At 34.2% G+C, this 72,089-nt stretch overlaps 5 protein-coding genes and 2 long non-coding RNA genes across 15 annotated transcripts in view; 4 read left to right on the top strand and 3 right to left on the bottom strand.

Annotated features, from left to right (window-relative positions):
* Positions 1-6,849: 6,849 nt before the first annotated feature.
* Positions 6,850-7,958, top strand: LOC113723723 (uncharacterized). Of its 2 annotated transcripts, none has more exons than XR_011839630.1 (2): positions 6,850-7,452; positions 7,587-7,958. It is a non-coding gene; the product is annotated as an uncharacterized lncRNA (long non-coding RNA). The 2 variants fall into 2 exon arrangements; XR_003457125.2 differs by having other exon boundaries at positions 7,584-7,958.
* A 586-nt stretch (positions 7,959-8,544) lies between these two features.
* Positions 8,545-12,325, bottom strand: LOC113727793 (uncharacterized). Its single transcript, XM_027252143.2, has 2 exons — positions 11,997-12,325; positions 8,545-9,651 (listed from the first exon to the last, which is right to left on the bottom strand). The coding sequence occupies exons 1-2, from the start codon at positions 12,067-12,069 to the stop codon at positions 8,849-8,851; spliced, it is 876 nt and encodes a 291-aa protein (XP_027107944.1). The 5' UTR covers positions 12,070-12,325; the 3' UTR covers positions 8,545-8,848.
* Positions 12,326-19,916: 7,591 nt separating this feature from the next.
* LOC140036049 (uncharacterized) lies at positions 19,917-22,453 on the top strand. Its single transcript, XR_011839944.1, has 3 exons — positions 19,917-20,102; positions 21,461-21,521; positions 22,246-22,453. It is a non-coding gene; the product is annotated as an uncharacterized lncRNA (long non-coding RNA).
* A 20,340-nt stretch (positions 22,454-42,793) lies between these two features.
* LOC113727792 (bZIP transcription factor 53-like) lies at positions 42,794-43,192 on the bottom strand. Its single transcript, XM_072077169.1, has one exon. The coding sequence runs from the start codon at positions 43,190-43,192 to the stop codon at positions 42,794-42,796; it is 399 nt and encodes a 132-aa protein (XP_071933270.1).
* Positions 43,193-47,112: 3,920 nt separating this feature from the next.
* Positions 47,113-50,353, bottom strand: LOC113727789 (uncharacterized). Of its 8 annotated transcripts, none has more exons than XM_027252137.2 (4): positions 48,175-50,353; positions 47,961-48,070; positions 47,748-47,825; positions 47,113-47,590 (listed from the first exon to the last, which is right to left on the bottom strand). In XM_027252137.2, exon 1 carries the CDS (start codon positions 50,251-50,253, stop codon positions 48,424-48,426), a length of 1,830 nt encoding a protein of 609 aa, XP_027107938.1. In that variant the 5' UTR covers positions 50,254-50,353; the 3' UTR covers positions 47,113-47,590; positions 47,748-47,825; positions 47,961-48,070; positions 48,175-48,423. The 8 variants fall into 8 exon arrangements, with proteins under 8 accessions (XP_027107938.1, XP_027107941.1, XP_027107939.1 ...); XM_027252140.2 differs by having other exon boundaries at positions 47,113-47,564; XM_027252138.2 differs by having other exon boundaries at positions 47,965-48,070.
* A 58-nt stretch (positions 50,354-50,411) lies between these two features.
* On the top strand, positions 50,412-64,012 carry LOC113727788 (lon protease homolog 1, mitochondrial). The gene is made up of 19 exons (XM_027252134.2): positions 50,412-51,045; positions 52,361-52,426; positions 53,253-53,444; positions 53,664-53,729; positions 53,965-54,006; positions 54,095-54,217; positions 55,092-55,190; positions 55,814-55,879; positions 55,957-56,043; positions 56,162-56,201; positions 58,196-58,367; positions 58,511-58,635; positions 59,751-59,881; positions 59,965-60,069; positions 60,263-60,376; positions 61,086-61,253; positions 61,862-61,963; positions 62,234-62,497; positions 62,967-64,012. Exons 1-19 carry the CDS (start codon positions 50,731-50,733, stop codon positions 63,666-63,668), a joined length of 2,979 nt encoding a protein of 992 aa, XP_027107935.1. The 5' UTR covers positions 50,412-50,730; the 3' UTR covers positions 63,669-64,012.
* Positions 64,013-72,062: 8,050 nt separating this feature from the next.
* Positions 72,063-72,089, top strand: part of LOC113723722 (uncharacterized) — a 3,273-nt gene continuing 3,246 nt past the window's right edge. Inside the window, exon 1 of the mRNA XM_027246698.2 lies at positions 72,063-72,089. This exon is cut by the window's right edge and continues 320 nt beyond it. The gene's annotated coding sequence lies outside the window, so the exon portion shown is untranslated.

Genomic DNA, 72,089 nt, shown 5'->3' with positions numbered 1-72,089 from the left:
ATATGTGTAAGGAAATTTATTGTTTCTGCTGTAAGATTGGTTCACGCGGACGGCTCAACGTAAGAGCCGTTCAGCGTGATAATTATAAAGAGTTATGTGTTCGAATATCGCTATCAATATAAATATTATATTATTAATATGAGAACTGTGTTAGTGGACGATCTGTAAAAACAATTATTTCGAAACGAAAGTATATTATACCTTGTGACGGTGACTAGAGGCGAATCAAACGATATTTTTGTACTTTATGCGTGTTTTCTTATGATTACCATTATATAAATTTCTTGTTAATGTATAAAGTGAGTGTGTATATATGTGGGACTTAGTGTTGGATATTCTTTTTCCTTTTTTTAACTTATCATACTCTTCCTTGTGTAATTTTGTAGTCGCACTCTTCTACTTGCAAACTTTTGTTAGTAGTATATTTACATATTCCTCTTCCTTGGTTGTCCCCTTTTTTTTTTTCACATTTCATTTTATATTTTTTACCATTTATCTGTTTCTATTTTATTTTTTATCTTTTACAATTTATTTGTTTCTACTTGTTGAATGACAGTTTTTTCTTTTTATAACCAGTTGGAAGCATTTTTTTTTTTTTGCACTTTTTCCTCCATAGTTGTTCTCTCATACAATCATTTTGTGGCTAGTTATTAATAATTGGATGTCTGTGAAAATTTTCAAGTGTAGTTTAAAGTTGTTTTATAATTTTGGAGGACAAGAATTTTGATTTTATATAGAAAATTAGTTTTGGTTTCATAGAGGAAAAAAAAAAAAGCAGCGATATAAAATGAAGCTATTGAGTGCTACAAATTGTGAGATCAATTTTATCCTCTTGAAAAAGTGTTCTAATTGAACCATTAGTTATACTAAAAATGCTAGCGTTCATATCAGACAATTAATCCGTGAAGCCCTAATAATGTTTAATTAGCATATACCTGCAACAGACAAGTTTTTCTTTGTCATCCAATTTAAACTTTCTGCTCGAAGTTTTGCTCGCCGTTCTTGTTTTCGCAGAAAAATTTTTGCATTTTTCGTGAACGCGTTTCTTAATCATCTTTTTACCTGATACAATTATATCAAATTGTTACAGTATAATTTTTTTTATAAAAACTTGTAAAAATAGCAATCCAAACGGAATCCTTCTGAGAGTCTGTGATGTCTCGCAATTTCATGGCCAATCATTGGCAAAAGTGTGCAAGCAAGTCTTTTGTTTTCGTGAACCTGAAAAATTGAATCGAGTGTTTAAGATTGGTAAAGGAAAAGTAATCTCGTTCTCAACTGTTTCCAATTGTGTTAAAGTTGAATTTAAAAAATCAAAATAAAAAAATCACCAAAATAGATGCCTATGATTTTTATTTTTATTTTTTAACTTGAAAAAACTAAAATCAGGATATGAAAACTAATTAAGAACTCAAAAAAAAAAAAAAAGAATGACTTTTTCAAAATTAGAATCTAAAATCAGATTTTGAATCAATCAATGAATCAAAGATTCAAAATGTTCTTATAGTAGCAAGTTAAGGGTACTTCTCTTAAGGTGTCAAATGCCCACAAATTAAAGAATCATAAATGGCCTTTAGCCTGATAATGCAAAGGTTAATTATGCAAGGGATTTCTCTAATGAATGTTTGATGAACACCGGTCAATACCCATAATTTACTAGTAGTTCATTGTTTAGAATACTTATATCCACATTTATCGCCCCTCTTTTATCTAGACACTTTCATGATCAAATTTCAATTAAAGTAAAGGATTTTTCTAACGAATGTTGGAAAAACACTACTACTGTAAATATTTATTGTTCAGGATACTTGCATTCACATTTGTTGTCCCTCTTACATCTAGACTCTCATAATCTACCACTAGTTTATGGTTTTCATAAAACTATCTAGTGCTTAGCTATTCCCAACCATTGGCCTTGTTTGGAACCCAAATTTTAAATGACAAAGTTTGTCTGCTACAAGTTTTTTAAAAATTTTAGCTACAGCAACCTCAAAAAATTTCTTAAAGTTTTTAAACTATACATTTCAAAATATTCAAAAATCTACACATTTTAAACATTTTTTAAAAAACTTCTACAGTAAACTACAGTAAAATCTTTGATAAACTCCCAAAAAACTTATCTTCCGGACAACAGGGCTAATAGTTTAGACGAATTTGTTTACAAAGCCTTCAAAGAGTACCTACTATATCGAAAGACTACTTCCCCACCTAGATCATGTCAATGATTTGTTCGATACGACTCCATCGTGTCCATGTACAGTGATTTGTTTGATATTACTCCATGATGTCCATATATAGTGCATTATTTTATTTCCATCTAGGGCAGCCATTGCTGTTTGCTGTCTGCTGCATCGATCAACTCAACAAAACCAAAGCAGAACCGTTGCAGTACTGGCGTTATTGTGACGACATCTCTGGGTACAACGGAATAATTGAATGGCAGCTGCTTGTCACCACATGGAATAATAAGAACTAATGATTATGATTACAAGAACTAATTTCACTTTCCCTTGTGCTTATGATTACAAGAACTAATAATAAGTTTCCTTGAGAATGTCTTGAAAAACTTCTGATAAATTAAGAATGAATCCCTACAAAACTGGTGATTCTCAGAGGAGCTTGAGAGGATACGTTACTTAGGTAGGACCTTATGTTTTGCAAATATTCCTACATATTTTACTCAGCAATAAGGTCCATAATCATCCCTTTCGACAGAACACTATTTAGAATTTTTTTTTTTTTTTTTTTTTTTTTTGTGTCTGATTGACATTTCCTGTGATATATATGTAACGTGCAAAGGCGACTGACTACAAGCATATCTGGTCTAGTTGGAATAAAAATTTTCTTCTGCGCAATGAGTAATTCACACAGAGCCTCATTTTGCCCCTTCTAAATTTGTTTCACTAAAAGTGGTTGGATTCTAGCTAAAACCACGAATAATCTCATGATGTGCATTACCACGAATAATCTCATCCATTAGAGTTATGGTTTTCTCCTTCTTATAATTTTTTTTTTCCAGCTTTTTCCACCCATTGGTGCATGCCAATTATGATTAACTCCTCAATTTGCAGAGTTACGACAAAGAAGCACGATCCATCATGTCAAGTTTTTATGGGTGAAGGCCCCATATTTGCACACACGAAGGTTAGAATTCTTTAGAGATAGACTCTCTCTTAGTTGCCTTTTTAAAATATTTCTATTATGCCAGCAAACAAATCCTGTCCTTTATAAGAGTTGAACGGCCACCCCACCCTCAAATGAGCTTTTACTATTATTGTGTTGACAACTTATAGCGTGAGTTGAACCTTGAGACTGAGAACTACTTCTTTCGGTCCAAGAAAATTCGGCTTGGTTAGATGCCATTGACGCTTTTTCTGAGTTCTTCTTTGCCTTTTCACCTTCTACGGTGCAAATAAGAGATGAGGTCTTCGCCTTTGGCTTTTTGATAGTGCTAGTTATCAATTGGACCGCAATGCATCTAGAAAGATTTTCTTTATGGTATTCAAAGTTTCCAAATTCAAGTACTTATGGTGGGCATTTACTTTTTCTTTGTCATTTCAACGGTAATGAGGGCATATGAATATTTTGAAAACCAGATTGAACCGAACCGTTTCTTCGCCGCATCCCTCCCCACTCTCAATTGTCAGGTACAGAATTCGAACTTTGAATTTGATTTTAAAAAAAAAAACATTACCTTTTGTCCGGACTGATTTGATCGAATTTATGATTGATATATAGCCTAAGATAATATTTAGGGTTTGAGTGTTTCTTTTTAATATTTAGCTATGATTATGCTGGAACAGCACTTGCAGGGGAAAGCAAACCCAAGAAGACAGAAAAAAAAAATAATAATAAATTCTTTGTGTCATAGTAGCTTCGTAAGAAAAAACAAGACAAGAGGACAAAAACAAAAAAAAAGAATAAGTTGCTGTCATAAGAAATTTGTAAGCACAAGAATTTAGACGACAACATCTCTCAATCATATCAATTTTCTAGTTGAAATGAAAACCATTCTTGGACTCATTTTAGTGCATGAAAAGATGTCAATAACAGTCCAATTTCCTCACAACTTCTTTTTTTTTTTTAAAGAAAAAAAATTTATCCCTCTCCTTTCACTAAATCAATGGTCTAAAACGTCCAACAAATTATACAACTGCCAAAAATTAACCAAGCAGAAAATTATGGGCAGTTGTCTTTAAGACTTCCAATCCACATTAGCATAAAGATTTAGACTTCAAAATTCAGAAATGCGTTTGCTGTTTGTGGTCAAATGCTAAGCAATATAGCTTTGCATCCCAGAAAAAGGTTCCCCTTTTTCGTGACACTTGTGGCTACTCGACGAAGAGTTTTGAACACCTTTGTCTACTTTGGCTTCATTTCAATGGTTGGAGAGTTGGACAAGTTGGATGGCCATTGATGCTTTGGAACTTTCTTTCACATACTGGCCAACACCATCAACGAAAACAACGGTCAAAACTTGGAATTGTCTCTTCATCGATCGTTCTGAAATTATTACAACAAAGAAATCTCTCCAAGAAATTGTTTGGAAACTTTTGCATAATCAAAAATACAAAATCTGGAAGTCTTCAGGTAAAGCCTCAAAGTCACCAAAATGACTATATGTTCTTTATAAGCCACCAAAAAAAAAAAAGGAGTTGACAGTTAGAAACCTTTATGTGAATTGTTCGGCTTAGAACAGAGCAAAATCAATGGTCCCTATGTATTAACTTTTGAAAGCAAATCAGAACATGCATCTGTCTACTGTCCCTATATGAGCTCTTGCAGGCTAGTCCCTTGATGTTCTCAAAGTTTTATTCAATCAATGGCGCCAATAGCCACATAGTTTGCAGCAAGTTTATGAGAAAGGGTTGCAATACAATCAACCCGTTGTATCAACTTTAGATCACCTTTTTTTTTTTAAGCAGGAATTGGAGAGATTTAAGAAGTGGAGAGAAAAAAATGAAAAATTTGAATCTAAAATCTCTGATTCTAGATTTGTTAATTTTAACAACTAAATCAAGACCTACTCGAGAGCTTTAAAATCACTTGGTTTGGTACCATTAAGTGCCTTTTTTTCTTTTGTTTTGTTTTCATCTTTTCTACTTTTTCTCCCAAATCTCTTAATCATCTTGATTTTTCATGTACATCCATCACTAGACATGTCAATGGGTAGGATCTAGGTTAGATACTTTGATTCAGATCCAAACCCATTAAATTTAGGTAGATCTATGCTCAAAACTAGTCTGTTATATATCTGAAAAAGTAAGTCTAGACCTATATTCTCATTGATCTGGATATCCAATGGATATCCGTTATATTTTTTAAAATACTAAAGTAAAAATATATTTAAAATATATAATTCAACAATAATATAAAATACCATTCAATTTTTATTTTCAAATAATAAAATTAATATTCAAGAAACTATTATGAACTCAAAAAAAAAAACTATTATCGAATAGTTCTATTTATTTTTAAAATTTCAATTGTAACCACATCCAATCTTTTATTTGTTTGCTTTACTTTTCTCCTTTTTCTAAAAAAATTTGTATTAATTACAATAACAACTAGGATTAACTTGAAAACAGAAAACAATCAAGAAACTTTACTATATTCGATCCAATGACTATAAAATATTAGATTATTTTGTAAATTTACTAATATATATGTGTGTGTATCTATACACATATGTGAATCTGGGTAGGGTTTGATACGAGTATTGGTTTGGGCATGAATATCTTATAGAGTCTTGATTTGTGTTGGATCTAAGTTTGAGAAACTAATTCTAAACTCTATCTAAAGTTTAGCCTACCAAAGTTTTTAAAATATACAAGAGTACTTTTGCACATCTTCTCCTGAACCTTACTTCCGCCAATGCACCATTCGAAACAATTAGAATGACATGATGGTTTAGCAAGCAAGCCACTTAATTACCTTCAAATTCAAACAATTCATTCTTGAGTAAATGCCAATTGAACAATAAGTTGACCAAAAACGTTCCTAATAAAAAAAAAAAAAAATCAAGCAACATCTACTAATATCCTCTGATTCTCCAAAGATTTTTGTGCATCACAAGCATAAACACGCAATCTTCAGTCAACTCTCCAAAATCTCAACTGGTAAGCAAAAGCCACGTATGATGCATAACAATGATTACGTTAAAAACTTAATCAGAATACAGAACAATGAAATATCTAAGACAAAAGGTGGCCCTTGCCGGGGTTTCAATCCCACATCGGTCTTGGGAGAAAGGGTTTGGGTAGATAAGTCTTCCTGTAAGCCTTCAAAAGTTGCCGACTTTTGAAGGTAATCCCGGGGGTTTAGGTTCATTTGCCGAACTTCTTACTTTCGTAAGAAAAATGTAAGGAAGGAAATATCTAAGACAAAATATAAGCAGTCGCCAGGACACTAGTGCCATTACTTCTTTGCATCCTCCTCCTTGCATTTTTCCATGAAATGAAACTGTTAGCATAATTAATCCAAGCTTCCTAATAGTTGTTGTTTCTTCTTTTAAAATTAGACGTTCAAGTATAATCCAATTTTAACAGCTTACTTGTTTAAGAAATAGAAGAGTTATTTGATAATTTCATTTCTTAGTAGTTTTCTAATTACCAAGTCATAGGAGTGTGTTAGTATTATATTCAGTTGAGAACAATGGGCGAAAATTTTTTACAGAGTTCTGATTGCTGTAAAAATAATCTCAGTGTACTTATATTTATGATTATCAAACTCCTCTTTTTTCACACACACACGCACATATACATATACATATACATATACATATACATATATATATATATATATATATATATATATCAAATAGGCCCAATTATGAGTCCCCCTTGTCACCATGCAACTTGAACTTGCCGAGCTATACAGCGACTGACTGAAAGGCACCACTCGCCTATTAGGCTTTAGCCCAAGTCTGATTCAAGAAAGTTTGAAGGCGAAATTGTGTCGAACTTTATGGACAATTATCAGGCACATCAATCAGAGCGTTTGACTGTGGCCATCCGCCTTTTATTGCTTGTTGTTTTCAGTGGAAAAGAAGCAAAACTTTGCTTTCTTGCGTCTGCGATTATCAAACTTCTCTTCTTCTTCTGCATATTTTTATATGTGTCAAATAAATATATTTTCGCTATGTATACGTTTTAGCCCCTACAAAAGCTTGATAAGAGGCAGAAATAGGCCAAATTATTAGGTTCCTGGTTCCCCTCGTCAGCAAGCAACTTGTCTTAGCTAGCTAGCGGCTGAAAGGCACAACTCGACTATTAGGCATTAGCCCAAGTCTAATTCAAGAAAATTATGGTGCAGTTATCAGGGCACACCATTCAAAAGCATTAGATTGGGGGGCCATCCGCCATTTATTGCATGTTGCTTTCAGTGAAGTCAAATTCATCACGGCCATCTAAAAAGATGTACAGAAGAGTGGCCACCACAGCACGACAACAGGTATCCCTGTTAAATCCGATGAGCAAAATTTTTCAGATCATACCTGTTCTTTTCAGCAGTTCAAACGTGTCTGCCTACCAATATGTTTCCATTCATCATTCTTGTTCTAAGAAATTCACTGCACTGCACAGTAGCAATGGTGGTGTTTCGGGATCACTGACATGGGAAGTGTTCTTCTGTTGGCATTTCTTGTTTGCTTCGCTAGTGTTGAGGGGATCATGTTGAGTGCTGCTCATTTCGTTCAAGCAATTTCCAGCAGTGATTGGCACTGATGCAGTCAAGAATAAAGACATTTCACAATTAGAGCAGTGATTTTGGGAGGTTCAATCTATACACTAGCAAGTTTTCAATCTTTGGCATTCTGCTTGAAAGAAAAGAGGGGATGAGGGAAAATGAAAAAGATAGATTATGCCAATTGAACTTAGCTTGAATCATGTTGTTCCATCTGAAAGTGTTTAGCAACCTTCTAATTTAGTCCATGACAGTTTTCCTTTGTTTACAAGTCATTCTTTGCTTGGCAATCTTTTCGAAGTTGAAACAACAGCAAACACCTTCAAGTTAAAAAGAAATCAACCAAGACTTATGTTACTAACAGGCAACTTTTCTATATTAATTTAGCTGCACAAATTCTGAGTGAGCACTTAACATGGCACCGTCAGTAGCAACAAGGAGCAATCGAGAAAATCTGCAGAGCAGCCAAGCTATGCTTTTATGGTTTCTTGATCTAGTGAGAATACCTCCTCAATCACAACGAATTTGTAACTGCAGTTCTGTCAAGGAAGAGTTCATCATGGTTAATGTAAGGCCAGAATCCAAACCCAACGCAATCTCAGGCACCAATCCAACAGGGTACTGGAAGTCCACATCATAAAGAAAATTTTTTTAACCAATAGCTAAAGAAGTGCATGTATTTGTAAATGTTCCTAGACCAGGAACCAGACATTCCATGCTCACCAAACAGGTCCAATTAGTTGCCCATTTGTTTGTAGACGTCAAAGAACTAACAAGAATTCCAAAAACATACATACACCTTCATGTTCCGACACATAGGGTCAAGGTTCATTGCACAACCTAATTAAAATCCATAAGCACTTAACATAATAATTAGATCTCAAATATTATTGATGTTTTTCTGTTATCAGATACAACTAAAACATGCAATCCATACTATTTAAACCCAGTCTACAGGGTAAATACAAATCATTCCTCTGTTTTTCTTGCTATGCAGGATGGCATCCTCCATATGAAATTACCCAAAATTAAAACCTGGAACATATTACACTAATTTGATTTCTGTACAAACAAGAATGGAAAACAATGTGCTTGCATCTACAACTGACGAACATTGCCACTTCAAGACGGCCAAATATGTTGTATGGTTTTGCATTAACCTACATCATAAATCTTCATGAAATTCCAAGTTCTCATGATCAGAAGCCTCGTATACATTGGAGTCTTCTGTAGCTTCAGAGCTCATATATGTTGGTGTTTCTGAAATTGATGATTCTTCTGCTGCTTCAAAACTGATTCGAGAGTCCTCATCTGTTGGTGTTTCAGAAACAAGTGATTCTTCGGGAGCTTCAGAACTGCCAAAAGCAGCACTCTGGTAAACTTCGTCGGCAATATGATCAATAATTTTATTTTCCACGAACTGAGACACCTGAAGCAAGTAGTGCACTCCATTGACAACATCGTACACCATCAACCCAATCCTTCCCCCAACCCAACTACCCAAATGGCTTCCTACAAGATAGCCAAACCTCCCGAACCTCTCCTCTCCAACAAAGCCAACTGAATAGGTGCCAAACAAGGTTCCAGTGCCCCTGAGGAATCCTTCCGTCATGGTACCGCCGAAGTAAAGCGCTTCAAAAAAATCCCATCCTGAAGAAATTATAGGACCTATTATGCGCTTTGCTTGTCGAGTTGCCAGTTTTGCAGCTTTAGCTCCCTCTTTCTGGGCTTGCTTGGCTGCGTCTTTGGCAACCAGACCTTGTGCGAGTGCGTCACCTAGAGCACTCTCAATTGCTTGATTCCTTGCTCTTTCAACATGAAGAGATCTGACGTTGTAAGAGTAGAGCTTCACACCCTCCTTTACTAAACATGCAAGGGTTCCAGTGCTCCCATCAAAACAATTCAAGAAGGTAAACTCCCCACTCTTGGAAGCAGCTTCTTGACCAACCAGCTCACGGCATTTTTCAGCTGCAAAACAGCACATCATTAAGAACATTTTTGGAAATAATAGAATTGGAAAGGAAAACAAGAGTTTAAGAAACAAATGACTCAATAATCTAGCTAATAACGCCGAAGTATGTATTTATGTTAATGTACAGTTTCAAGCATTTATTAAAGTTTCAATTCAATCTTCTTTGAACACAAGTGCTCTGTCAAAAAATAAGAAACTCAAGTTACCTTTAAGTCTCTGTTTGTCTAGCATGTATGTCTGTAAAGTTTGAAACTAAGACTAATGGACATCACTGATGGTGGATTTTTCTTACGATGGTATTAGTGACAGACAGTAGGAAGACCTGCACCTATGTCTGTCATCACAAATATAGATGGCATATAATTCAAATGTGCATGTCTAACTAACATTCACATGAAGAATGTGTTTCCAAAACTCACATCAAGTTTCTTGGAGTAAATAACTAAGCCTAAATAGTTCTTCATATGCTGATATACAAAATCTTCAAATGCCAACAAAAAGACAGCTGGAGGAGTACCCACAAGAAAGAACCATGCAAGAAAAGCGAAAAATTTGATAAATGGATGCAAAAAAGCAGAAAATGTGAATTGAGAAGTAAAACCACCGAGCAAAAGCAAAAAATATGATAAATGGATGCAAAAAGACAGTTTCAAGCATTTATTAAAGTTTCAATTCAATCTTGTTCGAAGACAAGTGCTCCGACAAAAAATAAGAATCTCAAGTCAGCTTTATGTGTCTCTCTGCTTGTGTGACACGTATGTCTGTAACATTTGAAGCTAAGACTAATGGACATCATTGATGGTGGCTTTTTCTTACGATGGTATTAGTGACAGACAGTGGGAAGACCTGCATCTATGTCTGTCATCACAAATAAAGATGGCACATAATTGAAATTTGTATGTCTAACTAGCATTCACATGAAGAATATGTTTCCAAAACTTGTGTCAAGTTTAAGTTTAAATAGTTCTTCATATGCTGATGTCCAGAATCTTCAAATTGCCACGGTTTTCCTATTCCTTTTTATTGAAGAATGTTACGGCAAATGCCAACAAAAAGACAGCTGCAGGAGTACCCACAAGAAAGAACCATGAAAGAAAAGCAAAAAATACGATAAATGGATGCAAAAAAGAAGAAAATGTGACTTGAGAAGAAAAACCTCCGAGCAAAAGTGCAATCACTTTATACACATGATTGTGGGATATACCACATTAAAGGATAGAAAGATGGGTAAATATCTCTAGACTGCTGTTAGTTTTTTAGACATTTAATCAGCAGCTCCAGTTTAGATACAAAGCTTCTCAGATAATTTCTGAGAAGTTCCATGTAAGATAACAGGAATTCCTGTGCCGTAAAGTTCCATGATACAAGATGGACATCAATTTCTATTACTTTCATGAACACTACTTATGTACTAATCATAAATCATTATCTATATAAGGATCTTTAGTAATCAATAGAGAAACTCTCAAAAGTGATATGAAATATGAACTCTTCTATTTATCAAGTGTAAGCACTTACACTTGCTACCAGATTTTGAGCTTTCAATGTAAGCTCCAAGTAAACTTATTTCGTCAAACCACACACTAAGGCTGTCTAAATTCCACAACACCACCCCCCCCCCCCCAAAAAAAAAAAAAAAAAAAAACACACACACACTCAAATACCCCCAAAAGAAGGGGGTGGGCGAAGGCATGGCACAACAGACCTAAACATGGTACCACCCATCAACTATTTTTATCACCATGAAGACCACATCAACCAATTTCTAGAAACCTAAAAATGTGAGAAATATTCACAAGCACAAATACCATAAAAATGGAGTAACTCATTCTAATCAAACAGTCTAGTCTTCACTTAACTAAATACCGAGGCCCCGTACTTAGGAGGCAAAAAAAAACAAAATCAGGTGGTAGATTACTACTAGAAGCACAAATTAAATACTACATCAGTTTCAACATAACTAAATAGATCAGTCATATAATATCATTCATTTTACAAAACTAAATGCACGCTATATGATTTCTCCAAAGACAATATAATTCCAAAGCAAGAATTTAATGACTATAAAGATTAAAAAAGAACATAAATATGCCAATAGGCCAACAATTACTAGTCACAAAGGCCACTCCATTCAAGATCAGTATATGTGCAAATTAATGGCCAATAAACATTTGATTAGCAAGGTAAACAGCAAATTCGCAACTGCACCTTTTAATCCCAAGACAATTTTTTTACCTTTCTTTCAGCATGGTAACTATTAAATTTAAAAAAAAAAACTGAAATGAAAACTGAAAAACTGGTATCTTGTTGGAGATGTGGATAATGGTAGTAAAAATATTACCACCGATACTGAGAGCAATGACGCCAACCAAGAAGAGCAGAAAATGAACTCTTTTTTTCTCCAGAATCGTCATGCTACTTGGGTTTTGCTTCTATTGATCTGGGCTTTTCTTAAAATCAGAAACTTTGACGTGATCAGAAAATTCTTCTGCTAGCACTACCTACAAAATCTGCTAAATTTTCGCAGGGGTTGATTCCACAGGGGGAATCCAAGAGGTAGAGAGGGACTTGAAGACTTCCGCAACGTGTCTGAATGATCCGTGGAAAGTCAAGAATCTTTTGGATTTCCTGTTCAAGTAACGAATAATCAATTAAATTTAAAAAAAAAAAAAAGTCAAGGCATAAGGATAAAGGAGCAGAGAAAATAGGCAGTAATTAACTGGATTTGGGCCCCTAACAATTGCAGACAAAGAGGCTGTTAACTGAGTCAAGTCCAGTCCAGTTCAAGATTAATGTAGTCAGTTGCAACCATAGACCCAATGAGAAAGCAAACTATCAATTAGTTTCTCATTTTTATTCCGATATTTACTATGCAAAAAAATTTTTGAGTGCCATTTAATATGGAGTTCATTATTCATACCAGTGGTTGAACCATACCCGATATGTGTGCAATTCAAAAGATATCAAAAAAAGGTTAGTGTTATTTTTTTGTTGTTGGAAAGTAGTAGTTAAAATAGTTTGATTGTTTTGGTATTTTAGAGAAGTGATAGTTTTTTGTTCGGGAAATAGTAGTTAATTCAAGATGTGGAATAGTTGCAGGGAGGTAAATAGTTAAAATAATGTAATTATGTTTAAAAATAAGGGTAAATTAAGCGATACGTTAAATGACATAATTTGTTTACATCAAACCTTTCCCTTCAGCTATGATAATAGATTAAGTGACATCAATCAATTTCATGACAGTGTAAAGTTGTTAATTTTGAGTAAGAGTTGTTAAATGGGTTTTTTGATAGTAGTAAAAAATATGAGAGAAAATATGAGAACTTAAGAAATAGGACTGTCAATTGAGTCAGACCAACTCAAGATCGGTTCGTTCGGCCCAAAAATTGAGCCTAATCTTTAATTGGGTTGGATAGAGTTTGGACCTAATATTAGACCCAAACAAAATATGGGTCGAATTTGGTCTACACTAGGGTCAAACCCAATTAAAGTTAGGGCCCATATATGAGTATAATTATATATATAATATATAAAATAATATCTATAATTTATAGTTATACATATTATGGCATAAAATGTTAATAATTTATGCAAATTTGTATTAATTCATAATTATAAAATATATATTATATATATATATAATTATGTATCTAAATATAAGTTTGGGCTAAACCCGATTTGAATCCGAAACTCATATAATAGTGTGAGTTGAATTTAAACCTTTTAATATGATCTCGAAAAATCGAAATCCAAAATTTCATATAATTTGTGAGTCAAACTTAGACTTGCTAAATCCCAACTTAAAAAACCCAATTGACACTCCTATCGAGAAACCATAGATGCTTCTTCTTGTTTAGAAAGGGATGTGGATTTAGACCTAGTTTTTAAAATTTTTTTACCTTTACATTTAGGTCTACCAATTCAATCAAAATGATTGTAGCTCGATATATAATTTTTTGATGTAATTGTAATGAGAATTGAGAAATAGGAAGAGAGATGATTTCATTTTACTTTATGAAAACGGAACACATTTTATGTGTTATTTTCACCTCATCTCTTTTCAGAATTGGAGAGTTTTTCCTTTTTCCTCCTTTTAATACTTTTCCTTGCTAGAGGCGATTTGTATATTTCAACATTTAGAATGGCACTTAGAAGTTTTAATTGTAGTAAGGGAATCTTTGACAGCTTAAGAATGCCACTTACGAGTTTTGGGAGGGTCGGCTTGAACGGTAAGAAAGTAGAGATTGTAAGTAGAAGGTCTAAATTTAAGACCTCCCACTTATTAAAAAAAAAAAGGCCATTAGTAAAGGAATCTCTGACAACTTTTAAAATAACAATGGCCATGCAAAGCCCTAGTTTATGGAATGAACCAAGCCAAAAAAGTTCTCAACACGTACGCGGTTCCTTAGCACATGGATTGTGAGTAAATTTCAAGGACTGTTAAACGAACCGAGCTATTCGATAGCTCGGTTCGTTTCGATTCGTTCGTGTTCATGAAAGACTCGTTCGAAACCTTAAACGAACCTAATTCGAACGAATTTTTTTGTTCGATTAATAATCGAGCGAACACGAGCATGTTCGCGAGTTTTAATGAACGTTCGTGAACATAGACATAATTATCATTTGACAAATTTTAGGGTTAATTTTATGGCTGGACTTTTATATTTGGAGGGCAAATTACTTTGTTTTATTTGTTGTTTTTATGTTAATATTAGTTATATAGTTAATGAATAATAGAATTTAGTCACTTAGTGCTTTAATTATTTTTGAGAATGATTAATAATTTGTATGGCATATTTAAGTTTTAAAATAATTTGGATTCAAGCATTTCAAGCATGTTCGCGAACGGCTCGTTTATGTTAAACGAGTCGAACACGAACTCGAACTCGAATATGAACTTTGTTTAATGAGTCGAACACGAACACAGGTTTGGAGTTTGAAAATTAACGAATAAACACGAACGTTGTTTGAATCGCTCAACGAATAGAGCTCAAATATGAGATACTCGGTTCGATTCGACTCGTTTACAGCTTTAAATTTCTCTAAATTAGAAGACGTAATTAAACACCACCTTTTATATATTATTAGAAGCCCTTGATAGGGAAAGTAATAAAAAAGATGGATTATTTATAAGCTTCTTTTTAGGGGGAGAAAGTGTAAATGAGTGGTCTCAGATTCAAGACCTCTCACAAACACTAAAAGAAAAGTTTTTTTTTTAAAAAATTTTGTATATGAAAGGTTTTGAACTCAGGATCTCCTATTTACAATCTCTCATCTTACCATCTAATCCAACACAATCCACGCCTATTAGCTTCATTTATTTGCCAATAACGAGACTGCAAAGGCCGAGCGGCACTTTTGATTTTGATAGTTTGGAATCGTTTACAAGGCATTAGAGTACGTTCTATCCATAGAAAATGAAGGGCACCTGATTTATTTATGTTCTTATTTTTAATTTGTTGACAACATTTGATAGAATCATCTGTTGTAAATTTTCCTTTTTTATACTTTGCCGTAAGATGAACTTTGAATGTTGAGGGGAAACAATACGAAAAGCGATGGGTTTAAACTTGTTCATGCAAAAGAGGCACTACAAGTCACATAAAACATCAAAACTGAAAATTTGTAAACCAAATGAGCAGAACTATTAGTTAGCAAATACTGCTAACTATCCTTAATTTAGCTGTGATACAAACCATAATAATAAGGTGCAAGCAGACAGCACATACACAAACTCAGCCACACCATTAGAAGATAAATTGGATGGTGGATTACATTCAACATATCAGCAATTACAAGCTTGGCAGGGACACATACACAAGCAGTATATATAAAGACATGGACAAAGCCTAAATTTGTTGATGTCTGCTAGAGGGTTGAAAGTTTTACTTATGGCAGTAACATTACTAGTGGACTCGTTCGGGTTTGGATGACTTAGGTGGGAGAGTCTGATTTTTTCTCGAGATGCATTCCCAGTTTCTGCCATCTGCATAGGCACAGCTGCACCTAAGTTGGACCAAATAGCAAAACTCAAGATAAGGGATGCTATGGTTAGGAGGGAGGATTTGGCCATGGTGAAATTGAAGGTAGAAGGAAGTTGAGTTTTAAGGGTTGGATTGAGAGGAATTTATATTGGATTTCATGTGTGTGTTTCCATGGAAAATTAATAGCAGGTCTGATTTGACTTAATTTATGGTATTAAATGTATATTTTTCGGTATACAGCAAAAAAATTTTCGCATTTGGTGCAATTAATAAGATGATTTCTTACCATTCTTAAGTAATACATTATCCCCAGCGATATCTATCACTAGTATGAATCTCGTGCATATCTTTTGTTTATGACAAATAAGGGAAGGGTAAAGAAAGGTCAAATTAGAGGGGATGCTTTAAAACTAATAAAATAAAATACTATAATAGGAATTGAAATATTAGAGAAATGAGTAGAGAAATGGAGATTTTCTTATTATTCCAACTAATATCAAAAGTAATCCCAAGAAGTGCCAAGGTACCTCTATATATAGGCACTATAAAATTAAAGGTACATCAACTTTATTAAACGCTCATTACTACAAGAACATGAATAATCTATGAAATGGTTCTTCCAATATATGAGTGGATTTATGGATTAAAACCGTTCATCCATTGTAATCCCTTTATATAATGTAACAATGAATTATGAATTAATTCTCTTGGAATCAATGAATTATGAATTAGTCCTCTTGAGAATACAAATGGACATCCACACTTTTAATTGTTTCATAACACTCCCCTTTGGACGTCCATTACACAAAGAATATGTCTCGTTAAAACTTTACTAGGGAAAAATTCATTTGGATAAAAATTCTAGTGAAAGAAAAAGAGTACACTTTTCCGGTGTATTAATTTCTCTCCCTGATACAAACATCATTTGAGATCTTTTAATCGTCGCATTCCAATATTTTTCACTAATTTCTCAAATGTTGGAGTCGGCAATGTTTTGGTAAATAAATTTGTCAAATTATTATCTGATAGGTTTTGTTGCACATCAATTTCACCATTCTTTTGCAAATCATGAGTAAAAAAGAATTTTGGTGAAATATGTTTCGTCCTATCTCCTTTAATCTATTCTTATTTCAATTGAACTATACAAGTTGCATTATTTTTATATAATATAGTTGGAGAATTTTCTTTTTCAGAGGATAACCCACAACTCTTCCCGATATAGTGAATCATTGATCTTAACCAAACACATTCTCGATTGGCCTCATGAATTGCTATTATTTCAACATGATTCGATGAAATTGTGGCTAATGATTGTTTTGTAGATCGCCAAGAAATAACTGTATCTCCATATGTAAATAGATAACCAGTTTGAGATCTTACTTTATGCGAGTCAGATAAATATCCAGTATCAGCATAACCAAGTAATTCAGGTTTGGATTTATTTGAATAAAATAAACCAAGATCAATTGTTCATTGGAGATAGCGAAAAATATGCTTAATACCATTCCAATGTCGTCTTGTAGGCAATAAACTAAATTTTATTAATAAATTCATTGCAAATAATATATCAGGTCTTGTACAATTAGCAAGATACATTAGTGCACCAATTGCACTGAGATATGGTACTTCAGGACCAAATATTTCTTCATCTTTCTCTCGCAATCTAAAAGGATTCTTATTAGGATCTAATGATTTGACAATTATTGGGGCACTTAATGTATGTGCCTTATCCATATAAAACCGCTTTAATACCTTCCGGGTATAAGCAGTTTAGTGGACAAAAATTTCACTTTTCAAATGCTCAATTTGTAAACCAAGACAGAATTTTGTTTATCCAAAATTTTTTATCTCAAATTTCTTCTTCAAATATTCAACATTATTTTGAATCTCTTTAGGAATTCTAATCAGATTTAGATCATCAACATATATAGTAATTATCACAAAATTTGATCCATTTTTTTGATAAAAATACATGGACATATTGGATCATTTGTATAATTTTCTTTAGTTAAAAATTCATTGAAGCGGTTATACCACATACGTCCAGATTGTTTGAATCCATACAAAGATCTTTGTAATTTAATAGAATAAATATCTTTAAAATTTGATTTGCATGCTTCATGCATGTTGAATTATTTGGAAATTCTCATATAAATATCATTTTCAAGATTTTCATATTAATATACAGTAACGACGTCCATTAGACGCATATCTAGTTTTACATGTACTACAAAACTCACAAGATATCGAAATGTGATAGCATCTATTACAGGTGAATACGTTTCATTATAATCAAATACAAACCTTTGTGAAAATTCTTGAGCTACTGGCTTTACACCTTCAGGTGTTTGAACTACAAGTTTAAAAACTTTTTTTTAACCAATAAATCCAATTCAGATTAAATCGCATCTTTCCATTTTGGCCAATCATTTCTATACCGACATACATCAACCGATTTAGATTCATGATTCTCATCAACTTCTATAATATCAAGTACTACATTTCATTAGGGTCCAATTAAATTTTCTATGATTTCATTCTCTTCAGGAGTTGGCTCTTTAGGAGTGATCTTTTTAAGAGATTGAATTTTGTCATGATATTTATTTAATCTCCGGAGATATTTCAAATCAATTTATACTTTATTTAGGTAGGCCGACCTTAAATTTATTTATAGCACTTGTACATGTCCTTCAGGGATATCAATTTTAACCACAGTATTTCCTGCAGGAATAGTTGATTTAATGACTCTTCTGAAGTCGATAAATATATCTGACAATTGATTTGCAGCTTTCAACAAATGAAAAATTTCTTGAACTTCTAGTTCACATTATTTTATATGAGGATCGAGAAAATTCAATTTTTTAGATGATTTCCTTTCGGTTGATTTTTTTCCTCTCTCTAATGTCGGGAGTCGTAGCTCATCAGAATAAATAAATCATTTAATAGATCACCCATCAATATTTTATGATATTTAATCCTAAAAGGTGATTCATACCCAACTTAAATTTTAAATTTTTTTGAAACCATATATAATATAAAGTGGGTATGTATAAATACTTGTCAGCTTTCAAATATTCTCACTTTTGTCAAATCATATATCCATTGAAATCAGTAAACTTCTGGTTTACTATAGGTGATGATTATAAATCAAATGAGAATGAAATCAACTATATCGATAATCATTTCTCTTTCGAATGATTATTATGATATAATTAACTTTTTATCTCACTTGATTCTAAACATGATTTTTATTATTGTCCCATTTAGTATCTCAATTTGATATCCATTTCGACGGATATTCAAATTCAATAAATTTTTCGAAACATGATAAAAAGTAGTGCTTTATTTATCATAAACTTTTCTTCTACAGGGAGAAATATAGCAGTGGTTCTTCTGGAGTTTTCAATCATTTAAACACTACTACTGATTGTGTTTGTCTCTTTTGTTAGAAAATAGTGTATATAGTAGCATTATTGTAACATCCCGAATATTAGGAGGTTGTTTGTGAAGAAAATATTAAAGTGTATTTCTTTGGGTTTGATTTAAAACCTAATTTTGTTTTAAAAAAAAAGACTAGAAACCCTAATATGGTAGCCAAAAACCCTAGTTTACTTGTGACTAACCGGTTTTCCTAAATCTCTCATATTTTAATTGAAACCCTAATTTTAATTACTGGAATTGGAAAATTCCTCACGTCTTCTTAAAAATTTCCTTTTATTTGAAAATTATTATTTATTAAAGCTCTACTATCCAATTGTTCAACTATAAGAGTAAATAAACCTAGAAAATAAGGTTTTACACTTCGGTTTCAAGATTTGAGCAAAATTAGGGTTTTGTGATTTTTCCGCTGGATGAATTTTCGGTACTGGCCAAGGATCAATTTGATGATTAAAAGTGACTTTTAAGTGAGAAATAATATGTGAGTAGCAATGAGGTAAGGTTAGTGAATGGAAAGTAAAAACTCTAGTACGGGTGTTTTTAAGAAAAACGGCGCGAACCGGCGGGTCCCGCGCATTACCGATTGAACGCACCGCTTGACCACCATTTTTTGCTTACCAAACAAATTTATTGAACTTGAACAAAATATCTTCCCCCTCATGATTATAGCTTGACCGAAATTGTGGCTCAAATACAAGGAAAGAAAGAGAAAAATTTTGTGGACAAGAATAGGCCAAGTGTTGGCCAAAAATTGTGGACACAATTACCCTTAACCTCTTACTTCCATATAAGACAAACCAAGCCTCATCTTCCTCCATATTTCTGCATAAGAACCGAGAGAGAGAGAGGGGAGGAACAACAAGAAGAAGAAAAAAAACTCCTTCATTTCATCTTCAATCCAACAACTTAGGGAGAAATCAAACAAAATAAACCGATTAAACTTGTTCTTGAGTGACTAGCTAGTGAGTTGTGGTGTGATTCTTGAAGGGGAGAGCTTGTGCTACTCTTGGTGACTTTTATTCAAGGTAAGAGAGTTTATCTCTCCAAGTTTTACTTCTAATCTTGTTATATTAAGCCTAGTAACTTGATTTTATGGTGAGATTATGGATGATGAGCATGTTTTAGTAGTTTTCCCCAATTTATTTGATGAACTAGGGTTCCTGATTTTCTGCTCAAGTTGATGTATGATGCATGAATGTTGAAATTAAAGTTATATAAGGTTGTTTAGTGGTGATTGGAACCAGAAATTTGAGGAAACTACACTTAGAGCTAAAAATTCCAGATTTCTGGAAAATTTCCCAAGCATTCTGTCCGAAATTGTATCTGTATGTTAGAGGCCGAATTGGTCTTTGGTCAAAGAAGGAAAGTTGTAGAGAATGGTGTTTTATAGGTGCCTACAAAATTTCAGCTCAATCGGAGCAACGCAGAACTTGAAAAGTCCAAAATACCCCTACTGCTTTAAGAATTTCCCAGTAGTCCGTTTCTTCAGTTCAGTCCAGTTTATCACGATTTTTGACCAGGATCCATTCTGATTTAGCTCTGGACCAAAACATGAAAGTTGTAGTGCTCTGAAGTAGCTTTAAAATACCTCTAAGAACACCTGATTCGGACTTGTGTACACTGAGTTATGTCGATTACAGTGTTCTGCATTTAAACAGCCGGTGAATTGATTTCTGGTTTGGTAATTGGAGAATTTGACCAATTTACATTAGAAACTGGACTAAGTGACCTTCATGAACATTGTAGCTCTGTGTCTTAGCTTCGAAACGGCATAGGTTACGCCTCAATCCGATAAGCGTAGCCTCAGATATGTTATTTCCGCATTTGTACGTCAAATCTGTTTTGTGCCACATTGAACTTCTGTACTTGCTACTGTTGTGAATCTTATTATTATGATATTGTGAGCCTATGGAACGGCTCTTGACATGAATGGCTGAGATGTATAATGTTGGGTTGTGTTTGAAAAAAACAATGAAGCCTAAAAGGCTGAAAAATTAGGTAAACACAAAGGGCATGCTGCCCAAATTTACGCTCGAAAACTAGAGAACTACTTGCAACTTGAGTAAGGGTTAAGAGTGATTACTGCTTGAACCATCTAGGGTACTTGAGTATTCTTGTTCCGAGGTATATAAGGAAGGATTTGGCCGAGCTTGTACCCTTGAGAAATGAAATAATGACTATTTGGAATATGTTTCTCTTGTACTTTCGACTCGCATGGCATTTTCAAGTATAAATGTTACAAAGTTTTACCGTTTAAAAAAATGAGCAAGTGTTTCACGACTACTATCCGAGTGAATTTCAAATTCTTGATTTTATTGAACGAAACGTCTAAGTTTCGAACTCTAGTCATGTTTCAAAGTTCTCAAACTGAGTTTTATCGCAGATTTGGACTCCGAACTCGGAATATAACCTGAAAGTGACCAGTAAAGGCACTATATCTTTTGGTGAGTGCTTTCAAATACTGAATTGAACTTGATACTTGTACTTGATACGTGCCAATATGATTACATGCCACATGCGTGAATTGTTAGGGCAAGAGTGTACTTTATCGCACTTGCCCTTACGTGATATACTTGTTTATTGTTGCAATTGACTTGATATACTTGTTTATGATGCGCGCACTTCCTGGAATTCCAGAAACCCTGTGGCGAGTTACTCTAGTCGAGTCGGCAAGGGCTTGGTCGATTGGGTAACGAACCCTGGGTCTCTTGTATTGTCGAGTGGAGTGATATCTCCTCGACTAATCGGTATACTCGAGTATTACCACCCGTGTTCTTGAGGATTTTGGGCCCAGCTGGGGGTTGAACGGTGGACGGAGAGTCGTTTAAGTGGTGTTCTACTGGATCGGTTTCTTTACTTGAAAGTTGACGGAGTGTCAACTACTACGTGATCAAGCTCCTGATGATGAATGGAAGTTGGCTCTTGAGACCTATCCGTATCCTTATGCTTGAAATGATTATTGTTTATTGGATGATTGTTTCTTATGAAAATTTTTTATACTCGCTCATTTTGAGATTGCTACTTGAAGTGTTATTGCTCACTTTTATGAACTCTTCATGCTCGTTACCTTGCTAAATCGAAAACTTGTATTTATAAATAATGGTCAATTTGCTATTTGGAACCTCACTGGGCTTTTAGCTCATACCACGTTATTTGTTCTCCTTACAGGGGGTACGAGCGAGGCATAAGAGATGTAAAGGCTAGCGTAGTCTAGTTACTTTAGACTGTGTTTTGAATTTTGATTTTGTACTCGCGCTATTCCTCGAATGGAACATTTGTACTTGGATTGTATATATTTTGAACTAGTTTAAGTATATCAAGACTTTGTACTTTGGTTTCTATCAATGTAAATTATAAGCTGGGATTGCGGATATTATTAATGGTGCTTGGGGTGTGTGCACATGATTTTAGTGAGTGAGTCCTGGCGAGAGTTGGGCAGGCGGTCTGCCAAACCCTCTGGTACGCCTTAGGGGGAGGTGGGGTCGTCACAATTATTAATGAGACACATATCATTGTCACCATAATTCTTATAGGACAAATATCATCACCATAATCCTTTGATTCCAAATGTTTAACATTTATTTCTTCTTCAGGAAGAAAAGTTAATTACTATCATAAATTAAATCAATCATTATATACTTTCGGACGTTTAAAAAAATTGGCCATGTGAAGATGCTATTATAATTTTGATTTGTCAAATATACTTCGGAATATTTATCTTCAGGATCCTTACTTTCTTGTTCTTATCATTATTATCTCACTTTAAATGGTAACTTTTTTTCTTGTCATGGTAAAATACATATTTACCAAAAATATGGTCATATTGAAATTTAGTCACATTTACTTTTAGGAATGGATTAGATCTAGTATGCAATAAGTACAGAATATTTCTCAAATTTTCTCTCAATATTGCTACTACAAAAGCATATTCGAGAAATATGTAGAAAATATTATTTTCAACTATGAAATAATTCTAAATATAGCAGAATTGTGTACTTGCAGTCATAAGTAAATTTATCATATCATATTTTGAAATAATGACCATCTTCTAGTGGCCAAATCTTTTCGTTAAAGAACAATCATCTTCAGGTGATCGAATCTTTTTCTTAAAGTATTTCAAAGAATGAGTGGATCCTCAAACATAATTGATTTCTATAACAGCATCTCCAAAATTCATTGCATCAGAATATAAGTATCTACAACAAATAATTCTAAAGATAAAATAAGTAGTGTTAAAAGAAGAAATATTATCTCAAAGTTGTCAAAGAGTATATGTTTGTATTTAGTGGTTGTTCAACAGTAGACACTTGTATTTTACAATCATTCAAAGGTTAGTCATAAGAAATTGAAATAAATTTGTGGGTCAGAAATTTACCTCAATAGGTGGACAAGTGTTACTCGAGAAAATATCCAACTGTTGATTTGACACTAGTAGAATCTCGATAGAGTCTCGTATTTCACTTTTGCTCAAAAGTAGAGACTCGTGCTGGTAACGTGTTATAAAACAAATAAAATAAAATACTATAATAGGAATTGAAATATTAGAGAAATGGAGAATGATTTTTTTATTATTCCAACTAATACCAAAACTAATCCAAAAAGTGCCAAGGTACCTCTATATATAGGCACTAGAAAATTAAAGGTACATCAACTCTATTAAACACTCATTACTAAAAAAACATGAATAGTCTATGAAATGGTTCTTCCAATACATGAATAGACTTATGGATTGAAACCGTTCATCCATTGTAACCCTTTTATATAATGTAGCAATGAATTATGAATTAATCCCCTTGGGATCAATGAATTATAAATTAGTCCTCTTGAAAATACAAATGGACATCCACATTTTTAATTGTTTCATAACAGGGGAACAGTTTTAAAGTTAATCTTTCCTACACTAACAGTATATCTACCATCAATTTTGGATAAATGACAACTATGCAAAATTTGAATTTAAACTCCAACTTTTACATATGTGCCATAAATTCAACAGTGATAATGTATATATTGTCAATATATATAGGATTTATTTTTAATTTTAAGCAGAATTAAAGGAGGAAAAAATTACGCTATCATGTCAATAAATTATTTCCTCCCATCCCACTATCGTCTCCCCTTTTAGAGAAACGTTTTTGTTGCATTTATAAGCCTTCAATTTTTGCTTAATTTGGTGAAGTTTTCGCTATATTTTAACATCTCTAGAAGATCTGAAACAATAATGAGTAATTTTTTTTAATTGCAATATAGTTTTTCTATCCAGTGGTTAAGGAAGAGTTTGTGAAATCTTTCTTGTTGTGAAATTTAGGGTTTAAATACTGTGCTTGATAATTGGGTATGGAAGAGTGGTAAGAGGGCCCAAAAAATTGTGAATATAACTTTATTCTAGACAAAATTCTTTTTTTTTTTCAAACTTCCCCAAACAAGATTTCTTCTTTCCTATTTTAATTTTCCCCTGGAGATTTAACCTTCAAATTCTTTTTGTCTAGCGCTTTCCTCAGAAAGGAATTCACCAATTTTTTTTCTTTTAGTTTGATCAATCAACTTTGTGTTATATTTTTCTCCTGTCTATAAAAAGACTGACTGTATATTTGACATGTGTATGTTTGTTGATCAAAATTTTGGTAATTCAAAAACCATGAGAATGCAGGTTAGCTCTACCATTCCAGTGGCTAAGGTTGAAATCTCAAAATATAGAGATTTTGGATTCTAATCCCCTACTCCCGTTTCATTTCTTAAATCATATCCCTCTTTTGCTAGGAGAGGGGAAAAAAAAAGCTAGTTCCATCGTTATTTGGTTACTTTCACCAATTTTGTACCTCTCATTTGGCCTTTACCTTTAAATTTCACTACCTGTTCAAGACCAGCATTCAGACATGCATGTCATATATATTGCAAAGCACTAAATTGATTTCTAGAATTAAGAATGTTAACAGAGCCCGGAAACGAAAATTATAGTTTGTTGTTTATACTTTAAATCCTTTTTACGCTTTACTTAAAGACAAATGCTCATTTACATGTTATTTAATACAATTTTAATTTGGAAGCATACAACATAATCAAAAAACAACAGAACCAATTAGGACTAGATTTTGATAAAAAAAAAAATTAGATCTAGATGCCACTGGCACGTTACAGTAACTTGCGATGCCAATTAGAACTATTTAGCGCTTTTTTCTTTTTCAAGGAGTTAGAACACTGTAAAACTTATTTGGGCAAATTTTGTCTCATCAGTAATTTGAGTATCAAGTTATTGAATATATTATAAATCCTATAGTATCAGTTTGCTACAAAAAATAATATTTTACTAGCATGTGGTATTTGCGTACAAAATTTCAGAGGTAAATCAAATGCTTTTACTTATATTCTATATAATTTGAATAGTTTTTTAGTGAATATAACCATACTATGCAGGACCATCACTTTGTGCAGTTGAAGCTAGCAAATTGTATATCAATCACAATTTAATTTTTGCTTGATATCTGCGCAGTTGGTGAGTTCCATCAGTAACACTACATCAAATTTTTAATGTTGTTTTATACTCTTATCAACATATGTTTCAAAAAATTGTAGGTTTAAAAATGATACATGTGCTCGAAAGTTGGTTACGTGGTTGAGGTCAAACAATTTTATAACATTACAAGCATTGTTGATAGCAAATTCAAAAAGAATATGGATATCAGAGTATACAATCATGCATACGGTAAACTTACTCTATTTAATTTAATTACTGCACAAATTTTTTAAATTTGTAATCATAACCTATACCTTCTTTCATTTTTACTAGGTTAAATATTTTTGAGTACTTGCTTACATTCAAAGCATTAACATAGAAAACATATTATATGAGTTATGCAAAAATTGTGGATAACTATGTGAAGGTCATTTTTAAAAACAGTGTGTATGCATTGTAATAACGTAGTCGATACTGTTGTTAGATAATTAATTTCATGTACCTTTTATTTCAACAAAATTTTCTGTATTGTATATAACATTTTATTTGTCAAACAGATACAATGTTAACATACAAATCAAAGATTCTAATGATAACATGCATCTTAATCTACAGGACAGACATGCACGATTCGTATTTAGTTGTGATGCTTCTTATCTCAGAGAATTACAAAGAAAGGTAAAATTTCTTGATATATGTTTATTTTTTATAATGCTATTTATAAATTATGTAAAAAAAATACACTAATTTTGAATTTCGCACGTACTTAATTCTCAGGACTATGGTGATAGGTTGTTCAACCAACGAATCAATTCATGCAAAGATCGTGCATTTTCATTTGTAGTACGCATTCCACAAAATTTAACAGAATTAATTAAATCACCAATTTTGACTTTCGTACTAAAAATTGATTGGTGTGAAGAGTGTTCGCACCTTCATGCAAGATTATCAAATCGAATGCATAATATTTGTAAGTATTTCATTTTAACAACATTTAATTACATTCATTTTTATTCATATATCATTTATTTTCTAATATAAATTTTTATTATTTTTTCAAAATCTATCTTCCGAAAAAAGGTAATTTTTGAATAATATACACATTCTATCATATTTCAAACTATTGTTATACAGATATTATATTTTAATTGTGTTGGTATAATTTTTTAACCATTTTTAATTCACTCTTTTATTTTTATTTTTTTGATAATGTCAGCACCGTGTGTAGCACGGGTATTCACACTAGTATGATATAATATTCAATATGGGTAAAACTCAAATGACCCATAATCTGTTAATTTTTTTCAATTAGGCATGTCACATAGGAAAAATAGTTACTTTCATATATATATATATATATATATATATATATTAGTGCTTTGAATATGCTCAATGTGTGTGCAATAAAGAAATGCATAATATGTATGATAAATGAATTTTATATAAAATTTTCACCTCTAAATTAAACTTTAATCTCTTAAGTTTCTTTCACGTAATAATTGTTATATTGGTAGTTATAATGCTTAGGATTAGTCATGTTGAAAAGTAAATAGTTAAAGTAAAACATGTTTTTAAGATAACTAATCATAAACATGTTTTTAAATAGTTAAAATAAAAGTAATTTCTATAAGGATAAAAATGAAAGTTCAGAAAGTGATAAATAATGTTTATACATAACCTCCATCCTAATCCCTTTATATATTGTATATAAGATAACTGTATGCATTCACATAGTATTTAAATTTATTTTAAGTGTAATTTCAAAAAAATAAGATTTAAGATCATTAATGAGTGATGAACTGGTAATGTGAACACATGATCATGAATTTTATGATTTAGCCATTCATATCTTTAATCAGGCAATGTGAACACATCCCGCATTTAAGTTACTGGTAACTTGGTTTTGGTACTAGCAATCAAATAATATCAATCTCCATTTGGATTGGCCTATTTTTTTCAAAAAGTAGTTTTTAAATATAATGTTACATTAATGCACAAATAAAAATAACTTCAAAGACATCTCATCCATACAATGGTATTTGCATTCCCATTTTTGTTAATCACACTTTCACTATCATTTTAATCAAATACGCCAATAATTTTCATTTATTAGACGATATGATAAAACAAATGGTGGGAATGTAAATAACAAAAACTAGAATGCAAATAACATTTCTCGAGTTTATATTGAAACTTAATTTGACTCCAAAAAACTCCTACTAGAGACTCTATAGGCTTAAAATTATATCTTTTCCAACAAAATAGAAATGCTTAAGGGTCTGTTTGGTTGGAAGTAAAATGTTTTTCTTGAGAAAATATTTTCCGTGAAAGTAATTTTCCATGAAAATCATTTCCCTTTCATCATTTTCAGGTGTTTGGTTAGTTTATTGAAAATATTTTCTTACTTCATTTTTCTGGTGTTTGTTTAACTTTTGAAATATTTTCACTTTTATCTCTATCTTTACTTTCTACACATTATAACTACATACTTCTTCCCATGCAAAATAAGAAAATTTATCTCATTGTTTAACTTTAAAAAATCTTGGAGAAATGTATATATGAATAAAAAATATCTCCTTAAGCAATAAACAAATTGCTGGCCATTTAGTGTCAAATATCAATCACATGCAATGCTTATTGTGATATATATCTTGCACTCTTACTGCTGGAAGTTTTTCTAGAAAAGAATGCCCCTATTATACATAATTAATTACTAGCATAGGATGAGCAGGATGAGGTTTTTTTTTTTTTTTTTTGAATATACTAGGGGGAGGGTTGGGTTGGGTTGGGTGGTACGGGGGAGGGAGTGTAAGGAAGAGGTCTTGGGTTCGAGTCCTCCTGTTTACACTAAAAAAAAAAAAGAACATACTACAAGATGTTTTCAGTAAGTTTGTAACATACTACAGGCGGGATGCATGCATTTCGGAAAACAATTTCAGTAAGTTTGGGAAGGGAAGTTGTTTTCCATAAGATGAGTGAAAATATTTTACATAGGAAAATGTTTTCAGTAACTTTTGTGCAACCAAACACGGGAAATTAGGAAAATATTTTCCTGAAAAACATTTTCACCCGAAACAAACGGACCCTAAGTGTATACAATTTGCAGTCCCTAATGGTTTGCAAGACTACTTGTAATTCTTCATGGCCTAGCACAAGTTGAGGATGAGTGTTTTTGAGGTAAAGAACAATCTTAAAGGTTGCAGTAAGCATTCGCTAACTTATATAAAATTCACCTGAACTATCATGCGTACACATATATTAACAATTATTACCCTTCTTTATATTTATATATTTTCTCTCTTATCTACCCTCTCGTGCATTTATTTATTTTTTCTAATTAATTTTACATTTCTAAAAATATGAAATCTAAAATATATTTTAACGAGTGCCCATTGGACACACCTTAGATGGACCTATAAAAATTTAAGTAGTAATTGGCTTGTTAAACTTCTTCCTCGTACGGTGAAGAAAAACAAACTTAACAATAACAAAGAACAATATATTGAAATAGAAAAATTTCTAAGATAACTTCCCAAATTTCCAAAACAATGAGAGGAATAAAACAAGGGAAAGAAAAAACTCAAGATTATAAAAAGTAACGAAAACTCCAAAATTTAATCTCTATCTCACTATTTCGGTGGTGCGGCCAAAGTCTTTATTTTCTCTTCCCTTACCTAGTTGATCTTCGGCTGCATCTGTCACAAGTATGAACTGATTTTGCTGCCGAAATTCAGAGAACGAAAGACAGAAATCCAAACTTGCAATCTAATGCATCTACAGAAGTGGGCAAATTGTTGGACGAACATACTTTGAATGGATCTGTGGCAACGCGGTCAAAATACGTAACTAGATGCACAACCTCCAACTACTTGCTTTCAATGTCAATCTATCAATTAGCCTTCTATGAATAAGATCTGCTATTTATTTTCTGCAACAAAATTTTAACAACTTCTTCCAACAACAATAATATGATGTAAATATAAAATCCCTCTTATTAATCCAAGCCTAAAACACAACATTCATCCCAATTTGGATTTCAGCATGGCCAAAACCTCCCTGCTAAACGTACCGTCACTTGTTCTTGTTTTAGCTCTCTGGTACATCTTTGGTGCAGATGTGCCTGTGTTCAGCGAAATAAGTTTTCTCTAAACAAATATTTCCTTTTTTTTTTTTTGGGGGGGGGGGGGGGGAGAACCTCAATGCCAATAATGAAGAATGAAATCTATAGTTTATGCGTAGCCTCAGTAGACATGGACAGAAATTTTAGCCCTTTGTTTCTGAAGACTCAAAAAATTGAATACGAATGCCAATAATATTTGAAAAATAAAAAGTATTGAGAATTGTAATTTGATGGTTTCGACACTTCAATCGGTATAACTCCATCGCATTTGACGTGAGACCTATATTTTGTGAATGAGAAGGGATAAGAGTCAGCTAAACATGCACACCAATCCAAAATTGTAAGAAATTACATTGCTGGTATATAACAATTTCAAATGGTTTCATTGTAGCAAAACTGTGAAACCAAATATTTATGAATTAAAATAAATATAAATTCTAGAAAAAAGGGATTGGGATTGTGGAGATGTGTGGAGCTTTTTAATAAAAAAAAAAATCCACCCTGTAATACATATAGATATAGATATAGATTTGTAGATTTTTTTTTTTTTTTGGTTCTCTCGTCCTTTTTTACTCTTCCACATCCAACTATCAAGCACACAATTCAAATTTTAAACCTGATAGTAGAAAAGACTTTACGAGTCATGCCTTGAACATTGGGTCGGCAGACTATACTGTAGTTTAAAAAAAAAAATTACTCATTATTGTTTGAGTTCTTCCAGTGATGTTAAAAGACAACGAAAATTAAGCAAAAGACAACGAAAATTGCACCAAATTAAGCAAAAATTTAAGGCTTATAAATGCAAGAGAAACTTTTCTCTAAAAGAGGAGACTACAAGGAAAGGGAAGGAAATTTATTGAGAGGATAGCATAATTTCTTTTCCCTTTAATACTCTTTAAACTATTTCCCGCCATTTTCATCTTTCTTTACCTTCTTCTTAATTGTCATAAACAAACAAAAGGATACGCACTAGATTGATACGACCGACAAATATTGCTGGGGATAATGTACTACTTTTTTGTTTTTTTCTTTTTTGTCAAAAGGATAAGAGCAACTTATCTGGATGGTCACTGAACTTTTAGAATCACTAAGTTTTGACCATTGAACTATTTAAAATTTGGTTTTGGCCACTGAACTGTATAAAATTTAGGTTTCAGGTCATTCTGTCAAATTTAATCGTTAACTATACCCTTTTCCTTTTGTCTCGTGAATTGTGCGAGCACTCTTATCTGTCATATTTAACGATGAAATCTAACGGAATGACTGAAAATCTAGTTTTTGGCTCTAAACTTTAGATAGTTCAATGGTCAAAACCTGACTTTTAATAGTTCAATAATCAAAACTCGATGATTCCAAAAGTTTGATGGCTATCCAAATAATTTGCTCAAAAGATAATGTACTACTTCAGTATGGTATGGTAAGAACCCTAACAAAAAAAGTTTTTGGCTGTATACAGAAAAACGTCAAACAATTGCCGAAGATTTGACACCATAAATTAAGTATGGTAAGACACCATCTATTAATTGCACCTAACAAGAAAAGTTTTTGGCTGTATACAGAAAAAAGTCAAACAATTGCCGAAGATTTGACATCATAAATTAAGTCGAATCAGATCTGCTATTAATTTTCCATGGAAACACACACATGAAATCCAATATAAATTCCTCTCAATCCAACCCCTAAAACTCAACTTCCTTCTACCTTCACTTTCACCATGGCCAAATCATCCCTCCTAACCATAGCATCCCTTATCCTGATTTTTGCTATTTGGTCCAACTTAGGTGCAGCTGTGCGTGTGCAGATGGCAGAAACTGGGAATGCATCTCCAGAAAAAATCAGAGTCTCCCACCTAAGTCATCCAAACCCGAACGACTCCGCTAGTAATGTTACTGCCATAAGTAAAACTTTCAACCCTCTAGCAGACATCAACAAATTTAAGATTTGTCCATGTCTTTATTTATACTGCTTATGTATGTGTCCCTGCCAACCTTGTAATTGCTGATAGGTTGAATGCATTCAACCATCCAATATATCTTCTAATGATGTGGCTGAGTTTGTGTATATGCTGTCTGGTTATCTAAATAATTGTGGTTTGCTTTAATTATTGGATGTTCTATGTGACTTGCAATATGTGTTTTATACATCTTGCATGAACAAGCCTAAACTCGGTTCTTTTTTTATTGTTTTCCTCAATATTCAAGGTTCTTCTAATGCAAAGTATTAAAGAAGGCTTTTTTTTTTTTTGGTTACTTTTTTTGTCAGATTTGATCGACAAATAAGAACATAAATTAGGATCGCAGATATATTTGATTTAGAGAAAATATTAGGAATTAATTCGACACGTAAGATAAACATTAAAAATCAAAATTGCATTTCTCCCTTTTAATGTTGGGTATGAAAATTAAAGCAGTTAAGCTCAGAATGTGGGCTTGTGAGCAAATAGTCGCATCAGTGGCTCAAGGTGTCATATAAAATGGCTATAGCCCTCCTTCTCCTAGCTCCAAAACCCCAGCCCACCACGAAATGGGATAGTATCCTCATCAAAGTCAAACCCACTGACAGTCGTTTTTTGATCATGCGCAAAAGTCACAACAAAAAATGCACAACGGATCTTCTATCTCACTCCGTGTGTTACTTTCTATCTCATTTTTTTTATTATATTGCTATTTTTCTTTCACAAACATCATATTTTACTTTTTTTTTGTTTCTTTAGCATTCAATAACTATTAACTGAGTAAAAAATAAATACATACATAGTCTCAAAAAAGTAATATATAATAGAAAATTAAAAAATATAGCAGAAAATTCATTAAAAAATCTGATTTTTTTTTTATGCATTTTGATTTTTTGAGTTTGTTAAGTTCTGTGTATTACTCAATTAATACTTATTAGATCTTAAGGAAATAAAAAAGAACTAAAATATGATATTTATAAAGGAGGAATAGCAATATAATAAAAAATAGAGCAGAGAGTGGGACAGAAGATTTGTTGCGAAAAAAATAATGCAGTTTTTCCATTTTACAAAATCTAGTAATCTGCTTAAAATTTTCGTCATAATTGTTACCTATCACAATGATTAAACGTTGCGAGCAAATTGATGACAAAGCATTTGTAGATGAAATACGAGTTTTAGTAATATTGATGAACTTATCAAGAAGTGTGTTTAGATAGAGTATTATTTGAAATAATTACTTTGGTATTTTTTTGTGATATAATGTATGTAAGATAAAAAGGTGTTTGAAAATATAAAACAAGGTAGATTGAAAAAGCTGTTTATGATGCAAGAGAAATATTATTTGAAATAATTTGCCACTCTTAATTAAATTATACATGAATATGTGTAACACAGATAGCAAATAAATGTATGTAATTTAGTCTTTTATACATCCATCCTCATTTTATACACAAAATTCTGAGTCTTCTTCCAAATCTTACTTACAAGGCAGTCATGGTAAGTCAATAAATCCCCCTCTTAACTCAACTCCTAAAAGTCCAAATCCTCTTATTTCCCAACTTTCAAAAAGGCCTATGGTTCTATGCGTGGGAGTGAGAGGGGATGGAGAACTATCCAATACTTGAAGGGCTAAAATTATTTAAAACATGAGAAACTAAATTTAGATCAACCCAAATTATACGGGACGAAAATTAACACTCTCCTAAAAGTTAATCTTTATTCTTTTTTTTTTCTTTTTTCCCCCTCATTTGACTTTTGGCCTGTCATATGAAGCACTATACTTTCCAAACTAATATTTTGACCCGTGCATACATTTTAAACTATATAATAATAACAAAAATTTATTTTTACTACATGAAATTAAAATCTAGAAAGTTTTTAAGAAGTATTTTTTTGTGTCCAAATTTATGAAAATGAATTATATACAAAAATGGTTCTTCCCTTTGAATTTCACTAAGAAAGACATGTAGGAAGTCAAATTCCTTCTTAAATTCATTCAACGTGGGGGAAAACCACCCATGAGTTTTTTGCCAAAATAATACTCTTGCTAAAAAATATTCCCAATATGATTCACTTTCAAATTTTATTATCATAATATTATTGTTGCCATCTAGTTATCCTGATTGCCATGTAGATGTAGGATAACAAGAAAGGAAAGTTCTAATCCAATTTATAGTTTCCAACATGAACTGAAATTTTAAAATTTTTTATTATAGAAGCACAAGAAGATTGCATAACTTTTATAATTTCCTTATAATTACCTAAAATAAATTCTACCATTATTGACCTTGCTATTAGTGGTCTCTAAATTTTTTTAAACGTATCAAACCTACTACATATATTTTTTTTTCAAAAAATAAATTTTAAAAATACAAAAATTGCAACGAAAATTGTAAGCAATTACAAAAACTTCAAAGTTATCATATTTGTTTATGTTATCCTTCCTACTCTTTGAAAAGACAAGAGAATAATCTTCATCCGCCTTAAGATTATCAACTCACGAAGCATATTTTTTAGACGCGGTTAATATAAAGATTGGTTTCTTAGTTTATGTTTGACAAGGGAAAGATAACAAAAGAAAAAAATGTGAGAAGGTTTAGAGAGAAAATTGGAGAAGATATTATGGAGAGGACTTTATCTCCATCCTAACACATATGCAACCTAAGTGGTAAAAAAGGATCACAAAGGTAATTAATTTTAAAATTAGGTTACTTTGAGTATATATTTTGGAAGAAGAGTTATTTTGGCAATAGACTCCTCATCTAATTATGTTCTCACTTTTTATTGTTTTTGCACCTACGGCCCTTATAGGTTTGAAAATCAAGTATGAGCCCAGAAGGGATTTAAAATTAGATTGATCAATTCGGAATGTAATATTTCAAGTAGTGTTCTCTAGATATCGTTAAGCTGATTATGGATTGCTTTATTTTCTCCTTGAATTATCTTAATCTTCTGTTAGTAATTTTTAATGGCTTTATGAAAGTTTGCAGTCTAATATGTCCTTTGTATTACTAATAATAGAAACAAAACCGTTTTCATGTTTGAGAAGAATTTTCTTATCAGAAAATATATCTACCCGCACTCCACTTCCAAATTCCTATGCATATTTTACTAATCTCTTAAAAGAGGTGTCCAAAAGAAAAGATAGGCTGCTACTTCTATTACATAGGACTATATAAATTGCAAAATATGCCATCATTATCTTATTTCATCCTAATTACTACTAACATTATTCTCCCAGCTAAAAGAAACCAAAATCTTAATTAACTAAAGAAGACAATTGAGAGGTTGAATTATTAGAAACACTGGCAGCAGAATGCCAGAATCCCATACAGATGGTGGAGTAAACACGCAGTAAAAGCCCATCCACCTACTATTGTTAGATAGATATTATATTTTAATTGTGTTGTTATAATTTTTTAATCTTTTTTAATTCATCATTTTATTTTCATTTTTTCAATAATGTCAGTATCGTACGTAGTACGGTATTCACACTAGTACCAAAGTATTAAGGCACGGATAGAGGTGTGTTGTGTTCTCTAACAAAGGATAATAATGAATGTTGTCACGTCCCATTTTTTTGAAAAAATAAAATTTAAATTTAATGGGGTGCGACAGCTTAATCAGAAAAAAAAAAGAAGTAAGGAAAAAAGAAATAAAAAGGGAAAAGAGAAGAAGAAGATGATGATGACGACATTTTTTTTAAAAACTTGTTAGTGCCTCAATTGAGTTAGGATGAGCTTGTGAACAAGCTGGTATTTGAATTATGTTGCTCCAACACACACAACTTGTGTGAGAAAAGAACCAGCGTATTTGTTGCCATCTTTTCAGAGTAATCCATCTAATATGACCTGAGATTATGGCATTAAACGTGCTAGTTCTTCATCAAGATGCCAAAAAAACACTTTTCTGAGTCTATATAAATCCCATCTAACCAACGTAGTAGATGTCACATTATTCAAAACTTTGTTCCATATTTCAACTTCCACTATGGCCAATACAACCCTCTTCATTATAATCCCAATCCTCATAGCATTTGCAGTTGAATCCAACCCTGGTGAGGAATGATCTCCTACAAATCGGTCAACTAGTGCTGATGGTGATTCTGTGCAGCGCAATTCAACTGCACTGCAAATTGCTGAAAACCCGCATGAGCCATCAAGAAAAATGAGACTCGCCCACCTGGACTACCCAAACAACCTCAACAAAGCTGCTACTACAAATATTTCTCCAATATGTACTGGCTTGTGATTATCTTCTCTAACAGACACAGCAAAGGTGGAAATTTATCCTTGTGTATATATATTTTGCCTGTGCCAATGCCCCTGTGACGCTCCCTGAAGAGGTGATGTTCGTCCCGCTGGAGTGAGGCACCCGAACTGGAGAAGGATTTTTATCTCGGACAGCTCTCTGGGACAAGGTCACCTGCTTAGGTTTGATGAGGGGCTGAATCCCCTGGTGTAACTTCGAAACTTAAGTCAGTTCAGTTATAAGAAAGTGGTATAATAGGAAAGAGTAGTGTGTTTTACCCGGAAAATTATCATCCCCCTTCTCAGTAGACACGCTGGGTATTTATAGGGGATTTGTTGGGAAGAGGGACTAACCGCACGGGTCCCTAGAGATCAGCAATGGTCAGTGCATCTAATGGATTTGACTGGTCTTTATGAAAAGGTCCGATTAGACACCCGCCAGGTTCAGGCGGCGTGTGTCAGAGCAACTGTCCATCAGACGTCAGGCATGTCAGGTGTCATTTCCTATCTTTTGTAGGAGTCGATTAGTCAACCGTCACCTCGGCCAGTGACTTGAAGATTATATCCGTGGCACACAAATTACGATGGCCTTGATTAGTGACGTGCCGAGGTGGCGCCCCAGGAGGTGTCAGAATATGAGGCCTCGCATTATCTGGGCCGAGATGATCATCCTCACTCCCTTCATGTTGAGGCACAGCTTAAAGCTTCTCGTACTTGTACTCGAGCAATCGTGCTTCGAATAAGTGTCATGCATGTATATCAGTAATCCTTCGTTTATAATAAGATTGCATGATCAAGCAGTTACAGGTGTTTTTTTTGTACCATCTTTGTTTTGTTTACTTGTCTTGTCTTGTCAGAGTTGTTACCTAAGTAGCTTTGCTCTCCAGCTTCTTCAAGTTAATTTAGGATATAAAAATCATGATTCTGAGATCGACATGAACAATTACTGGGACATGCATTTAATTTAATGCTACTAGTAAAAGGGTGTAATGCTTTTAATTTGTGACAGTATGACATTTCATGTATCAATGCTTATAATTTCTAAAGTTGTTTGGCATACAAAACTAACTGAGATGGATATAGTTTCAGCGAATATGTACTTTCTCTTCCACATGAGAAAGGCAAATGGTGAAATACAATAGAAAACACACTAAGTTGATCCTTTTCGAGTCAAAAAAACGATGATGCTAAGTTATCATTCTTTCGAGCAATTTTCAAGGTTTTTTCTTTGAAAAAAAAAAACTTTCAAGGTTTTAAAGAATTCAATACTCTTATCTGTCCACTAAGCTACAACAATTTTTTGTGAATTTTTTTATTGAGTAAAAGGAAACTTCAAAAGGATTAGAATGCTCTGCTCTCCAATTAAACAGGACAATATTTCCTTCTTTATAATCTCAATGCTCACATACTTGACTACATTATCAACTTCAACTTTGGTTATGCTCAAATAGTGAAACTAGCTTGATTAAGCTTTGCCATTTGATTAAACGCATGATCTTTTCATAATTGTCACTATGGAGGAGCCAATTCGCCAATGCCACGTGTTAATTCGGACGGGCGCCACGTTAGTTCACGCAAGTTAGCTCGGGCCTTTGCAAAGGCCAGTTCGAGTAAAACCACCGCCTCCCCACTGGATGGGCTTAGTGGGCCGAGGCTCCCGAACCTTTCGGAAACAGTAGACGGAACCCTAAGAGGATTCCATCTCTAGTAGGACTCATAATCCTATAAGGAAACTACTATCTAGAGCCCTATAAATATAGCACCACAAGGCAAGACAAGGTACGCCATCTACAGTAATCAATACTATTACTCTACTTGTAGCCGCAACTGACTTGACCGTCGGAGTCACAATGGGGAGCTAGCCCCGCAGCTTGCTCCTTTTTACAGGTCAGTTCGCTCACCTCGCTGTTGCCAGTTTGTTCCCTCTCAGTTCGCTCAGCCCTCTGCTACTTAGTTCGGATTGTGCTCTCAGCCATCGCATCAGTCACCAATCTTGTATCACTAAAATATTGCATCCAAATTAATGACCAAATATTTCTGAAGATCATATTGACTCCTTATTGTTATCAGAAATACATCAAGATCAAGTCGATGCGTGTTCAAAAAAATATATATATCTACAAGTCTTAATTGTGTAGATAACAAAAACGTGAATAGATAATTAAACAGAGAAAAAGGTGATCAGAAGGGATGTAAATCGAGGTTAAGTTCATTGACCCAACTTCTAAAAGCCCATTTTCCTCCTATTTTCAACTTTGAACATGGTCAAAACAACCGTGGTAGTACTGCTCTCAATTTTGATGGTTATCCCATCTTAGTGAATACGAACCATCTTGGACTAGCCAATTAACTGCTGATCATGTTTCTAATCCAGAAACTTGCACTACCATGAAAAAGTTTCATGTTAACGTTTGTTTGTATGTCTTGTTTGTTGTTTCCTAACATGTAACCCACCATCTACATATCATTTCTTATAAGATTTATCACTATTCAACGTTTGTTAGGTTTATGTGTTTGTTTGTGTACTTATGTCGTTAATAAATAGCACTCTTTCTTTTACTAAGCAAAAAAATTCACAAAAAACAAAGAGATGGTTTTGTTTTCTTTCCATCCAATTACGGGTTACCTGTGGCTTTGTTTGGATTCATCAGTTTTTCAAAAATTGATTTTTCAAATATTATAAAAATTTTTAAAAAGTACTCTACAAGATATTCTAAAAAGCAGTCTAAATTTTTTTTTAATATTTAAAAAATATCCCAAAATATATTCTAAAAACTCTTCTACTCTTAAATATTCCAAAATATACTCTAAAAATTTTGTTACAGTAAAATTTTTCAAAAATACTTCCAAAACAGCTAATCCTTTAAGCACATAAGAGAAAATTAGGGGTGTTTTAGCTTCAATTTTCAAAAACACCCCAAAATAAGAGAAAATTGAAGTCTAATCCTCTGAATCATGTTGCACCAAACTAGCCCCAAAATTCTTAAAACTCCTAATAAACGCCATAACTGGTCGCGTAATCCAGCCTACACAAATCAGCTTTCTTGGGATTCTATCAACTGTTAAAAACAATTTCACCACCTATATATGGTCCATCCGACTCCTAGAAATTAACCTAACTTCCTCCCACTTTCAACACAGGGAAAACCACCCAGCTGCCTTGAAGGGATGCCATCATCATCGGTTACTAGTTTGCCAAAGACAAAAACATCCTAGTGATGGCTCTCAGTTTTATTACTCTGTGGAGTACTTTGGTGCTACCTTGGCTATTTGTGTGTTACCTTGCTTGCACATGGGATCTTTAGTGTTACTTTTTCAGTGACAATTCCGTAACACTTTCATATTTAGGGTAAAAAATCTCAGCGGTCACTAAACTATTGGTCGAATCATGTTTTGGCCATCAAACTATTTTTCGTCAGTAATTGGCCACTAAACAACTTAATCAGTAAACTCATGACCATTTAGTTGATAATTACTCTTAATTTATGAAATTAACAGTTAATCTGTGAAATAGAGTCTCATAGTTGTTAGACAAAATTACCCATGTGCTTTGCTAATTTCATGGATTAAGAGCAATTATTGACTAAATGGTCACGGATTTACTGATTAAGTTGTTTAGTGGTTAATTATTGACAAAAAATAGTTTGATGACCAAAACATGAACTAACCAATAGTTTAGTGGCGGCTCAGGTTTTTTGCCCTCATATTTATATCAAGTGTCCTATCTATTTAACTTATCATGTACTGTTTTTTTAAATTTCTTCTACCCTCATGTGAGATCAATACTAAATTTGGTACTGGATAGTAGCACAAAGGATTCCAACTGGCCACCTTGGCTATTCGTGGCAATATTCAAAGAATTCGAGAAATCTCATAACTCTCCTATTTGGACAAGCCAAACGTCAACAACTTCAGTGCTCCTTTTTGCTCTTATTGACTGTATCAGTCTCAGCCCAGCTCATTGCTGCAGGAGTAAATGAAATGAGAGCTAATTAAGAGGGACTGCTGCATTGTATCAATTGCCATGGTGACGATGAAATTCTTAAGTAATTGTGCTAAAACGTCTTGTGTACATGTCTATCTATGTTAATATGTAGATGTCATGGCTTTCTTTCTCTAGCTATATCCTACTTTTTCAGTAGTAGATGATGAAATTTCAGAATTGGCAATCAACATTTTCCTGTTGCAAATTAATCCTTTGGATCGTTCTTTTTTTTTTTTCTCTATCACCATGTACAAATATTAATATCATCAAATAGGAGGTCGTCCAAAAAAAAAAAAGAAGTGCTTAAATTAATCAGTCATTTTTTTAAATCAACAAAATGTTCTCTCAAGTTATGTGCCGCAGTCTGGTCACATGAAAATTTCATCTATTTTATGCACGAATTCTGAACTCAAACATGAACTTTTGGTTGGAAGAACGGGCTAAAACATATTGTCATGGAAAATTCACAGCAACCATTTGATTCCAATATAGTAAAACAACAAAAGCATAAAACAGTTCATAGAAACGATAGGAAAGAATGCATAGGGATACTGCTATTCAAAAGCTGCTTGTATCAACTCCAAATATGGAGCAGTCTTATTATGGGATGGTGGATTCCATGCATATATGGCCAGTAGCAAGTGCGTAGTTGATCATCATAAGCAAAACGCGACTTGATTATGTTTTATTCAAATTCTGGGCTCTGCCTGAATTTTGATTATCAGCACTCAGCAGCAAAATATATTGCATTTGCGAACTGCTGGACAACCGTTGCCGGGGCATGCTGGGCAATCATCGCTCTGTAGCAGTTTCCTAGTAATGCTACTTGATCCAAAGTTGCAGTCGCGGTCAAGGTCATAGTCCGGATCGTTCCATATCGGTCTCGATATATCAGTTGCGGTCTCAGCGAGATACAAATTTTTAAAACATTTAATATTCTAAAATTGTAAAAAAATAAGACAAACAAAAATAATAAAAATTTGAATTGACTCGAGGTGACTCGGCCAATTTTTCCATCTTGGAGATGTTTCGGCCGAGTTCTCAACGATCCATTATTTCAGAATTATCTCGCCTTGGTATCGGAACGAAAAAATACCGTTCCGATGATGACTCGGTCGAATCATCTCGGTCTCAGCCGAGTCTTTAAACCATGGATCCAATAGCAATCCAACTTTTATCATCCTGAGGAATTCCTGCACCCATCATTTTTGTAGCTGTAAAGCTTGGATTAAAGCCATCAATAGCATCATCAGTAATTGGCTCGTCAATGGGCTTTTAAATAGGGGTGGCATAAGAGGATGGATACCCAATAAAAAGGTTGCAGTTGCACCGAAGTGCCAAAAACAGGCAAAGTGAGACTACTTTTAGTAGTGTGGTTTTGGCCATGTTGAGCAGCTTGGAGGATAGAAACAAGCTTGAAGTACATATTGGTATGCTTTGTTTACTAAAATTTGCAGAGAATGGTGAAGAGTTTTATTTGTTTCTAGTTGGAAGAATTGCATAGAGAAATGGGGGAATTTCTGATGCCAAAGTTCCTAATTTATTTGCAGATACTGATAGTTGTTTTCTTCTTTTTGGGAAGATTATGCAAATTTGACGGCACAGCTCCGGGATGCATTTCTACAGAACTCTCGACTGCAATGGGTGCAATGCAAGCAATTTGTTATGCTTTATTCAATGTGGGCACATATGTCCACATAAAAAAGTAATAAAAGAGATGTTGCAATATTTTGGGAGGATTCTTTCTCGTTACATGTTTTTAATTTTTTTTTATTATCATCACCATCATCTTGGTAATGTTTTCAACTTCAAATATCATTTTATTTTCCATTCCTCCCAGCCTAAACCCCCAAATTTGACTAAATATGGTCTTTGAAGATAAGTCATTTAAATCACTTTTCTTGGGACTGTTAAAAGGGAAATTTTGGTGTGAGCAGCAACAGCATGTGTTAGGTGAGAGTTATTACAGTCATTTTGAACAAGGAAGGTAGATGTTACAATCTAAACTACAGGAAGCTGGACTTGGTTATCACAGGCAAATGGGAAGATTCTGGTGTTATCCCCTTAAACCTATCTATATCTGCCTACAACTGGATATACCTAACCTTAATGTTATTCATATTTCCAGAGGTCAACAACCAAATAGGTGGAAGAATTTTTGTCATTTTCAACTAAAATTCTCAACCAGCTGCAGAATTACTTGTACTACTAATGATTATCCAGCAAATAGATATTATGTCTTGAAGACCACCAACTTCAAGCTTCCCTAAGGAACAAATAGATGCTCCAACCACATAGAATAATGAGTATCCAGCATAATCATTTCATCCAGGGACCAGGGTATGTGTTAAAAGTCCTGAACAAATATCAGCTTAAGCTGTAGCTGTTCATGAGATGCCGTCATAATTAAAGAAAAGTAATACCCTAGAATCCAAAGTTGTTAATGGATGAAAGGGTAGCATAAGACTTCTATAAATCATTTGTGGGCACAATATGTTAATGAGTTCCTAGGGAGAATGGATTTCCTCTTCTTCTTTTTCTGCCGTTTCATCTAAAATAAAATCAACTTTGAACTTGAGCACCTAATCCAAACCATATGATTCTACTATTCTATTACTCCAGCACTGTCTTACTAAACCTTCAAACTTTTGAATTCCCAAGAGAAGATCAAACATTGTAACTAAAAACATAGGATATCTGCTTTCACAAACATAATGGGATGTACCCTTTGCCTCATTGGTCAAGCGTAAATGGCTGATAGATTCCACACTAACATAAATAAGAGGAGGCAATAGTCCATGACCTCAACAGAACATTTAACAGCTACATGCTGAGTTAAAACTAATACAGACAGAGCATACAATAAACAGAAATCCAGACACAAACTACGCTAAACGAATGTCCAAAAGGCTATTTACTGCAAGGGAGGAAGCCCATTAAGGTCACCATCATTTCAGAGCTGAAATATTCCTGAAGAAGCAGGGATAGGCTGCATTGAGCAAGAAACCTGCCAAGGCTTCAGCAGAGGATCAGGCAATTGAGTAGCATCCCCAACCATTTCCAAATTCTTGATCACATCATTCAATGATCTTAATCTCTCAGTCAATTCAGTTAGCCGAGCTCTCAAGACATTATTCTCAGCTGCACAAATCATATATTTCTCTGTAATCCCATCAATCTTGCCCTCAATGCCATTGTTTGCCACCTCCAAGCTGCCCATTTCATCTGTCAAATCCTGCAATTGCTTTTGCTTCCTCATCCTTGACCTCCTCGCAGATTCCCTATTGGAAATCATTCTTTTCCTCTTCTTTTCATCCATCATTGCATATCTCTGATCACTTTCTGATGACATTCTCTATTTGGGCCTCCTTTATTTTCTTAAACAATGTGGATTAAACTAAAAATGCTAACTTTTTCTACAATTTCAGGGACAAGATTCAGATGAAGCTAAAAATCGAAGGCCTTAGAATCTGGGCGTTATATCAAAAAATCACATAGAAATGGTAAAGAAAAACAACAGAGAAAGATTGGAGAAGACAAACGCCCAAAAGGGTTGTGCAAACTATAGAGATCATAGATTGATTTTTCACCACAGGAAAGAAATCTCAATTTTCGAACATTTCACCACCAGAGACCCCCCAAAAAAAAAATGCAATCTTGATCAAGATTAAGAAAGGTACCTATAAATGGATAACAAAAAAAACAAAAAAAAAAATAAGAAGAGAAGAAGTGCACGGTACTCAACTTCAAGAAAGCTAACCTGATGAGGCCTGATGGCTGTAATGGTGTTGGACTAATTTGGTGTGGTGTATTAAAAGTCTAGTTTTGGAGGTGAAAATGGATAAGGGGTGGTGCCAACAATGACAGCTGTTTCAGAAAAATAGCCTCGTGGGATTATCCAAAAATGCAGAGCAGTAATTTAATTCAAGGAACTTTCGCAGGCCAGTCTAATCGTTATCCATCTTATCTTTAAAGGGAAAAGCCAGGCTTATTAGTCAAACAAAACTGTTGTCTGTCTGGTAATTCTGCCATTGCAGTCAAAAGGAAATGTGAAAAAATCTGTCACTTTCAAAGCGTTTTTGTATTAAAAGATTAGTTGAATTTTGCCTGCGTGAACTATTTCACTACAGTTAAACAAATTTTGATCGAGCTTGACTCGAGATTCGGTTCGATTAACCCAAAACTCGACTCGACTCGACTCGTTTACAGTCCTAACACCAGAGCATTCTTTTGACATTATCGCATCCATTTTTCCTCTAACTCCTGATACAATTCAACTAGATTCCCCTTTCTATGTAGGCCGTAGAATAGTATTGCCGATCAATAAAACAAAAAACTATCTCACTGCAAATAAGTAGTACGGTAGCATTTTGCCTCAGAAAAATATCAATTATAATAGGTGTTTGGATCGTTGTTGAATTATCTCAAATAATATTTCAATTGCATCATAAACATATTTTTCAATCTATTTTTTATATTTTTAATTATTTTTTTATTTCATATACATTACACCATAAAAAATATTATAATAATTATTTCAAATAATATAATAGTACATCACATCACCTCCAAACAAAATAAATATCTTAAGAGTTTCTAAAGGCAGTGACTTGAGGGTCAATGGCCTTTAGTTTGAAAGATTATATAAACTCTCTTGTGTTTTTATAGCATATAGACAAAATGCCCATTTCAGAATAGAAACCCAATTTATAAAAAAAAAAAAAAAAATAGTGACCCAATTATAAATCTCTTTTCATTCTCTACTATGCGAGGAGTACGAGGATAAATTAGAAGTTGGCCCGCAAGGATGAAAACGTTGAATTTGGCATTTCAGTAGAACAGGGCTGTCTATTACTCACTTTTTTATTATACCATAAAAGGCCAGACAAATTTCACCAAGACAGATTCACTTAGCTAAATTGCGGCAGATTGAAAGTTTGAGATACTTGTAATTTCATGATTGATGGTTTAAACTTAAGGGGCAACTGGTGATTGTTCATAGGACAGACTGCTGTTAACCCCTATTAAAAATGAATAATCCAAAATTCAGAGGGAACAGAAGGCTAAAAACTCTATTGGCACGTGTAGGGTTTAAACCATCAACTTGAGGGCAACTTATCCAATTGGCCCTTGAATTCTTTATCTAGGTAAAATTAAATCCCTCGTCTATTTTTTGCTGAGCAACAATCTAAGCCATTTAAGGGCCTTATTCTTTGTACAACAATTGCGTGCTTGTTCTCGGTTGATTATTTTAACTAATTACGTTAATTTTAACTATTTGTTAATTCTAATTATTATCTATAATTAAATTTTGAAAAATCTAACGCAACTGAGAAGAAGGCTTACATCATCAATTTTTTATAGGCCCCCATTAAATGCTCAATTTTGGTGCTCGATCAACTTAAATTTATTTTGGAGCTAGTGAAGAAAAGGACAAGTGTGACATTTTGGGCATTTATGGAAACGGACAGTGGTTGGGCGGTTTGAGTTTTATGACTCTTCCCTAGTGATTAGGGATTCGATTCCTATCTCTATTAGGGCTTTGTTTGGCATTTGAGTTTTTTGCCAAGTTTGTCTGCTATAAGTTTTTTAAAAATTTTAGTTACAATAACTTCAAAAAACTTTTCAAAATTTTTAAATTATACACTTCAAAATATTCAAAAAAAATTTAAAAAACTTTTACAGTAAACTACAGTAAAATTTTAAATAAACATCCAAAAAATTTACTTGTCAAACGGGGCCCTAGACTTGAAAATATTATCGCAACCTGACGGAACATCAGACAAGTGTAGCTCAAGAGCAGCAAGAGAGGCCCCCCTCCTAATAAAATAGGATTTCCCCTTCTGCCAAAACCCCTCTTTGTAATAAAAATAGGATTTCAAAATCACATTTAAATGCCACATTTAAGTGATTTGCTTCCAAAAAAAAAAAAATTTAGACGGGTGTGTTGTGCACCCGTTTCGTCTGGTGGCGGTTCAGTTTTCTCCGAATTATCCCTGGACCTCCTTAGGTTCGCCCCCTCCCCTTTAGTGTAGAATAGATTAGGTTTATACGACAGTTATCGTTTCCGGAAAAAAAAAATATAAATAGGATTTCAAAAAAAAAAAAAATGGGCATTTCGGTGCTTGGAAGAATTACCGCGTAAGCGGTAGTCAGAATTTAGACTTTTACTCGTGTCCCTGAAAATTCAGGATTTCCTATCCTTGAGATTTTTGAGTATTTGACCAGTTGATCAGCTTTTACTTATCGTGGATCCAATATTTGCCTGATGGTGGTTTCCATTCAAGAAATTCAAGTGAACACTCAACAATCCTAATCCAATTTCGATAACACAGTACTGGATGTCGTTTTGTTGAATGCGACGCGATGTCCAAAGAAGACGAAGAACCTTTAGAAAAACCAGGGGATAATTCCAAAATCCTCCCTGAAGTTTCTGGCTATTTCATTGGTCTCCCTTTTCAGGTTTCAAAAATTACACTAGCCTCCCTTAAAAGATTAATTATTTTGTAACATTTATACCCAATCAATAATTAAAAAATGATATTAAGAGAGAGAAAATAATATGAATTCATCATTGTCCCTCATCTAGTACATTGTTTAATTAACTTAATACCAACCCACACAATAAAGAAAAACACTTATATTATTTCATATTTTTCACTTAACACAATATCCAAATTACTCTTTTTCAGTTGCATACCTACTGTCAAATATGATCAACAACAAATAATCAAAACATTTGCAACCAAAATATTACAGAGAACAAACTTTAACATCACAAATATTCTTGTCAATATGCTAAGATTAGTTATTGAGATTTTTATGGTATTAAAGTTCATTTTGTGTAATATTTTAGTTACAAACTTTTTTGATTATTTGTTATTGATCATGTTTGACAATGGATTTGTAATTGAAAAAAGCAAATTAAATTTTGTATTCAATGAAATATATATATAATGACATACCATTTTTAGTGCCATATGTGATTTAATCCCCAATGATAAACAGCAAATTACAATAATGTTTTCTTTAATGTTTGAACTGGTATTAGATTAATTAAACAATTTATTAATAAATAAGTGACAATGATAGAATCATATTATTATTTTCTCTCTCCTAATATTACTTGTTAAGTGTTAGTTGGACTTAAATATTACGAGCTAATAATTATCTTTAAGCGAGGTCAGTATAATTTTTAAAATTCGGAAGGAGGCCAGTGAAATAATTAAAATCCTCGACACTAACAAGTAACAGAGTCAGCGACGATGATGATTTTCATAACAGCATATTATACTCATGGCGCATTGCTTTTTCTGATCTTCCAAATACAAAGCAAGCACAATGGAGACACTGGTCCCCTCATGATGGCCAAATCCAGGTACACATCAACGCAATGAGTGTTTAACTTTGCTACGGGTGTAAATAATTGGCTCCGGCCAACCCCACTTTGTAATTTGGTCGGATGAATTTCCCATCAGCCAAGCTCTTCACCCCCAGAGGCAACAATGAATGGTGCTCAGTAAAGAATTGGTCTTGACAAGGATAGACGTGTTTCTTTAGAATTAGGCAGCCCATCATGCAGCAAGAGCGAAGCACTCCTTTGCTTTAAAATTTGCAGAATACAAGCACGATAACAAGGTAAAATCATTACAGCAAACCTCTGCTGCACACTCGCATAGTCGTCCAAGAAATTGGTTTTTCTTATCTTCTTGCTCCTGAAAATCCTGCTTGATAGCATTTTGAAGAATTACTGCAAAGGAAAAATAAACAGGATAGAAAGATAAACCTCCACTCTAATGTGACCATCTTGGACTCTAGCACAAAAACAGACAATTACTTTGCATGCCACGTTCTTAAAAATGAATGAATAAATAAATAAAGGGAGCAGAACATAATTGAACCAGCACCTAGAATCACGCTTGATTTTGTCAAGTTTTGAACATGAAAAAGCAACAGGGTATGTATTGGAGGAAGTCTAGGTTTCCCTGAGGCACGCACAATAGCTATGCATCAGTGCATATATCATTATTTGCAGAGTAAATTCCTAACGAAGGTGATATCATAACTAGGAACTAACCAGTTAAGAACATTATTATCAACTAAATAGGAGTCAGACCCACCTACATGAGACAATGTTCAAGATCTTCATGACTTGCCTAGTTCCTCCACTTATTGCACAAAGCTTCACTGTGGATATAAATGAATTTCCTCTGCCTCTTGCAGATTCAATCTAAAAAAATACAGTCAAGAAGTTTGTCTTCATTAAACATGAAAAAGTGGAAATGATGAATAGAAAACCTTCTGCATTTGATAAACTAGTATCAAAGAGAGCACCTGATTAAGACGGGAGTTACAGCTTAAAAGATAACACTGTAATTTCATTTCTGGCCTTGAGCACCTCAGCAATTTTGAGCAAAAGTTGAGCCAACAAATGCATTACAACCAGCATTAGACAGACACTGACATTAGGGAAAGATGGCAAACCAAAACTTTACAACCCTTCAGGCTTCATCTCTTTCATCCACATGACAGTACAGTAAAACCTTAGCCACTACAAGACCACAATAAGTTTTGCTTATAAGGCTAAACACTAACAGAATCAGTATAGAGATGCCCATCTATGTCAGGGACAAACCCCTTCTCCATCATTTCCTCCCTAATAATTTCATATGTCGTCCTACTTGGGACCAATCCTTTCTCCAACATCTCATTAAGATAGGAATTTGCTTCCTCCAACTTACCTTTCTCGCAGAATCCCTTAATCAACACATTGTATGATACCACATTAGGATGCTTACCTTCCTTTTCCATTCGTCTCCTCACTACCAAAGCTGCAGTAGGATTTCCTTCTCGACAATAGCCAGCCATCAACGTATTATAAGTAATATGGCTAGGAATTAGGCCCTTCTCAAAGATCTCATCTAGAAGTCTAACTGCTTTTCTAGATTCTCCTCTCTTGCATAGTTCATCTATACGAATGTTGTAGGTGACAAGATCAGCTGTCAAACCCTTCTCCTCCATTTCCTCCAAAAGCTTGTTAGCTGCTCCTAAGTTACCCTCTTGAAAATAACCACCGATAAGGCAATTGTATGTGGCAACACTAGGGCACACCTTTTGAGTCAACATTGATTGATGAAGTGCTATACCTTTATTCATGTTTCCAGCTTTACAATAAGCATCAATTAAAGTATTAAAAGTCAATGCATTGACTTCGACGCCTTTCTTCACGATATCATCAAACATCTCTTTAGCTTCCTCTAGCATTTTATTCTTACAAAATCCATTTAGGATTACATTATAAGTCCTTATATTTGGCTCAAAACCTAATCCAACCATTTCATCTCGCAGACCAAGAGCTTCATCAATTTTCCCTTCACCACAAAGGCCATTAATCAACGAATTATAAGTTGATATGCTTGGTGTTATCTGTTGCTCTTTCATCTCTTTAAAAAGCTTTAATGCAGCAACCACATTATCAGCCTTACAGAACCCATCAATCAGCACATTATATGTAATTTTGTTTGGGCATACGCCCTTCTCCACCATCTCCTTCAAAAGTGCGTCAGCTTTATACATTTTACCAGCCCCACCTTTCTTACAAAATCCATCAATCAAAGTATTATAAGTAACCACATTAGGCATAATCCCCAGGACCTTCATATCCTCCACAACATCACCTGCCTTATTCAACTTTCCAGCCTTACAAAAACCATTGATCACCACATTAAAAGTAATCAAATTAACATCAACTCTCCTCTTAGTTATCTGCCTAAACACAAACTCCATAGTTCCAACTTTTCCATTCTTCACCAACTCTCCTAACATTGGATTACACGAAATCACAGATAACTTAAACCCGTAATCTCCAGCCCTCCTAAAACCATCTACAGCTAAATCCAATTTTTTATTATTCACTAAAGCCAGTATCAGCATATCAGTAATAATAGAATTAGCACAAAAATCATCACCACAAGTCACTAGTGTGTGAAAAAACGAAGAAACCGAAAAAGGTGGTGTTTTTTTAACAGAAAAATGCAATAAAGATCGGATTTTTGGGTATTTGTTATCATTTGCTAGTAAAGCTATTAACTTGCATAAATGTTGTAAAGAATGGGAAACCTGGAAACCATGTTGGGACCATCTAAAGAAGGTGAGAATGGAATCTGAAGGGAAGTTGTGGTCGAATAATTGTTGGAGAAAATTGGATGGAGTTGTGGGTTTTAGCAGGGGTTTAAGCTCCGACCAGTGTTGGTTTGTGATGAGTTCTACAATTTTGGATTTGAATGACGGGTCAGACAGGGGGAGAGAAGGGTGGGTTGGGGTTTGACAGGTGTGGCAGTCGTGGACGGATTGAGGAAGTTTGAGGCGGAGGAGTGGTGGTGCAGCTGGGTGGCGAGGGCGGAGCCGATTCATTTGTGGGGCTGAAAAGGGGATGTGAAATCTGGAAGCTTGTGAATAGCCATTTAAATAGGCCAGTCAATGGTCCTGAACTAGCCCGAACTTGGCCGTAAAAAGCCCAATAAGTCAAATATTTCTGGGATAATTTCTTTTTGCAGGGAGAATATTTTTTTTTTTCACATACCCACACCAAAAAAAAAAAAAAAAGGTGTGATATATCTGGAATTATATAACCAAGAGTGGCAATTTCGCCAATCAATATAAGCTCAAGGGTTTAAGCAGGGCTTAATTCCTGCAGGAAAATGAAAATGTCATAGTACAAAACTGCGCCCTTCCCATTCCCTTCTTCTTCTTCAAGCATCCAAGGACTTCCACCAATGGCGGTTCAATCCAATCCAATTCCATCTATTTATTAAACTGAAATCACCAAAAGAAATAAAAGAAAGGAAAAACCCACATTTTCCCCTAAGTTAACAGCCTCTGCTCCTGAAAATGTTGAAGGCCGTAGCATCAACCTGTTTACAGTCCCGTTTCCATGTGGCAACGACGGCGTTTTACCCCTACCTCCGCCATGCTTCCGAGTCGAACTCCCCATTGCTCAGAGTTCTGGGCTCACTTAAGGGGCCCAATTACTCAAATAGAAGAGGCCCATATTTTTTCCGGCGATTCTTCTGCTCAGACTCCAGTGAAGATTCTGCCGAATCCGGGGCTGAAGCAAGACGGGTTGAAACGGATGGAGAAGATGCTGATTCTAAGTCCACCGCCGCAATTGTACCCACTGTCTTCAAACCTGAAGATTGCCTAACGGTATAATTATTGAGATTTTTTTTTTTAGTTTTTGTTGTGGTAATTGCCTTTGCCCATTTGAATTTTGCTTATATCTTTGGTTTTTTGGGAGGTGATTAATAGTTTTTGCCGTTTTGAAATTAATGTGAAGTGGGGTGGAAAAAGTTCGTCACTTTTCCTTGGTAGACATGTTTTAGTGGTTGTTTGCATTAACTGTTTTTGCTTTCTGAAATTTACTAATTGTAGCATTTGAGCATAAATTAAATATTCATTCGCTAGTCAAACAGGTAAAACTGCTCTTGTAATCTAATATTTTTGGCATGATAATTTCCCTAATCACAACGTTGAATGAATAAAGAGTTGAAGGAACTGGGAAATAATGCTCGTGAGGAGAATTAGCTGTAGCTGATAACGTATATTGTGAAATGAGAAAATATATTTTACATGTAACTCCTAGTCTTAGGTTAAAAACCTGTTGCTTGCAAAGGTGATCGTCTGGTTCCACTTTAAAATAAATTCAGTTGCATTCTTGGTTCCAACTTGAATCCCGAAAATATGGCAACCATCAGTTGTGTAGCCCTAAGTACCATTTTTCTGGAGTTGCAATGTGATTGATAAATTTAGAATGCAAAAATTCCATGATGTGGATCTTTGACTCTTATATGGGAATTCAAACATATGGATATGAAATAAAGTCATTAGATTTGATGGTGAAGAAACTTACTTGTGTTTTACCAGTAAAGCTCTGATCGAGGATTGGTGGATTGCAGGCTTTAAATCATTATTTTCATAGTACGGAACATGCTTCAACCCATAGATATTATAGTTTATAGCCATCAGAAATCAAGCTGGCTATGTAGCACTCTAACATTCATTACTGATGAGGTGTGGCACAGCCTCGTAGAGTCTCAATCTGACTAAAGAAATTAAGCTTCAGAGTGAGGCATTGGTGACCCGTGATTTCATTTTTTTTACATGGAAAATAAGCAAAATTAAGGTGTAAGATAACCCTAATACGCAAAAATATGAGCAATTCTTATTTACAAACACTAGACCTTGCATTAGTGGTTGTAGAGTGTGGTAATTTTGTGCATCAGAAGCTAGATATAGTTGTGAAGAGGGTAGGGTAAGAAATTTGATCAAGACAACTATCCTTGTAGAGCCCATACCTGCACTTCTCCTTCCTTTTCTCAATAGTTTAGTTTGACTGAAATTTTCTCGATGTTTTTTTCACTTACTAATTGAGAGTGTTTTACTTCTGACGTTTGCTTATAGATTCCAATTTATATTTCTTCTTTTTTATACATAGCGGTAATGAATTTGTATTTTTGTGCAGGTTCTAGCACTCCCATTGCCTCATAGGCCATTATTTCCTGGATTTTATATGCCAATTTATGTAAAGGTATGGGTGATTAGTTTCAAGATTCTTTCACTAAAGCTAATGTTTTTCTTTTCCAACATTATCGTTGATGATATGATTGTGGAGACCTGAGAGTTTTAAATATGATGCTTTTTAGAATGATGATCACAATGACTTGCTATATTTCTCTATTGTAAAACTATAAAAAACTATGTATTGTTGATGTGTATCTGATGCAGACTTTTTCCGATATTTGGGCAACCTGTGTTCTATGTTGAATGTATCCAGCAGTTTGTGAATGTCTGATAATTGGTCAAATGCTTTAAATGTCTGTTCCAGTAGAATATAACGGTGTTCTTTCATTGAATCTTCAGTAATGTGGTGAAAAAGTGCTTTCTTGGATGAACTTGCGGTGAACCTTAAGAGTACAAAGATATGGGTAAAAGTTCTTAGTTCTGCATAACTTCTCACTAGTACAAGCTAGGTTGTTGAAGCATGAATCTGACTATACATACATACATGCATACATATATATAGATATATTAGATGTAGTATAAGTTTCTCATTTAGTATCAAAATCTATAGCTTCCTACTAATAAATTAAATTGCTGCAGTCCATTTGTGGAATTTCTTCTTCGCCATTGGATTTAGGTTTCAAATCATAAACTGCCGAGGAGAAGAAACCTACAGTCTAAGGCAGGCTACTTGGGAAAAAAATTTTAATTGGCTTTTGTTATACCAATATTTATTGAAATATTCTACTAGTTTCAATTGTCTTTCACCTCCTTCAACCTTTTATCCATTGGTTAATGTGAGGAGCTTATCATACCTGTTTACCCTTTTATTTTACATGGAATATTATCTGCAGGATCCCAAATTATTAGCTGCATTGGTTGAAAGTCGAAAGAGACAGGCCCCTTTTGCTGGTGCTTTTCTTGTTAAAGATGAACCAGGAACAGACTCTGCTATTGTTTCTCCATCTGATGCAGAGAAGAACATATATGAACTTAAAGGAAAAGAGTTGTTAGGACGCCTTCATGAAGTAGGCACGCTAGCTCAGGTAATTAGATTTGCTGTTGTGTTTCTTGTTCTTTATTAAGAAAGAAATCTGAAGTGCAAACTGAGTATATTTGCTTGAGTAATATTGTTGTCAATTTTTTTTAATCCAAATCACGATGTACCTAATGTGCAATATATTTGCTTGAGTAATATTGTCAACATTTTTTTAATCCAAACGAAGATGTTCCTAATACTGACCTGTACTGGTTTTGTGATCCAGATTACAAGTATCCAAGGTGATCAGGTTGTTTTAATTGGTCATAGACGAATTCGAATTACAGAGTTGGTGAGCATGAGTTCTCTGCCTTGTGGTCAATTTTTGTATTCTGCAAAAAGTTTGTGCTTTTGCTCTAATTCGTGTTTGACTTTATTCTTTGTGGTGTATTAGTGGTGGAGCCTTATGAATATTTACTGGGTGCATTCTGAAATGGATCTTTATTTCCTTTTCTGATATTATAAGCTATTTTCCATATTCTCTGAACTGAAAAATCAGAGGCCTGATACGCTTACGACCTGCACAGGTTGATGAAGATCCCCTTACAGTGAAAATTGATCATCTCAAGGTAACTATATCTGAGTATATTAACTTACTGTAAGTTGAAGCTCCATTTTTTGCACTGGTCTTTCTACTCTAGTTCTTGTCTTGTGCAGGAAAAACCTTATGACAGAGATGATGATGTAATGAAGGCAACATCATTTGAAGTCATTTCAACCCTGAAAGATGTCCTGAAAACAAGTTCCCTTTGGCGAGATCATGTCCAAACCTACACTCAGGTTTGAGCATTATCCTTGTCATTCTCTTAATCTTTATTGTAAGTGTAACTTCATGAGAATGTTTTATATCTCTCAGAGTGGTATATATTGCTGTTTCTATTTTCTTCACTTTGTTATCGTTTGCATTTTCTAGTAAGTTCAGTTATCACTGTCTTCCACTTATTTAATGGTTTTCTACTTCATCTCATGCTTGGTTGACTACTGGGCTATTCCTGCAGCTTTACTTTTCAATAATTAGTCAAACTTCTGAATTAACTAGTGGTGCATGAAAAGTAGATTGGCTTGGATAAAGATCTAAGAAAATGTTAACAAATGTGCAATAGCGGAAGTTGTGCGAATTGTATGTCTGGTATTTGGTCATTAGAAAAAGTTCTTTGGTGCTGACTCAGACTTTTTTTTTTTTTTGCCCTTCTTCACTTTACATTTCTTTAAGTAAATAGAAGTCGCACTTTCACAATGTTGGGAAGCTTGGAGCAATTTTCTGTTTTGGAGCTTGACACAAGCTTGATTTTATTTCATCCAAAACTGAAGAAAATTTGGAGAAATTCTGAAATTATCCCATAATGCGTTCGATATAAAACTTATTAGAAGAGGCATAAGTTTATGAACTAGCAATTGCTTTTGGTGGTCTTTGAACATTTCCTTTCCTTTCTATGCAGATTTTCCGCATTTACAAGCATTAAGTTTTCTCAAGTTTCAACTCTATAGCACTTGTATCTCAGCTTGTATTTGGTGTTTTTTGCAGGGATTCTTTTCTAAAAACTGTTATTCATAGAAATTCTCTAGAAATGCGCATCTCTATTGTTTATGCATGTTTTGGGTTTTAACAATATTCAGTAATTATTGCCATCATCTAACTTCTGAATTGCTGCAGCATATAGGAGATTTCAATTATCCTAGGTTAGCAGATTTTGGAGCAGCAATATCGGGTGCAAATAAATTTCAATGCCAAGAAGTTCTTGATGAGCTGGATGTATGTCAGCTATACCCCCTTATTTTGAATTAAGAAGTTTCCGTCTCTTCTTGTTTATTTCATCATCTTGTGATGATTTGAAATGTTTGGTCCAGTCCTGACCCCCGTCTCTCTTTAATAACTGTGAGGAAAAAAGTTTCAATTTCTCATATGAATTTGAATTGTTTGGTTTATCTCTGCCACTACAGTTTTCAATCTGTTAATTGAATATAAGCATCATAAGCATTTTTCTTTTTTTTTTTTTTTTAAATTTACTGTTCAATACCTTCTCAGTAAATATATTACCTTTCACGTATATTTGGATTGATTAAAGGAGAAACGGTAGTTGAGGGACTTAAAAGTTGTACTGCTTTGTCATTTGAACTGATATCATACCTCGAATACACCAAAATCCATTGTACGTCATTTGAATTGTGATTGATGTTATCTATTTTTTGCAAAGGCATCTTCTGGTAGTACTTTTGGCTGCCTTTAGAGTTCTCTCTTTCTTGACTATTTTGTCATCCAAATTTAGTTGTGAAAGATTAAATGATGCTTGAATAGCCATTTTCAACTAATCAGCACTTTGCCATGGATTTTAGTTCATAACTGTTTCTGTTTTTGCCTTTCTTTCTCTTGATTAGGTGTACAAACGACTTAAGCTTAGTCTTGAACTATTGAAGAAAGAATTAGAGATCAGTAAAATCCAGGTATGTGCAGTGCCATCCACTTTGAAGGTTTGATGTGAAAATTTTCATTGCATCTTCTTACGATTTTACTGATTTAGGATGCAATTGCCAAAGCAATTGAGGAAAAGATAAGCGGGGAGCAGCGCCGCTATTTATTGAATGAGCAGCTTAAGGCCATAAAGAAGGTGAAGCAATGAGTTGATATATCTATACAAGTAACTATTTCTTGTGTTTCTGTAAAACCATGTGAAATGTCCTCTAGATAATGAGTGGTTACTTAAACATAGCTTGATTGCGATGCAGGAACTGGGATTGGAAACTGATGACAAAACAGCTCTTTCTGGTGCTCTCTCTCTCTCTCTCTCTCTCTCTCTCTCTCTCTCTCTCTCTCTCTCTCTCTCTCTGTATCTGATTCTGAACTTTATCTTGTCACACCAGATTTCTGAATGTGTCTGGTTTGTTTTTGTGTGGTTCTTTAGGAGTTATAACACTATAGCAGTGGCCATGCTAGGGGACATTTTGGAAGCCTTTGCTTTACACTATATCATCTTATGCTATATTTTAGTTTCTCACAAGCATAATATTTGTTTTTGGAGATTGAGGCAGTTGCTTTTACTTCTAGTAGTTCTCCTTAATGATGTTGATTATCTGTAAAGGTAGGTACAATTTAAAAAGTTAAAAATCAAAGGTTAAACTTTTGAAGATTTGAGAAATTTTACTAAATGGATAAAAGATTTTCTTCTAACTTTTTGCTTTTTTTTATTTAAGAAAAAAAGATATCAAAAGGCAAGCTAGTTTCATAGCTTTCAATACCTATATCAAGTCCTTTTTTATTCAACATTTAAGCAAGAACTATAGAAAGCATGAAAGCTACTTTTCATGCTTTCTATAGTTGATTATATAACCTTTTTTTGGTTTTTGGAGGTTGAGGCAATTGCTTTTACTTCTAGTAGTTCTCCTTAATGATGTTGATTGTATCTATAGGTAGGTACGATTTAAAAAGTTAAAAATCAAAGATTAAACTTTGAAGATTTGAGAAATTTTAGAAAATGGATAAAAGTTTTTCTTCTAACTTTTCTTTTTTTATCTAAGAAAAAAAGGATTGCAAAAGGCAAGTTAGTTTCATAGCTTTCAATACCTATATCAAGTCCTTTCTTTTCACATTTAAGCGAGAGCTATAGAAAGATACTTTTCATGCTTCCATGGGAGAATCCAGTTGTCTGTGAACTGCATACAGTTGGTAATCTAATGATAGGTCTTCTTTTAATTTCTGCATCTAATGAAACCAGTAACAGCCTTGATTTATTTTTTTTTTGGTTAAGTGATATTGACTTCCCTCAAGGTCTACCATATTAGCAAAGTTATGAGTCGTCTAGTTTCTACGATTACGTGGACCTCCCATGTCAACCTTTTCTGTTCAACATGTAGTTAGTTAATCTCCCATAAATGTACTTAATTATGTTCCTGGGAGAGTGTATTTGCTGAAACAATGTATTTTTTTTTTGTTTTTTTTGTTGGGGGGGGGGGGGGGGGGGATTCTATGTAAGGATGCTAAAAATCACTCAGTAAGTTGCCTTAATTTACCCAGAAGTACCAGTATCTGGTTCCCTTTTTGGATAGTTTTTAAAGTTGTGTAATTTGCATCCCCTCTTTGATCTGTATTCTTTTCAGTCTTTGTGAGAATCTAGAATTGTTATACGATTTTACTTCCAATTGTGTGAAATCTGATCAAGTTAGATACTGTTCTTATTCTTAGGTGATTATTAGTTTGTTCGTAATCTATATGTTTCATATCTGTTGCCTGCTTGGAGATACAGCTATTTTGATGTGTCATATCTGTTACTTATTCTGGGATAGATTTATTTTTCCATGTTTTCCCTTCTGCTCTTTAGCTTTTGGTGTTCTTGCTGATAATTCATTCTTAGATATGCAGGGCTTAGATGGGTGTTTATTGTTTTATTTGATACTTTACAATCTCAAATACATTTTAAAACTCCTTGTGGCCGCTGGATCGTAGTTTCCCGCCTTAAACATGCTTATGCCTGCAAAAGTGATAATTGCTGGTTCTCTAGATTTGCATTTCCTATGTTCGAGGAAATAAATATCTTTTATTATCTTTAATGAGATTGGTGCTATTTGTGTGTGTTTGTGTATTTTTTTTCCTTTATTTTGTTTTAATCCCAGCTTTTATTGGTGCTATAGTAATGGACAATATCTGAGCTTTCTACCGGCTTCTCTATGAAAACAATCATAATTGTGTTGAATATAAGTTTTCTAATATTCTTTTGAGTATGGGAAAAATGGTTGTTGTTTTGAAACTAATTTTTTATGCTGCAGCAAAGTTCAGGGAAAGACTTGAGCCAAAAAAGGATAAATGCCCGCCTCATGTATTGCAAGTCATTGAAGAAGAACTGACAAAGCTGCAGTTGCTAGAGGCTAGTTCTAGTGAATTTAATGTTACACGTAATTATCTAGATTGGTTGACTGCACTGCCTTGGGGAATTTACAGGTTTGCTGTTTGCTTCCTTTCCCTTTTATACAACTTTGTAGCTGAAAATGTTTATTCTGCTGTTGGAATGTTACTGTTTTATGCTGTAGCCCTGCTGACTAGTTCAACTGCTGGTGCATTAATGGTTTCTTTCACATATGCAGCGATGAAAACTTTGACATTTTACGGGCTCAAGAAATTCTTGATGAGGACCACTATGGTTTAACTGATGTTAAAGAAAGGATATTGGAATTTATAGCTGTGGGAAAACTCAGAGGAACTTCACAAGGTTGGTTTTTTCTATGATATCGACACTGTAGACAATGTTAATGTTGTTTGGCACTTTTCGTTGGAAAAAAGTTAATATCAATTATTCTTTGGGGCATTGTAAGAGTCTACTGGATTCTGCCAATTAAACATAGTGCATGGGGTACTACTAAAATTTTTTCATGCGGCTGTAGTTTCTGGAGGATTAACTAATTCATGTGTCTCTTTTTCATAAAAGGAAATACAAACATTTCTGGGGGAGAAACTAATGCATTCAGTATCTGGAATATTGCAGTTTATATTTGCCTGAGGTTTGAAAATCACTTCAACTGCATTCATTGACTCGCTTTGGTTTCTCAACTATGTTTGTTGGACATGTTAAGCACACCAAGAACTACAGAAAGAGCAAATCAATAGAAAATTTTGCAGAGGATCAGGGTTATTACATGTCCATTATTTCATAAAACACCAACTAGGAAATTCGTTGCCTCGTATATAGAAAATTTTCATGTGTAGAAATACCTGTGGTGGGTTACTAATTTGGGTTGTCTTCATCAGGTTGATTAACTTTTGATTTCCATACCATTGTAATCATCAAATATTGGCTGATTACCTTTAGTGCATTAGTTATGATTGACCAAACCTTTACCACTAGATATCTCCATGTGCATCCTTTTTTTTTTTTAAATTCATTTGAATTCTAATCCACTAGGCTGCATCTGGCAGAGAGGTTTGTTTCTGCTGATTTTCATAGTAGCGCATTTAGATTGCACTAAAAGTTATTACTTGAGAAGTAAGAATTGGTTTCGATACTTTCAGGAAAAGTTTACTCAATTACAAACTTTCGTGAATGCATATTTTTTATGTAATTTAAGTTATCTTGTGGATCCTTTTTTGATTGAACGTGGAGTAATGTTGACCATGATGATACTGGCCAAGGGCTGTTAGAATTTGAATGTAGTTAGTGAGGAATTGTGATAGACTATATCAAAGCAACAAGATTTCTGAGACTCACTCCTGATGCCATGCACTACGCGTGCTGAATAAGAATGGCCTTTATTTTGCACTTCAATTTTATGCAGTGCTGCAAGTGACCTTTGTTCTCTGACGCATGCGTCTCCATTTGAATAATAACAGGAAAAATCATCTGCCTCTCGGGTCCTCCTGGAGTTGGGAAGACGAGTATTGGCCGTTCAATTGCACGTGCATTGAACCGTAAGTTCTACCGGTTTTCAGTAGGAGGTTTGTCTGATGTTGCTGAAATAAAGGTAGGTTGTGAACTAGACATATGCAGTTACTTATTCAACATTTGTGTTTGTCATATGTTACTGACTTTGGAAAACATATCAAGGGGCACCGTCGAACCTATATTGGTGCCATGCCAGGGAAGATGGTGCAATGTCTGAAGAATGTAGGAACCGCTAATCCTCTTGTCTTAATTGATGAGATTGACAAGGTCTGATATGCTTCTTTTGTTGTTCTGCTTATCCTCCTGTTCAATTATCTTGTTCTGATTGACCACAGTACAATTATTCTCCACTAATTATCATTTCTGTTGACTCCTTTTTCTGAAGAGGGTTAGTGGTCTATGAAATTTGCAACACCCATGGATTCTCATCTTTTTCCTCGTACTATTTTGCTTTTGGCAGTTGGGAAGGGGACATGCAGGTGATCCAGCAAGTGCTATGTTAGAGCTTCTTGATCCCGAGCAGAATGCTAATTTTCTAGATCACTACCTTGATGTTCCAATTGATTTGTCAAAGGTTAGTCAGCAAGCAAATTTACCTCTTCTTGCAATAATATGATTTGGAAAAAGTGGTGCTTAACCTATATTAAATAGAATGGAGAGTTAGCTAATAATGTATTAAGCAGGAGCAACTCATATGCGGTGACAGATTTTTTTTTTTTTTTTTGTTGAAATAAAGATTGTTTTAAGTTTATAGATATACCGCTAGTGATATATCACTAACCACCCCAACGTGGTAAGTGGAAGGTTAGGAAATACTTCAGTGATTGAAAGTTCTGGTCAATAGATAGGTAAATTGATCTTGCCCAACATACTCCAGCCTACTTCTTGTCTTCAGTTTTCACTTCTTAATTCCAGCATAAATCTAATCATGGAGAGGTCAATTTGGTAGTTAATGCTGATTCTTTGCATGATATTACTAATGTCTTGGTACATTATTGCTCCTGGGAGGTTCGTTTATGGTAGAGTTGCTGCAGTAACAATACCTGTAAAACAATCCTTTGGATTGCATATTGGGTATCAACCCTCCCAAACATTGTAGTAGTCCACCTCATTTTTGCAGAAACTATTAAAAGAATTTGCTTCTCTTCTCGTTGGTGTTTAACTTATTATTTATTGCTGGCTGGCATCTTTTTCAGTTGCATAAATGTCGCGAGTGAAAGGTTAAGTAGATATCATTCTGCATTATTCAACTTGGGGGATTACTTATCTATTCTATACTGCAGGTTTTGTTCGTCTGTACAGCAAATGTGGTGGATACAATACCCAATCCTCTTTTGGACAGAATGGAGATAATTTCCATTGCTGGTTATATTACTGATGAGAAAATGCACATTGCTAGGGGCTATTTGGAGAAACATACTCGTGAAGCATGTGGCATCAAGCCTGAAGAGGTTTCTCTCTCTTTCTATCTCTGTGAAGTTTTGTGTCTTTGATGATAAGTTGCAGTCTTTAAGTTCTTGTGACTCTTCTTAAGGGGAGTTTTTTTTTTTTTTTTTTTTTTTTTGTCTTTTCAAAGTTCCTGCCAATTTTCGAGCTATTTGCGATGCTCTTCAAACATTGGTGAAGTCCTTGCCTTCTGGATAAGAATGTACTTTATATGAGCTTGTGCACCAGGCTTGTTTAAGCCCAGTGAAATAATATGATCAAACTTTTCACTCAGGAAATGTTTGAGGTTGATTAATCTAAAATAAAGCAAGAGGACTTGATTGATTTTAAATAGAGCAAGGCGATTCGAGTGTTGATTTGTAGGGACTCTGCATAGTCTTCACGGACAACCCCAAATAGTTTGGATAATTATTTGCAAATCATTACATTCTGTATTAATTAATGCCAAGCCAAAGAAAGAATTTTTTTTCCCCAAATGCATATGCTCATTTCCTTTGAATGTTGGCCCGTGGAGTTATGTCTTCTCGAAAGTAGAGATTTATTTACACACGTGTTGTAGAGATGTATTGTTCTATATATGCTTTTGATAATAGGGGTTAATAATTATTCCCAGGTTGAGGTTACCGATGCTGCTCTTCTATCGTTGATAGAAAATTATTGTAGAGAAGCAGGAGTTAGGAATCTTCAAAAGCAGATTGAGAAGATATATCGCAAGGTTTGCTGATTCTATCTCTCCCCCCTACATTTTTCTTGTATCTGGCTTTCCTTTACTTGATTAGCTATTCATGCAAAATCATTTATATTCCCATTTGTGCTAGATAACTGAACTTTTCATTCAGGTTGCAAATTTGCATTATGTTTTTTATTGTTTTCATGTTGCCACAACTTTGGTGAGAAATATGATTCAGAGTTCAGAAGTTTGAAATCCCTGCAAGGATATTGTCAATTGGCTTAAATATTGAATTATCTTTTGGTGTCTTGAAAGATTGCTCTAAAACTTGTGCGGAGGAGAGCACAAAATAATCCTCCAGCCACAGAAGTTCAGGATGGTCAATCTGTTGAGCTAACGGCAGAATCTCATGGTATCTTGACCGAAACCTCAACTGGAGAAGGGGCACAAGATGGTGCAGTATCTGTTGAATCAAGCAATATTGAAAAGGCTTCTGAAACCTCCGTAGAAGAAACAAAGTCACTGGATCCCTCAACTGACCTCACAGAGAAGTCTCCAGATCAAGCAGCAACTACAGAGGTATATTATAAATATCTTTAACTGTCTTCTGCAATCTATATCCAGTATAAAAAATTGTTCTTTTCTTCCCCCTGGTACGCACATCTTCCAATTATAGACCAACAAAATGCTCCATTTTGCTCGTTCATTTGATTATCCTGGAAGTCTAGGATTGCAAACTCCTCCAGTATCTTTCATTAAAACTTCCATCTCATTGTAAAACACAACATATACCTGACTTGTAAATTTGATTGTCAAGCAAACATGCTTTATGGTTAATAACACACTTTAAGAATAATGTTGAACGACTGTACCAATTGTTAGAATGATTCTCATTTGTGGTGATTGTCCGACTCCAATGTAATAAGAATAAATGACTACTTGGGTGTATCCTTCCATGCTTGATAAGTTCATCTGAATCAAATCATGGTCATAAGATGCACTTTTGTGAACTTTTACTCATTTAGTGTTGCTATGGTGACTATGACAGGTCATTCTTGAAAGTGACGAGAGTAAGAGTAACGAGATTGAAACAGTGGATAAGGTGTTGGTTGACACAAATAATTTAATGGATTTTGTTGGCAAGCCTGTCTTTCATGCAGAGCGCATATACGAACAGACCCCAGTCGGTGTTGTTATGGGTCTTGCTTGGACAGCTATGGGTGGATCAACATTATATATCGAAACAACTCTTGTAGAGCAAGGTGAAGGGAAAGGTGCACTCCACGTTACAGGACAACTTGGAGATGTCATGAAAGAAAGTTCCCAGATTGCTCACACTCTCGCAAGAGCTATATTGCTTGAGAAGGATCCTGCAAATCCCTTCTTTGCTAACTCCAAGCTTCATCTTCATGTTCCTTCTGGTGCTACCCCGAAGGATGGTCCAAGTGCTGGTTGCACCATGATCACATCCTTGTTATCTCTTGCCATGAACAAACCTGTCCAGAAGGACCTGGCGATGACTGGAGAAGTAACACTAACTGGGAAAATCCTCCCGATTGGAGGGGTCAAGGAGAAGACAATTGCTGCAAGACGGAGTGAGGTGAAGACAATCATTTTCCCTTCAGCTAACAGGAGAGATTTTGATGAGCTTGCGGATAACGTGAAGGAAGGCCTGGAGGTCCATTTTGTAGATGATTATAGTCAAGTATATGATTTGGCTTTCAGTTACGACGAGAAGAGGGAAGAATAAGTCTGTTTCGGTGTATCATGACGTTCGTTGAGTTTGCCAGTCCCAAAAATTATCCTGTTCTGATCAAATTCAGGGGGTAGAGAAAGTCCCTTGTTCCAGCTGGTTTTTCAGACGGAATTGGTCCCGGAACGGGACCTTTGTATACAAGTTTATGCCATGATTCATTTGTTCGACAGCAACGTTTTTGTACAATAATCATTCAAACGTATAAAGCACACTTATCCCACCTATCTAGGATGAAATTTTCCCCGGCGGCCTAAGCCTTAGAGCAGCATGTTGTACCATATATTTGGCTATGGGATTCCTAATATTATATTTTTGGAACTCTTACAATGTTTTCTGAATCCCATTCACGCGCATGGATCCAGTAACAACCGCTAATATTCTTCTCGCCCATTTGCTCGTGCAAGTATCACTCGAAAGTAACAAGTGAATTCTTCTAGACTTTGTCATTTCTTGATTCTGAGAAGGTATCGACTCTGTGATTACAGATCCATGTGATTATTTTGGGGATTATTTTGGAATAAAAGCACATTTCTCTTTTCGTTATCTGCTTATAATTCACATTTGTCATTTCGTTAATAAGTTGAAATTTTAACTTATTCTCGACACCAAATATTGTTACAGAGAAAATGCTTTCTGGATGTTTTTGGGATCAAAATGGCACTCAAAATTTTCGGAAAGTCGGATATATTCAAGAGAGGTAAGTGTCATTCAGCAGTAGAGATAATTTAGGAAGTTGATCCTTTGAAGAAAATGGCCTGTTGGCTAAAAATTTGGTGGAGAAAGCTGTGTTCTTTGAGGGTAAAATGGATAAATTCAAGTAGTTAAAGGTCCACTCAGATTATAATTCAAAGGTTTTGACTCTCAATAGTGTAACCATTATTACTAGTACAAGTTGGTTCAATTAATAAGAACGGATCATTTACTCACATAGATACTGTGTGCCAATGTAAGGGTTATGTTGATAGGCGAAAGTACTCAATTGATAAGAACGGGTCACTTGTTCTCACAATAAGTCATGTGTAGTAGTGCAAGGGTTGTGTTGGTAGGTTATCCGTAAGAACTCAGTAACTAATCTATGGTTCAATTGGCAAAAATGAGTCACTTCTTCACAATAGGTCATGTGTGCCAATATGAAAACTATATTGGTGGACGACTTGAAACCGATAATCGATTTATGGTCCTCGAAGCAATGTGAAACTCTATAACTAATCTATAGTTCAATTGGCAAAAATGGGTCATTTCTTCACAATAGGTTGTGTGTGCCAATATGAGAGCTGTATTGGTAGGCAACCCATGTGATCGACTTATGGTTCTTGAAGCAATACGATGCATGGGTGATGATCAGAGCTAAATCCATCCAAACTTTTATGTACCCAAAAAAAAAAAACCATTATTATTGCAATAACTCATATCCGTTAAAGTCGCAAGTGCTATTTCCTATTTGCAATGTGTTCTCTACTTCAAAATAAATCCCTTTATACTAAAAAATCTAGAGGAAAAAACAAGCTTGGGGGGGGGGGGGGGGTAGTTGATTCTGGAACGATAATCATTGCAGTTGAAGACATTGAAAGTTCAGCACACAAATTCCTTTTGCTTCAACTCCAACCACAATTGAAGTGAAATGAATGCAGATGAGAATGCAACTGATAGGGGCCCCCCTGAATCCAAGGGAGATGATTCAAATCAATCATTTTCTAAAGCAAAAGTTGTCTGAAACTACGTTGAAATCACAATTTGTTCCATGCCAAGTGACTCTAAGAACGTGTCTGCATCCTTGGGAAATCATGGAAGATAAAGTTATAACTTTTTCATGGCACTTCCCTTGCATCCCATAGCTTTTGGTAGGGCTTTTTTTTCCTTGGACGGCCAAGTGGGTTGGTATGGTCCATCAATTTTCTGCTTAACTGATTTCACACCTACAATGCCATGTGTTTTTTATTACAGGTTTCAAAACCTTTCCAAGCCTAAGAGGCTTGTGTAATCTTGAATGAGCAATCTTTAGCTTTTAATCAAGGAAAATCATAAGAATTTGCTGATCTCAAGAGGGTGATTTAGTGATGAAGAAGTTAAAGAGTTGGATCCAAAAGCCTTGAGGTTTTGTATATCTAAACATTTTATCTCATTGAAAGACTACAACTTAGACAAAGGTAGAATTAAAAAACTGGATGGCCTTTACAGTGTCAAGATTTGGCATGATCATCACCTCAATTGAGTATTGTTTCCTTGCAAAAAGGCTAAATTTGTGTTACATGCACAAAAAGAATATCTCTTGAAACCAAACCATATCTTTTATTTCATGATTCATGTTAATTGGGTAAATTTATTCTTGGAATGTATTAAAGACAAATCCATCTCCATTCCAACGAAGGAAACCTCCAAGAAGTCGATGATCAATTGGCCATCTTTTTTTTCTTGAACTTCAACCTTTAACCGTAAGCTATACAGATTTAGTTGGTCTTTCTCTTTTTTTGGCTGTTTTAGACTGAAAATGGGACATCATTACTAAAGTCGTCCTTGTCACTAAACTCAATAGCTAGATTTGTGCAGATACTATGAAGTACTAGAAAGGAGGCTTCTTTTTGACTGCATATATATGGCTCAATTCACGTCTCAAAGAATGCCTCCTAATCCAATCCTCTGGTGACGCCTAAACTGATATAACCCACAAAGATCCCATCCATTCATCTTCTTCTAAACGCCTACAAAGATAGTTGATAAAAGACTAAATCCCATGATTACCTCAATTATGACAAAGCAAGATAGAGAGTAGAGATTGTGGAAAAAAGTAGGATTTGTCAATCCGCCTAATGGAAACTGCATGTCAGGTGACTAGACATGCAATTAGAGAAACGAGCATAGGCGATCAAGAATGAGTCAATAGTGATGGATAAAATTTGTGATTATTTGGCAATGGCCAATAGCAAGAAATGGAACAAGAAACATGAGTTTATGCAAAATGACCAGAATCCAGATAGTCAAGCAGGCTAGTTATTCTCAGGAGCCCACATAGATTGCAAGCGTGTTCGTCAAAGATTTCCATATTATAATTCAACTGGAAAGCCCCATGTGATATTGATTTGTAGTTAATTATTATTAACATAAAGTAGAGATTGCTTAACGTTAATCACAACTGATGCATGAGTTTGTGACGATATCTCACATAGAATGGACATAGATTGCATTTCCTTTTCACTTTCTTTAATGAAGTGATGATGCATTTGACTGCTAATCCAATTTATTAAGGTTAAATGAGAAAAGTTAATGCGCATTATCAGCTTGAACAGTTTGGCTGCGTTAATTATCCCCACAAGCTAGGCTTATCCTTATCAAAAGAAACAAAATATCTAAACAAATTTTGCACAGGCCCTTTTATACTATGATAATATTCATCAAGGAAACACCACTGAAAACAACTATCCAAACAAATCTCTCTTGAACATTGGTTACAATTTTTGTCGTCCTATTCTATGCAACAACTAGTTTATTGCTCATGCTTGAAATATGTAGGATTTACGAAGTTATAATAATTTCTCCTCTTTTTCTCTATTGGTTACACATACATACATTTGTTTATCTCACGACGTACGTGCTCATCAATTAACCACTTGCCTTCATTTCTTAGTTCAACTGTTGTTTGTATTCAACATTTCAAACTCCGGACGAAAGCACACTTCTTGTTCAACATCAAAAGGCACAGTTCACTAATCAACCATGATGAGTAGTATTGAATCTCATTTTTGAGCTAAGATCTTTTATGTAGATGACTATTGGAAGATGCTGGTGGAAGTGTAGCAATATACAAGACACGGAGTTGCAGAAGTGGAGGGTGGGCGCCGATTATTTGGGGTTGGAATTGGAAACATCGACTGGGGACCATTGAAACTGTCACCCTTCCACCAGCAGAAAGAATAAGGGTATTTTTAATAAGGGAAAATTTTTAAGCGTCTAAAGGGTATTTTTTTCCTAACGTTGTAAAGTACAAACTAGTATTCAAGCTCAAAAAATTGATGTGTACAATCGATATGTAGAACTTACGAGTAAAATTAGCACTCTCTAACAATGAGTACTCGCCACTGGCCATTTGATCCAGTAGTCATCACCATCTTTGATGATGCTGGAGATCAGGGGTTCAACCCCTGCTTCCCACAAACTTGCCATTTTACGTGGCTGGTCTTCTATCCCCACGGGATAGCTCGAATGGTCCGCTTCCCCTCCTTAGGGTATAGCGACCTTCCTGACTTGTCCAGGGTTCGAGTTCTGTTGTTAACGTGCTCGGAGTGGAGTGAGACCTCCTTTCCTGGGCCGCAGGAAATTAGTCGGACTCCGTAAGAATTTGACCCGGACACCTCTGTGTAGACAAAAAACGGCACAATATAATAGGAGGGCTCACTAATTATCAAAATAGTGTACATGAGATCGATTAGTTTATCAACCAGTCACCATCACCTTAAGAAGATAGATGGTGCTGAGTGCTCTCGGAAAAAACAAATGATTGGTGTCATTTTCTTACTCAGATGCATTAATCATCGAGCAGCCAAAGACTTGTAAGAAATCTGGATAAAAATACATCATCACGAAAGATGCAAATAGTATAAAGTTACCCTTTTGCCATATGACGATGGGCATGCGCATGCAGGTCCAATAAAGATCGAAAAGAGGAGACTTGAGGAAGGCCCTCCCTCACAAATCCTATGGTTGCCTACCAAAGCTTTCTTTTTTCCTTGCACTGGTCAGTGCTAAAAAGGAAGAAGAAAAAGAAGCAAATTTCACGTGCTGCATTGATGTATATTTTTATTAAGGAATCAAGTTTATCCATCTCCCAATTTTTATGCTTCAATACCAAATATTCTAGCCCTTTGAACGCACTCCAATTATATCTTCTTGATACTTATCCATAAGCAAAAGCCCTTGCACAACTTTGGAGGTAATATTTTTTTTCTTGACAAAACTAAAACATTTTTTTACTCTTTTAATTTGTTCCAAGAAGATGTTTGCTTTAGCTTTCAAATAATTGAATTATTGATGTGTCCTGCCGTGCATATTGAGTAGACTTTCGATCAAAAGAACTTGCATTCACAAGGATATTATTTTTGTGTCGCATCCTTTAAAATAAGAACTACATCCCAGACTAGTAGCAATATAATGAACATCCGAAAAATAGAAAAATGATATTAGCATTCCCAAAAAAAAAAAAAAAAAAAAAAAACCCTCTAGTGCTCCATCTCCTTTTATGTTTTTAAAGAGAGGATAGAGTGTTAGAGATTTTTCTAGGAGTGACAATAACATTTGCCAAAAAATAACTCTTTACTCTTACTCGTTCGGGGAGTGCAAATGAAAACTCCGGAGTCAAGCCAATTTTGCAAGTTAAAAAGCCAATAGGTGCATTTTAAACTTTTAGTAAACCATCAATTAAAGCAGATATATATTTATCAAAAGACCATATTCTACAAAACTGCAAATTAAGAAAAAAAGTGACCGTGAGTTGATAATGTTTTAAGACTAAAAAAATGCTTTTGTCTATGCAAAATATAAAGGAAAAAAAAGGTACAGTGGTGTTTTTCTTACCATCACTAGAATTTAATTCAGCATTTTTACTTTTCTTTTTGGCATACTAATATAGTTTAAAGAGATGGCTTCTTCTAAAAGGTTCTCCAAAATATACAATAAAACCTCTATAAATTAATATCCGATAAATTAATAACCTTTATTAAATGATAATTTTTCTCGACTTGTACTAACAAGCTAAATTTATAACTTTGATAAAATAATAAGATAATAATTTTTTCTTCAAAAAACTCACACAATCTTTGGTCCCATTCATATCATAAATTAATAATTTACTAAAATTACGTACCATATTTTCCTAAAATATGAATTGTTGATTTATGAACATCTTTTAGATAGGAATCCATAATTTAACAATAAGATATGTAAGAAAACTCCGTGTTTCTTTATCATAAGAATGAACTTCTTGTCATTTATATGCATAATGTTAATCTGATTCATTGTATGCATCTAATGAAATAGAAGTGGCATCTGCCATTTAATATTTCTAAGTGTTTTTTACCTCTTTATAACAGAAAAATGATATCAGTTACGTATGTACATTGAAAACATTAATAGAATCAAATTATACTTGCAAATCAAGTAGATGTGGATTGGTTTATATTCCTTGGACTTTTAGCCTCTTTTTATTAATAGAATAATTCATAATTTTTATAAAATAAAATAAGATAAGATAAAAATTTAGATGATTAAATGAGTGTTTCTTCGAATTATAAGTATCCTCAATAAATTAATAAGTTACTAATTTATCGATTAATTAATACCTCTTTAAATTAATAGAATTTGGATGGTCCCACAACTACTAATTTATAGAGAGGTTTTACTGTAATTGCGTCATTTGTATGCGCAGAAGAAATATATAACTAATTAACCACCACATGCAGTTTTACTGCTTTAAGGACTTTGCTTGAATGCGAATTTCTCTCTTTTCCTTTATATAGCCGCCGGCGGCTGTTTTCCTGAAGATATCCTAAGCACTTTGCCAATTGCCAATTGCCGACATGTGTTTGTTTGCATTAAAAAACACGTACTATTTATGTGCCTTCCTCATAAAAATAAATAAATAACTTGTGCCATTTTATACGAGTTTATGAGATGACTGAAAAGGGTTAATTGGACTTAATTTTTTTCTAAAATAACGTAACAAAGAACTGTTTACCTGAACAGATAATTGCAGCATCTTTTGACCTGATTTCTTGCGAGAGTTTCTGTTTTGCATCTTGAAGATCAAGAATTTCTTGGAGCTCTGCAACAGCTTCAGATAGCTGAGTTTGAAGGTTTGTGAAAAGAGCAAGAATTTCTTTGGAGGAAGAAGGATAAGAATCTGGGCTAGTTGATGTCAAAGATTGGGGTTGGGAAGACAAAAAGGAGGGTAGGGAACCTCGAAATGCACTAATCCAATGCGACGGATTAGGCGAGACATCAAAGAGTCTGGGAATCAAATATGGGAATTAACAAAACACACCAATTCACTCGGGAACGGAGAGTTGTTAACTTTTTAGAATTCATTCCAAAATTTTCAATCTCGTACCTATTATCCAAGCACTTAAAATGGACATCATTCCAAATCCTGAATCCCATACCCTCAAACCAAGCACCCCTTGAGTCTAACCAAAGCAGAGGTATATGGAATATTTTGCAAAATTAAAGTATTTGATTATTCGAATAAGAAATAGAGAGACGAGCTTAGCCCATTGGACTTAACTATTCCCGAACATATTAAACACGAAACAAGATTATATGTTCTTTTTAAGTTGTATACCAATTCTGATTGATCTGGCAAAAAACCAAAGTGCATAACACCATGCACGGTTTTTACAGTAAAAAGTTAAAAATTAACAATCAACAAATTTGACTCAACGCTTTATGATGCAATGTTATTATAGTTGTTGAGAAGCTTTGTTGTAGAATTTGGATGATTGTAGACTTCTATGGCTATAGAAGAGTTACTTCCATCCAATCATAGGGGTCGAGATATAGTGCGGCAGCTATAGGGTTTTTTTTAAGATTGTGTAACTTGTAATTTGGCCAAAACTCATTCATTCTATTAGGAAGATGTTATTGTATAGGGTCGAAATATGCATGATTTTTCAAAAACAGAGAGTCTTACTAGAAAAAAAAAATAACTTATTACCATCTACTAGATCACAAACTCATTAATAATGTCTTTTGATTTATGATACAATGTTATTGTAATTTAGACAGTTTGGATGACTGTTTAGACTTGTTCAGAAGTATGTTTAAAAGCGTCTTTTTTTAATGCACCGAACCTTAAATAGACCCTTATTAGAGAGCAATATAACTTATTATTGCCTTCTACTAGATCACAAGTCGTCACTAATGTCTTTCGGTATAGTGGCAAGTTTATCATTGTGATTAAACCGTCGAAATAATTTTAATCTTGACTATATGTAAATAACTCTGTTACCTTCCACTTTAAGTGCCCTCATAACACTAATTAGTACCAAAAAAAAAACTCTAAGCAAAATATGAATTTGAATCTTGAGAAAAGGTGATAAATTCTTTCCTCAAGGAAAGTAACTCCGTTGCTTTGTACTTTTTCTTTAGTGTTTTCACAACACCATTTCATACGAAGAACTAAATGGAATAGTGATTTGAAGGAGTTGTTCCTGCTTCCAAGAGTTCAAGACTTTTAGTGGAGATCATCATCGAGTTACACTTCACATTGTTAGGCCCCACTGTCAAGAAAGAGTCCAATCCCACTTGAAAAACACCAACAACTATCATCCGTTTTTAACTCGCCGCTGTCACTCGAACATTTTCGATATTTTCGCTATTTCTCCTTTTCTCTCTCAACGCCGTATTCTGCTGCTAAGCTCAAGCGGCTTA

This window comes from Coffea arabica, chromosome 2c (assembly GCF_036785885.1).
Source record: "Coffea arabica cultivar ET-39 chromosome 2c, Coffea Arabica ET-39 HiFi, whole genome shotgun sequence".
NCBI classification, from domain to species: Eukaryota; Viridiplantae; Streptophyta; class Magnoliopsida; order Gentianales; family Rubiaceae; genus Coffea; species Coffea arabica.
Note: the sequence above shows the minus strand (reverse complement) of the source record. Positions and strands in the feature narration are given on the sequence as shown.

What these genes read in the sequence shown, in the direction of transcription:
- LOC113727789 (XM_027252137.2), bottom strand. Translation starts at nt 50,253, where the DNA reads ATGAATCGGCTCCGCCCTCGCCACCCAGCTGCACCACCACTCCTCCGC.
- LOC113727788 (XM_027252134.2), top strand. Translation starts at nt 50,731, where the DNA reads ATGTTGAAGGCCGTAGCATCAACCTGTTTACAGTCCCGTTTCCATGTG. An exon ending in AGCTTAAGGCCATAAAGAAG is followed by an intron (nt 56,044 to 56,161) that starts GTGAAGCAATGA and finishes ATTGCGATGCAG; the next exon opens with GAACTGGGATTGGAAACTGA. An exon ending in TAATTGATGAGATTGACAAG is followed by an intron (nt 60,070 to 60,262) that starts GTCTGATATGCT and finishes TGCTTTTGGCAG; the next exon opens with TTGGGAAGGGGACATGCAGG.
- LOC113727793 (XM_027252143.2), bottom strand. Translation starts at nt 12,069, where the DNA reads ATGACGATTCTGGAGAAAAAAAGAGTTCATTTTCTGCTCTTCTTGGTT. An exon ending in CATTGCTCTCAGTATCGGTG is followed by an intron (nt 9,652 to 11,996) that starts GTAATATTTTTA and finishes GCTGTTTTGCAG; the next exon opens with CTGAAAAATGCCGTGAGCTG.
- LOC113727792 (XM_072077169.1), bottom strand. Translation starts at nt 43,192, where the DNA reads ATGTCATCAGAAAGTGATCAGAGATATGCAATGATGGATGAAAAGAAG.